We start from the raw sequence: 72,089 nt of genomic DNA on the forward strand, positions 1-72,089 counted from the left end.
GTATAGAAATAAGGGCTGGGCAATCTGATGATCTGTAGGTAATTTTGTGTACTGTACTTAATTGTAAGTATGCAAGGTAATGTGGGAGTTCACGCCAGGTTTAAGGAGGAGCAGTGATGGGAAGAATATTTTGCACTGGTTGCAAACTTGGCAATTTTAATGTAGCAGGTCTCAAGCTTGTTTTTCAGAGAGGACTGGATATTGGTAAGGGGAGTAGCATCATATAGGAGAGAGGGTAGAATGAAGGTTAAGGCAAGGGTTTGTTTTGTAGAGTGGCTAAGAAAGTGTTTGTCTATAAAGGGTACCCTGTTTTTGATGTGTTTGTTTTATACTCTTGTGCACATGCAGGTTGAATGTTAGGTTTTCATCTAAAATAATGTTTACTAGTTTTGTATGGGAGATGACCTATATAGTACTTTTGTTTTGAGATTATATAGTGAATTCAGTCTTGTTTAAGAGGGTGGTTTTCTTAGGGGTAAACAATAGGCATTTCATTTTATTGAGGTTTAGGGCAAGATGGTTGTTGGTCATCCAAGTTTCGATATATGTAAGGGCATTTTGGGTAATTTATAGAAGTTCAGTTGTAGAGTTGGCAGAGCATATTATGGTTGAGTCATCTGCATATTGTATTACAGCTCCATTATTAAAAGGGGAGTGAAAGTTGTTGATGAAAATGCTGAAAAGAAGAGGCCTTAGTATGCAGCCTTGTGAACACCTGTGGATGTCTCAAGGAATGGAGAGAAAGAGTGCTGCCATTTAGTAGATTGTGGTCTATTTTTGAGGTAGTAGGTGAACAATTTATAGTTGAGGGAAAATACCTAGTTTAGAGAGTTTAGTGAGAAGAAGAGGGTGGGAAAACATATCAAAGGACTTAGAGCGGTCAAGAAAAAATGAGGATACAGTTTTACCTGCATCTCAAGCTCGATTAAATGCATCCATGAAGGATACAAGAGTAGTGCTATGGCCTGGCCTGAGCCCATGCTGAGTAGGGGAAAGGAGTTGATTTTGAATTAGATAATTTAGAAGTTGAATGCGAATGCATTTTTCCAAGATTTTAGAAATGAGAGAGTACATCAATAGGGTGAACACGGGAAATGTCCATGCTGTTGCCGCCTTTGTGAAGGGGAAAATATATGCATTTTTCCAGATGCTAGGTACATAGGACTCTGGGATAGATCTGTTAAGAAGTATGCTGATAGGGTAAGAGACGGCTTTGGGTGACATTTGAAGATATTCTGGGGGTAGGTTGTAAGGTACATTAGTGCCAGGTTTGAGCTTGAGAAGTGGTTCTGTTATAGTAGCAGTAGGTATGGGAGAGAAAGAAAAGCTAGGTAGAGAGGGGGTAGAGGTATGTTGTGAAGACTGCTTTGGTGGAGCAGAGTTAGTATTACAATTAGTTTATGGAAAGGTGTCAGTGAGCTTAAATATAGTGTTGATGAAATATGTGTTGAAAAGGGTGGCTATTTCAATAGCTGTTTTGTCTGGATTTGGGCAAGAGTTCTTCTTAGAGCCAGGATTTACTAGAGATGAAATGAAGTTCCAGAATTTTTGGGGGTTTTGTTTATAGTTCTTTTGGAGACTACGGTTGTGTTCTTTTTTATCATTAATGACTAGGCACATTACTTGATTACGAAACTGTCTAAATTGTAAGAGATCGGAGGGATATTTACTTTTTTGCCATTTTCCATGAGTTGTCCCTAGCAGCCATGAGTTGCTTGGTCTTTCTGAAGAGCCATATGGCATGGTTAGTTTTTACTCTTTTTTGTCGAAGTGGGGCTAGTTTGTTTACGGTCATGAGAAATATTGAGTTGAGTTGAAGAACTCAACAGCTTCATCAAGGGGAAGAACTTTTAATTTTTCAAGGTTTCATTAAGGGTTGTTGGATTAAAACTGGTTAGATTTCTTGTTTGTTTATATTGGTGTTGACTTAATACGTTATATGGTATAATTAACATGCAGTAACCCAGGTCTGGTTCTTTTTTATCCACACAGTCAAAACAGACTCTTGCCTTTGTTTTAGGCTAGCTCTAAGAGGAAACAGCTAGGCTTTCCTCCTTTAAAGTTGTGTGTTCCTTCCTGTCCTCTCCCCAAAAGAAACTGAAGTTAGACTGTTTTTTTACTTTAAACAGCAGAATTTCCTCATAATATAAAAGCAACGGTCTGTTATAGCTGGTATGGCTCTCTTGCAAAAGTGATATTTGTCAGAGCTTGAGTCAATAAGTAGACCATCTACCTCTGAAATAGACATAATTTATTGAATAAATCTGAAGATCAAATGCCAGTTTCTACCCTACCCAATGTAACAGAAGTTTTAGAGAATGTATGCGCTGCCTAAAATTAATATTTTCTGAAAACTGGCATCTGGGGTGGCTATTAATGAATAATGCATAAAAGATACAGGTGCAAATTCAATAAAGCTTACATGGTCACTTTTGGCATGTTCATGTCGCAACAATATGCAAACACGGGCACAGCGGATTTTAGATTCAGTAAAGTCTGTGTAGCAGCATGCAATCACATGCATTCACATGGACCAATGGAAAGTTTTGTGGGATGCAAATTTAGGCATAAGTAGATGAATGTTATGCTAATGAAGCAAACCAACATGGTGGAGCAATCCAGCAACCCTACACACAACCATGTAGGTTTCGTGTCTGTTTTGGAAGTGTATGCAAAAATTTCCACGTGCAGGAGCCTACATGGAAGCAAGGGCATGCAGAAGTCCAGAAAAATGGACAGAATGCCCATAAAAAGGTAAAGACACACACGTAATGGCTGAGGATATCCAAAAGAATCAGTGATGTGTGTCACATCACTATAAGTATTTTAATTTTCGCACAAATTTGCGCAATGTGCCGCTATGTGCAAAACATTGGAAAATAAATAATAAAAATATAATTTAAAATACGGGTATGATGTATTGCCCCAACAGGTACAGCAATACCCTGAATTGTATCTTTAACTCCATGCTCCCATGCTGTTGTCAAGCTTACATGGCTACTATCCATGTAGTTTCTGGGCTGTCAGCATGGTTTTTACATAAATGATGTATCAAAGAGGGGATTTGTTGAATCACAAAAAGCAGGCATTATATAGGGCTGTTCACTCTGTGTACGCTCATGCACAGTGTTTATGCTTTCCATGGATGTTGGTGACATTGGGGGGAGTGTCAGGTAACTTTGGTCTGATTTTATGGGGTCTTTTTTGCATGCGTTTGCAGTGTACCACTTCGGCCAAAAGGCAAAGTGAACGGAATGCCATTTTGTGTGAGCAGACCCCAGCCATGAGCTAGACATCCAAAAACAGAAACCAGATGCATTTAATCAATAATGATGAGAATTGCTGAGTATCATGGAAACCCTGTAAGTGGGCCTGCACTCTAGTAATCCCCTGTAGTTAGAGAGCTTTGCTTGAACACTCCTGTGGCGGCAATTATTAGCTGTTGGACTAGGGTGCGGATAGTCTTGGGTTCAAGTACAGGGTATGTCAACTTGTAATCATACTGTGCTGACATTGTAGGTCATAGAAATGAAGTGCTATTATCTGTACTTAGTGTATTCTCTGTGTGTTATGACAAAAGGGATTATATTATAAAATGTTTTACATAAGGTACTGTCATTATGAATAGCTGCACTCTGCTGTGCATCGGTGCACAGAGCGCAATACTGCGCACTGCAGCAAGAGTTGTAAATCCTGGTAATTACATCCTAAGCAGGTGAATGTTGTTTAAAGTAGCCAATACCAGATGGTGTTCATAATCAAGAAATGTGTAAAGTATGCATACAGCCTACATTCTGATTTCCCTCGATACTTCAACAACGTTGGAGTAGAGACTTAGAAATTTTAACTGACATAATGCTAGGAACTGTTGCAGCTATTCTACATCTGTATGTGCTCAAGGCTGAAGTCAGTGCTGCTGGTGCTGATGACAATAAGCCTAGGCTGAGAAGGAGAAGAGTGTTCAAGCCCAGGGTAACCTGCCTAGTGCTACATGAGCTGGAGATTGTAGAGAGCTACAGGGTGGACAGGGACATATTACAAGAACTCCGTGAGCTCTGCTGGCCTCAACTCAGAGCCAACTGAGGGGAACCCATCCCAGTGGAAACTAAGGTATGTGTAGCTCTTAGAATATTAGCTACATGTACTTTTCAAAGACCAACTGGGGACATGATAGGGGTGTCACAGGCATCAGCATCCAGAATACTCCACCAGTTCCTGGATGCTATGTTCATACATGCCAGTGAACACATATATTTTCCCTTACTACTGAGGAGAGGACCAGCAATTTGCAACACTTCTATCATGTAGCACACTACCCTGAAATACTGGGTGCCATAGATTTAACTTAAGTACACATCAAGGCACCATCTGGTGAGCACAGTACAATCTACATTAACCACAAGAAATAACACTCCATCAACTGCCAAGTCATGTGCAATGCCCAGCGGATTATCTTGAATGTGTTTTCTGGCAACCCTGGCAGTTATCACAACTCCCATATCTGGCACACATCACAGCTGTACCAGATGTTTACTAAGGGGGACATCCCACAGGGCCATTTACTGGGTTATGCTGGCTACGCCCTGGAACCATGGATGTTGACACTCAGCAGAAATGCACACACACCCACAGAAGAATGCCATAAAGAGGCACACGCACAAACTAGGACATCATAGAGCATGTGTTTGGGCTTTTGAAGTTATGGTTCCAGTGTCTAGATATATTCAGTAGAGCCTTGCAGTATACTCCATGCACATGTATGCAAATATTCACAGTTGCTGGTATGCTACACAGTCTGATCCTGCAAAGACATCTGCAGAAAGATCAGCAATGGAAATGGACACACACACACACACACATGCGTGCGCATGCACACACACACACACACACACACACACATGCGCGCGCGCACACACACACACACACACACACACACACACACACACACACACACACACACACACACACACACACACACACACACACACACACACACTGATGCCTAGTTCACCATAGCCAGAGTCACCGGAGGACTCAGAGGAGGAACCTCCAGCTGCTGTGCTCTTGCTTTGGCTCAGAGACAATGCATAGCACATGCACTGACTACCTACGGTCTGATACCTTCCTCCTACCCTCATACATATATTAAAATTGATGCCAGGCAACTCACAACTGTTATCTGTACTGTATTGGCTGTGTACTGTTTGCTTCAGACAGAGTCAACCCTAAACTAATGCTGTGTCATCTGCAAGGCCTAAACCTAGACTGTAGTGTTCAATACTATTATGACATATCCTTGTATATGTCTCACCTTGTTACAGTATGCTAATTTATAGTGGTGCTTTTGTAGATAATTTAACATGTAAGTACACACTTATATTACTACTATGTTACCATATGCAAGTTTTATGCATCAGGCATGATACACTCACTCAGTCCAACTACAGATGAATACTGTTGCATCATGCAAGAGAGAGGTTAGGAAGTGACTCTAGTCCATTCCAGTTTCTGATTTCAGGCTACTTAGTATCCTAACAGTAAATGTGTTAAAACAGTAAATGTGTTTCCCCCCCCACACACAAAAACAGGATTGTAAGACAGAGAGATGTATAGTCATAATCATAATTATGACACATGTTGTGTCTACTTATTGTTTTGTGTCCAAATATACATCATAGGAGTACTTGGACAATATACAGTGCATGGCTTGCTAGCAGTGTACAATTTTTGAAGGTGGTTGTGCAAGGAATGATTCCAGGTTTGGAAAGCAGCTTCTGTAGCCAAAAGGACTAAGACAGCCATTCTGCTTGATGAAGCTTTACTGGTGTTTAGGGTTTAAATCCTGATGTACATTGAAGTTTCAGAGGTGTTTTTGCAATAGTTAGTGTTTTTTACAGACTGTGACTCTGTCTCCCATATTGTTGTAATCTTCATATTTTAGTACAAATTTGCACGATGCTTTGCATGCTGAAAACAGTTGTAATGTTGCCTAAATATTTTGCCTGAAGCACAAAAGTACAGAAAAAGAAAATAAGCAGATGAGTTATGTCAGACTGGCAATAGCAGACATCAGGTGCATTCAATTATTTCCCATAACAATTGTGAAATCACAGCATGGAGTAGTGATAGGAATGGGCTGTAATATGATGTATACATTACATATTAAGAAGGGTGGATATTAGCAATATGCCTCACGTTTGCGCACTGCTTACCTACATGCACACAGGTAAAAGAGGGAAATATGCACGTGTGTAGACTTAGGGCAATAATCCTTGCATTTTCCCTATGCAAAATATTATAGTTCTCAACTGTCCAGATATTTGAAAAATGTCCATATTTGTACATATTTGTAGTCTGCCCCCCCATAAAATGTTGGTTTCTACAAATGTATTTTTAAATTAATAATGAAGTTGGAAAATAATGACATACATTTCATTTGTGGATGTCATACCCTTCAGAAAATTCATGCTAATTCAAAACCTGTCATTCCATTAACATTCTAGGTTTGTAAGAGCAATATTTAAACATTGACCCTATTTTTTTCTGCTTTAGACCTACCTTAATTATGGCTTTGTGCAGATTTATTGCTGTAAGAGTTTGAGCGGTATGCTATTACATCACATACATAGATCTGTGTTCTTACTGTTCTATATTTCCCAGTGCTTTGTGTGACCTAAGACTACATGTGGAAACATTGCAAACGTAGGGCACAGCATAACTATCTCTACAGAAACTTAATAACCATCCTTGTGTTTCCTCACAACCAACCTCAACAATAATCAGTACAACCAAGGGATCTCCTTAATTGTACAACACACACATCTAAGTCAAAATAAAGGTGTAATATATAAGGTTGTGGGCTCCCTCATGGACATGGCCATATAGTTGTGCTCACATGCTTCTACTGCCAAAGTCAAACATCCAAATATGCTCAATAAGAGACTTGTGTTGATACCAAGCTATGGCTTCTAAACAGTATACTGCTGTTGGTGTACTGGCCTTAGATGACACTAAGGAGCAATGTGCCTATGCAGGCTTCCCAAGCTGGTGCTCCCTACATCCCTTGATGATGTCATCTACTATAAGTTCACATGCAGTCTTGTTCAAATCAGACTTGTGTAGTGGCACTTGCATTAAAAACTGTACACTTAGATAGATAGCGGCTCAGTTCTCACTGTAGTAGTGTGTGTGTGTGTATCTCTATCAAGAAGAGTGGGACTGTGTATCCAACACTTCCTTGTCAAATGGCATGGCTTTTGCATTGTTTTTGTGCTTGCAAAAACATCCATGTGCAGCAGTTCTCCAACCTGTTGTCCCCCACAGTGCTTTTTGATGTCATCTACAATAAGATCACCTGCAGTCCTGTTAAAATCAGACTTGCGCTGTGGTGCGCATGTTGAGTACTGTGTTCTGTAGTCTGCACACTCAGGTAGGAGTTCTAATCTCAATGCAATCAACGTGGTGTGTTCGTATCTGTCTCCATAAAGAAGACTGGGAGTGCGTATCCAACATTTCCTTACCAAATGGAATGTTTATTGTGCATGCAAACTCATCCATTTATAGCACCCCTGCAAGCTCTTGTCCCCCACAGGGAATGCTGATATCATCTACTATAAGATCGCCTGCACCCCTATTAAAGTCAGACTTGTGCCATGGCACCTGCATTAAGTACTGTGTTTTGTAGTCTGTAAACCTAGATAGGTAGAGGTTTTAATCTCACTGCATTCAACCTGGTGTGTGTGTGTTTGTGTGTGTGTGTGTGTGTGTGTGTGTGTGTGTGTGTGTGTGTGTGTGTGTGTGTGTGTGTGTGTGTGTGTGTGTGTGTGTGTCTCCCTGAACAGTGGGTCAGTAGGTGTATATCCAACACTTCCTTGGAAAACAGCATGGTTTTGCATTGTTTTTGTGCTTGCAAACTCATCCATTTGTAGCAGCCCTGCAAATTCTTGTCCCCATCAGGGGCTGCTTATGTCATCTACTATATGATCACGTTCAGTTCTGTTAAAGTCAGAAGTGTGCCATGGTACATGTGTTAAGTGCTGTGTTCTGTAGTCTGTAAACCTAGTTAAGTAGGTGTTCTAATCTCACTACAGTCAACCTGGTGTGTGTTTTGTGTGTGTGTGTGTGTGTGTGTGTGTGTGTGTGTGTGTGTGTGTGTGTGTGTGTGTGTGTGTGTGTGTGTGTGTGTGTGCATGTGTGTGCGTGTGTGTGCGTGTGTGTGTGTGTGTGTCTCCCTGAAGAAGAGTGGGTGTGCATCCAACACTTCCTTAGAAAATGGCATGGTTTTGCATTGCTTTTGTGCTTGCAAACTCATCCATTTGTAGTAGCCCTGCAACTTCTTCTCCTCCTCAGGGTCTGCTGATGTCATCTACAATAAGATCACCTTCAGTCCTGTTAAAATCAAAATTGTGCCATGGCACATGTGTTAAGTACTGTGTTCTGTAGTCTATGAACCTAGATAGGTAGGGGTTCTAATAGCACTGCAGTCAACCTGGGATGTGTGGGCATGTGTAACCTACACTTTCTTGGAAAATGACATAGTTTTCCATTGTTTTTGTGCTTGCAAACTCACCCATTTGTAGCTGCCCTTCAATCTCTTGTCCCCCACAGAGCCTACTGATGTCCTCTACTATAAGATTAACTGCAATCCTGTTAAAGTCAGACTTGTGCCATGGCATGTGCATTAAGGACTTTGTTCTGTAATCTGTAAACCTAGAGAAGTAGGGGTTCTAATGTCACTGCAGTCAACGTGGTGTGTGTGTGTGTGTGTGTGTGTGTGTGTGTGTGTGTGTGTGTGTGTGTGTGTGTGTGTGTGTGTGTGTGTGAGTGTGTGTGTGTGTGTGTGTGAGTGTCCCTGAAGAAGAGTGGGTGTGTATCCAGCACTTCCTTGGAAAATGTCATGGGTTTGCATTGTTTTTGTGCTTGCAAACCATCCATTTGTAGCAGCCCTGCAACCTCTTGTCCCCCACAGAGTCTGTTGATGTCATCTACTACAGTCCTGTTAAAGTCAGACTTGTGTCATGGCGCATGTGTTAAGTACTGTTTTCTGTAGTCTGTAAGCCTAGATAGTTAGAGGTTCTAATCGCTCTGCAGTTAACCTTGTGTATGCGTGTGTGTGTGTGTGTGTGTGTGTGTGTGTGTGTGTGTGTATGTGTGCACACATGCGTGCATGTGTGTGTGTGTGTGTGTGTGTGTGTGTGTGTGTGTGTGTGTGTGTGCATGTGTCTGCATGTGTGTGTATGTGTGTGCTCATGCGTATGTATGTGTGTGTGTGTGTGTGTATGTGTGAGCTCGTGCGTATGATTGTGTGTGTGTGTGTGTGTGCGCTCGCATGCGTGCACATGTGTGTGTGTGTATGTGTGCGCACATGCATGCATGTGTGTGTCTGTGTGTGCGTGCACGTGTCTGCATGTGTGTGTGTATGTGTGTGCTCATGCGTATGTATGTGTATGTGTGTGTGTGTGTGTTTGTGTGTGCACTCGCATGCGTGCACGTGTGTGTGTGTATGTGTGATCTCGTGCGTATGTATGTGTGTGTGTGTGTGTGTGTGTGTGCTCGCATGCGTGCACGTGTGTGTGTGTGTGTGTGTGTGTGTGTGTGTGTGTGTGTGTGTGTGTGTGTGCTTGCAGGAGCACAAGTGTGTGTGTGTGTGTGTGTGTGTGTGTGTGTGTGCGTGTGTGTGCACGTGTGTGTGTGTGTGGGGGGGGTGTACATGGGTGTGTGTTTGTCTCCTTGAAAAAGAGTGGTTGTGTATCCAACATTTCCTTGGAAAATGGCATGGTTTTGCATTGTTTTTCTGTTTGCAAACTAATCCATTTGTAGATGCCCTGTAACCTCTTGTCCCCCACAGGGCCTGCTGATATCACCTACTATAAGATCACCTGTAGTCCTGTTAAAGTCAGACTTGTGCTGTGGCTCATGCATTAAGTACTGTGGTCTCTAGTCTGTACACATAAATAGGTAGGGGTTCTAATCTCACTGCATTCAACTTGGTGTGTGTGTGTGTGTGTGTGTGTGTGTGTGTGTGTGTGTGTGTGTGTGTGTGTGTGTGTGTGTGTGTGTGTGTGTGTGGGTGTATGTGTTATTGGTGGATGTTATACAGAGCATTTTACAGCAGCCTATGGGATACTCTCCTCATGTCTTCAACAGATGCTGCTGATGTCATCAGCTATGTCAGATAATTGGATATATATTCCTCACAACAGGCCATGGGCACACACTGCCTGGCAGACAAATTGATGTCACCTCATGCAATATAGGACCAACAACAGTGGCATTGCTTTGATTGTATGTACAAACATCATGACATCTCTTTGCAAGGCCGATGGACAGGTTGACACAGGAAATCACACAGGAATCACCATGGACTGTGATTTTTGTGGACGATATTGTGATCTGTATTGGGAAGAAGGGAGACCTATATCTAGCAAAAAGGGCAGCACTGCACAGGAAAGGCACACCCAGTGATGCTTATAGATATAAGAGAACCCATGGTGGGCAGCCTAGACTGCCCCAACAGAGTCCACCAGTAGCAGAGGAAGACACTAGTCCAGGTAGCCATCCAGGACCAAGGGATAAATGCTTTAAATGCAACCAGTGGGGCCATGTAGCATATAGATGTCCATAGAGGCAAGGTGGAGAACAAAAGATGGGAGAGGCAGTAAGTGGGAATTACAAAATGCCAACAGTAGGTTGTCCTGAGACAACAAGGGTACCAAACTACCACCCTGCAGATGTCCTGATAGGGAATTATTTTGAGCTCTCATAAAATCATCCAAGGCAAATTTTGAGAGAAAAATCGCCAAGGATTCAAAAGACAATCATAAGGCCTTCTTTAGCTATGTTAGAAACCTAGGAGGAAACTTCCAGATATGCTCAGAATTAGTTCAAAATGATGTGAAGATTACTGAACCTACACACATTGCCAACATACTGGCTGACAGGTTCAGTGCAAACTTCTCCCCCTCCCCAAAAGGAGAGATATCTATACCAGAGGATTGTAGCCCCCCAAACATCTCCAATGCCCCGGTGAGAACTGCTCTCTCCAAAGCAAAAAACACAGCATCCATGGGACCGGATGGTGTCCCCGGCTCCATGAACTCAATGAGGAATTAAACCCGCAGTTAGGACAGCTGTTTAATCTTAGCCTCACCTCAGGATATGTACCCAAGGAGTGGCGCACGGCGACTGTGGTCCCACTTCACAAGGGCGGTGCCTCCACCGACCCTGGAAATTACCGTCCCATTAGCTTGATAAGCCTTATCTGCAAAGCCATGGAGAGGATCATAATGGAACTCATAAATAAAGACATAGGGAACTTGCAGACTTTGGATCCAACCCAGTTTGGCTTTGTCAAAGGCAGATCATGCCTTTTAAACTTGGTTGACTTTTTCGAGACAGTCACCAAGGCCATTGATGAGGGAAAGGCAGTCCATACAGCCTACCTTGACCTGGCAAAGGCCTTCGACACAATACCCCACTCAGGTATCATCAAAAAACTCATCAGCTTGAATGTAAACCCATACATCACAAGGTGGGTTGAAAACTGGCTAAGTGACAGAACCCACAGGGTCAGAGTTGCTGGAGCCATGTCAGACTCAAAGCCTGTCACAAGTGGTGTCCCACAGGGCTCAGTCCTGGGTCCACTCTTGTTCGGCATCTACTTTTCTGAAGTACAAGCAAACACAGGAGGGTTATGGCTGACAAAGTTTGCAGATGACTGCAAACTGGGCGCCATAGTTGAAAACACATCTGACACAGATATCCTTCAGAAGGGCTTCACAGAAACGGATAACTGGTGCCAGAGCCATGGCCTAAAGTTAAATGCCAAGAAATGCATAGTCATACCCTTCGGGAAAAACAAGGTTACCCCTAGCTACCATATAGGTGGCAATCCACTGAGCACAGAAGAAGTCATCAGGGATCTGGGGACCCAGGTTGACAGTAGCCTTTCGTTTGACACTCATGTTGCTAAAGTAGTTAGGAAAACCTTCTACATTGCCCACCTGATCATGAAGGGATTCACATCTAGATCAAGGGAGGTCATCGCCCCCCTGTACTCATCACTCATTAGACTTATGATTGAGTACAATGCCCCATTCGGAATGTATCTGACCAGACACCTGCAGCAGCTGGAAAGGCCCCAAAAGTTCCTCACCAAAAGGATAAAGGGTCTCAAAATATGTCTTATGCTGCCCGACTGAAAGAACTCCAGCTCTATTCAGTCTCATACCGCTTGCTCAGAGGTGACCTGTGCCTGACATATAAGGCCATGTCAAACCCTGATTTGATGAATATGCTTCACCTCAAAAATCTAGATCCCTCAGAACCACAAGGGCGGGAGACTTAAACCTTGACACGGTTATTAATAGAACATGCTGGAGGGACAGATTCATCACCCAGAGACTCCCTATGCTGTGGAACAAAATCCCGGTACATGTGAGGCAGAGCACCTCGCTGGCCTTGTTCAAGAGGAATCTTGACCAATGGATGGGGGATCGCAGATATACCCCAGGGATTACTTCAGTGTCACTGCTTGACAGAGGCACAGCAAAATAATAGGCATAGTTTTATTCAAACTAAAGGGGTGGCGAAAGCCAAATAACTATGGGCTAGGCTTATAAATGCCCTTGGGCAGATAGCCTAGTATGAACCTATGAACCTATGAACCTATAATGTAGTGCCGTGTGTGCATGCAGTTACATGCAGTCAGGCTTAAAGACAAGCATGTGGGTCTGGTAGCCTGGGGAGATCCAGACAGACCACACACTTGCAGCCAGGACTGGTTAGGTGGCTACTTCAGAGAGGGAGCTGCCCTGTAGCAGTGAGACTGAAGGTGAGCCACAGCTGCTTGTGGGTACTGATGTTCCCTTGGACAGAGTGACTGCAAGGGCAGAGGTGAGTAGTAGTAGTACCAGGGCTGACAGTGAGGCACCACTGTGAGAAAATACCAGACTTTCTGTGGAAGGGGACCTGGGAAGGGTTACTAAGAGAGAGTTGAGAAAAGCTCAGCTCTCAGACCCTAAATTACAAGGCCTGAGGGAAGGTTGGTAGTGAGGCACCTGATTCTCAAGGGAAGGGGAAATCTGTATACTGGGACAAAGGGTTACTGTATAGAGAGTGGATCCCTGAAGGATGACTAGAGGGTGAGAGAATACAGCAGTTGGTAGTGCCCACAGCCTACCATCTGGCACTTCTAGCCATAGTCCATGATTCCATTTGCATATCATATGGGCATAAAATGTGCAAATAGACATATTATGCAGATGTTCTATTGTCCCGGGATTTCCAAAGATGTAACAGGGTACTGCAGGACCTGTGAGCAGTGCCAAAAGGTAGGAAAAGCAGGAGACAAGGTGACATCTCCCTTGATGCCTTTGCCTGTGATTGAGAAGCCATTTCAGAGGGTAGCTATGGATATTGTGGGGCTTCTGATTACCCCAAGTTCCACAGAGAAAAAGTGTATCATAGTGCTAGTAGATTATGCCGTCAGATACCCTGAGGCAGTGGCTGTGTCCTCCACTGAGGCAGAAAAGGTAGCAAATGCTTTGTTAGAGATTTTCAGCAGGGTAGGTTTCCCAAAAGAAATACTGACTGATAGAGGGGCTAATTTCATGCCAGACATGCTACCTAGTCTGTGGAAGTACTGTGGGGTGAAGCACATAAACACCACCCCCTATCATCCCCAGACTAATGGTCTTGTTGAGAGGTTAAACTCTACAATAAAGTCCATGCTACAGGCATTTGTAGACCAGTTTAAGAGGGACTGGAACAAATATTTGTCCCATCTGTTGCTTGCTTACAGATAGGTGCCCCAGAAAGCCACAGGTTTTTCACCCTTTGAGTTTTTGTATGGGCATAGGGTTAGGGGACCTCTAGATTTGATTCGAGATGAGTGGGAGGGTGAGAGTGAATCCCACAAGGAGTCTGTTGTGGCATATGTCCTAAACCTCAGGACAAGGCTCAGGGAACTCATGTGCTTGGCCCAGGAAAACCTGGCAGAAGCCCAACAGTAGAAAAAGGTCTGGTATGACAGGAATGCTCAAGCTAGAGAGTATACTGTAGGGCAGCAGGTAATGGTTCTCATTCCTGTCAGACACAACAAGCTGCAGACATTCTGGGAAGGACTCTATAAGGTGGTAAGGAAGGTTAGTGATGCTAACTACATGGTAGAACTGCTAAGACAGGAGGCAGGGGCACAAATCATACCATGTTAACATGATGAAACCTTACTATGATAGGGAGGGCCCTTGTACTGAGTATTTGTAGTGGATTGCAAGAGGAGTCTGAGGGGGATCTAGTGATTGATCTCCTCAGTGAGGCTCGGACTGACATCTCAGTGGAAGGGGTAGCTATGTCTCAGTAGCTATCCCCTAAGCAGGTTCGAGAAATCTGAGCAGTATTACAGGAGTTTGGGGACATGTTCACTGGGAAACCAGAGTGCACCCACCTGGTGCAGCACCATGTGGATACAGGACCCCAAAGATCTATTAAGCAAGACCCTTATAGGGTGCCTGAGAGAGTCAAACAGACTCTGAGGGAGGAGATACAGGAAAGTCTGTAACTAGGGGTAATTCAGGAGTCCAGCAGTCCCTGGGCCTCCCCAGTAGTGTTGCTACCAAAGAAGGTTGGCAGCACCAGGTTTGGCAAACATTCTACTATTGTAATCATCAGTGTTCATAATAACCAGACCCCCACCCTTGTCCGGTTTCATAAGTCTTATATTAGTCTGATGTAAATTATATTATGTTATTATGAACACTGATGATTACAATAGTAGAATGTTTGACATACTATATAGTGAAGTGTACACTGAGACCTCACGAAATGAATTAAACATAGCATATCGTAACATTGACTTAGAATTGGAGCAACTTTTACTGAATGGACAAATCACACTAGACACACACAATTATATTTTAACCAAACATCCCAGGATTCCCACCATATTTGGAATACCAAAAATTCACAAATCAATACACAGTCCACCTTTAAGACCCATTGTAGATGCTAAAGCCTCCAAAACATTTAGTATAGCAAAATACATTGACAGTATGACTAAGGGGGTCCTTGATAATCGGACTATTATAATTAAGGACTCATGGGACTTCCTTGGTAAAGTCAATCAGAATATGTATGACAGTAACCTCATCCTGGTAACTATTGACGTCTGTGACCTGTTTTCAGTTATACCACATGATATAGGTCTGGACTGGTTCTATGAGTTTCTATGCAGTAATTCGTCATTGAACCATGACACCATCTTGACCATCTGTACTTGTATGGAGATGGTTTTGGAAAATAATTTCATTACACTTGAAGGACATTTATTTAAACAAAGGCTTGGAGTTGCCATGGGTGCATGTTGTGCACCAATCTTCGCCAACATTGTCTTAGCACATTGGGAAGATCAATACATTTTTAACTCCAAATTCAGGACTTCATGGGTATTGTATGGGCGATACCTTGATGATATTGTCCTGTTTTGGAATCAATCAGAACAAGATTTGAATAGGTTCTTTTCGTACATGAGCAGTACTATGGTCAAGGATGTAGATTATATTCATTATTTGGACATCACCATAAAGAAAGATTATGTGAACAACTGTTTTATTTCCCAACTATATAGGAAACCAACGTATTCTAACACATTATTACATTTTACTAGTGCACATCCTTTGCACCAGAAGAAGGCCCTGGTCAAGGGCCAATGTGTTAGATTGGCCAGGATGGTGTCTGACATTTATGACTTTACCAAGGAATGTGACAATTTGTCCAATATGTTTCAGAGAAGAGGTTATCCAGAGCCTTTTCTATCAAACATCATTCAGGAAGTTATAAATAAGAGGACCAGTGGACACTTTAGAGCCCTATTGGGCAATAGGGATGGCCACAACAATGTGAGGCACAATAATACTATTTTTACACATGCATTGACACTCACATATTCTGCAGATTTTGAAGAAATCAAATACATAATACATAAATATTGGAAGGTTTTTGATAATGACATTGGGGTCTTGGACAAGATAGGTAAGAGACCCACTATAGTTTATAAAAAGAGTACATCAATAAAAGGACTACTTGAAAAAGGCAAACCTAATCTCACTAGAGGTGGCACGTATAAATGTGGTTGATGTCCCCAGTGCCCTTTCATGATGGATACAGACAAATTTAATCTTAAGAATTTTGGATCCATTACTAATAAAAAGAAAATGTTTTGCTATACTAAGGGGGTTATTTATATTGCAGTATGTAAAAACTGCCAAGGTTATTATGTAGGGAAAACAAAAAATGCTTTTAGACTTAGAGTCTACCAACATTTATATGACATCAAGCAGAAAAATATGAAGAATGCTTTATTTAGGCATATTAATGACCAAAGTAATCACAGTTTTAGTTTTTTTATTCTTGAACAAGTTGATTTGGGACAAAGGGGCGGACCTGTTGAGGAATATTTTGAGTACATTGAGTTAAAGTGGCAGATCAGACTGAATGCATACTCCCCTCCAGGTCTTAATGATAGAATTTCTATAGCACCACTTTTGAAACTTAAACAGTTATTTATGTTATGATTTATTTATATTGTCATTGGTATTTTTGCCTTATAACATTCTTTACATGTGACGCTATTGATTTAACATTTGGTTAGTTGACTTTTTGTGTACTTGCAAACAGGGGGAGTATTCACTACTACCTTACACTTCCTGTGATGTTTCTTAATTGGAAGGAAATGATGTGGGGTAATATTTTACTAATTGACTGGGTGTGTATTTAAGGAGTTATCAGCCAGCAATTCACTGTTCTGAAGAAGTCTGAGTATTGACGAAAGCACTTAACTTGTTGTTTTATCATTTTTAAACTGTGACTTTATGTGTATTTGTACTTCATTTTGATCATTGGATTGAGTAAAGAATTTTTTCATTATTCGGGCTTCGTCTCATTGGATACCACCCTGCATCTGCTGTTCATTCTAAATTAAAGCACCAAAACCCTAATGCTAACCTTACACTAGACCCCACATACACAACTATCTATGCATTATCCTTAACCCCTCCCTAACCCTAAGGTCTGTAACTACCGCACACTTTCCCTACCCAAACAAACTAACTATTCCACACACATACACTTAACAAAACCCTACACTAAACCTTACATACATTACCTACACATAACCTTACATACACTACCTACGTATGCACTTACCTTACCCCTCCCTAACCCTAAGGTCCGTAACTATCGCACACTTACCTTACGGAGCTATACCGCAGATGGGCCAACTATGCAAATTCGATATTTCCACCTTCGCGGTTTTGTATGTTCGACATATTCGCGGTTGACTCTTTACATATCACGCTATTTGCATTCGGGTTTTTCAGCTTTCGAGCGCGTAAAGTAGACCCTATTGTAGATGGGTGGCATCTTACTCAGGAAGGAACTTAGCTGGGTATAAATCCAGGCATGCAGACATACAAATATTTCAAGAACAGGCATTAATGCATTTCTAGCCTGCCAATATACCAAAACACTTGTTCCCATAATAAGTATCCAGGCTGTTCTTAAAAATATCTAAACCAGTACTTGCTTTAATGTAATTTGGAAGGTTTGTTCCATGCATCAGCAGTGCTCTCAGTGAACCAATTACTACACTTTTCCTTCCTATAGAATCTTCTACATAGGCTGTCTGATGATTATTTACTACTTTTTGATAATACCAAACATTCCCAAAGATAGTTTTTTCTAAATGCCCTACATACCTGAATAAGTTTTCCTTTTAGGTCTTTATAAGATACACTGTACAAGTTCAGATATTTCAGTCTTTAACTTAAATTTTCACATCCATGGATGCCCTTGGTATATTTCCACTGTACTCTTTCCAGTTTACTCGTGGTTGTTTTCTTATAAAGTTTCCATATTGTTATTCCATACTCAAGCCTCAGTCTAATGTAACTAGCAAACAATGACTTCATCATTTCTGATTTCCTAGACTTTATAAATCTTTTTATACAACTATAGTTTTATAACTATCATTAACCAATTGGTTGACATGATTAGAAACTGGATCTACCCATACACTCAGGTCCTTAACTGAATCTACACTTTCAGTCACTGTGTGCTGTATTAAATATTGACATTTCAGTTTATGTCTCCCAAATCTCATATGCTTAGTTTTTGATGTATTTATCAGCATATTATTCTCCTGTGCCCAAATGATAAATTTAGTCAAGTTCTTTTGCAGACATGCCTTATCTGTAACACATGTAATCAATTTACCCAATTTCAGGTCATCTGCACATAAACTATAGAACATCTCAGATGAAAAAGTTAGGTCTGAAAGATACAATCTAAACAAGTAAGGGCCTAGAACAAAGTCCTGTGAGACACACTGACTGTAACCAAGATTTTCACCTGTCCTATTGCTGTATGATACTTGCCATGTCCTATTTGTAAGCCATGCAGCTATCCATCTTATTAAGAGTACACAGATACCTAGTTCTTCTAATTTATTAATAAGTGTTTTGTATATGACCCTGTCAAATGCTGAAGTTAAATCTGTATAAATTACATCACAGCACAAATTTTCAATCATAGCAGCTGTTATGTTGTTATAGAACATCATATTACAGGTGGTAATAGGGGACCCCTACAGATGATTGAAATTTTAAAACATTGACTTTCATATGGCCGAGACCATATGATTAAAGTTTTAAAACTTTCAGCATTCTGAACGGAGATCTCTGTGCAGCATGAATGGGAAAATTTCCCTTTCCCTTGCTGTAGTGGGATCTCAGAGTTGGTATATTTAAATAGCAGGTGGTGTGGGGTTGCAGGGCGGCTTGCCCCCCTGCTAAAACATCCAGGAATTTTTTTTATTTTATTTTCTTTTCGGGTGTTTGAACTTTTGAAATGTCGATCATATGGTCTCAGCCATTTGAAAGTCGAGGTTTTAAAAGTTTGATCACCTGTAGTAGACCCAGTAATAGATCTATTTTCAACATATGCATGCTGATATATGGTTTCAACTCCCAACCTATCCAATTCTGACAGTAACTTATACAATATTACCTTCTCCATTATTTTCCACAACATGAAAGTAAACTTAAGGATCTATATGACTCTGGGTTTGTCTTACTCCCCTTTCCCTTAGAGACAGGTTTAATAAGCACATGTCTCCAATCTTGAGGAATCTTCCCATATTTATATTGCCTAGTAAATAATAGATGTAATTGTACTGTAAGTTCTTGCTGAAGTGGTCTCATGTCATTATTACTAATTCTGTCTTCTTCCTGTCCTTTGTTTGGATCCAATTTGTGCAGTTCTTTTTAAATATAATCTAATTTAATTCCAGTTTCTGTGGTTACCTGGATGTCAGTAGGACAACTTATCACCCCCTTTGTGGAGCCACACTGTTTTGCATACGATTTTGTAAATAAATCTATAATCTATTGTGTCTGAGAATAAATTTTAAATCTACACCCAGTTTATCAATTTGCATGTCTTTACTCCTTCCACATCTTATCTATCTATAAAAAGGTTTCCTGTTATGCTCCATATCTTTATATAAATTTTCTTCAAATTTTTCTTGATCCTGCCTCACACTATGCTTAATTTGTTTGTCCAGCTTGTTTATTTTGGTGTTCAAAGTTGTAGTTCGACCTCTCGTCAGTTTCTTATATTTTTTGTCTCTCACCTTAATTAGGTATCTTGTTATTATGGAAATATATCCCCCCTAACATTGTATGCCTAAATCCTAATGTTAAACTTTTTTTTTTATTTTTTTGCTGTCAAAACAATTTCTCTTTCAAAAATGTCCACATTCCATCTGCAGTTTTTCCACTGAATGCATCATTCCAGTTGGTTTATGTTGCATATAATCTGTAATTTCAGTTTGGCAGAATTATCTACCAACAAATTAACCTTTATAATCCCATGGTCACTGCACATCAACGGTGGTAAAGCTTGACTTGAAGTAACAGTAATTTATTTACGAACATAAACAATGTCTAGTATGTTTTGTTCCTAGACTTTATAAATCTTTTTATACAACTATAGTTTTATAACTATCATTAACCAACTGGTTGACATGATTAGAAACTGGATCTACCCATGCACTCAAGTCCTTAACTGAATCTACAGTTTCAGTCACTGTGTGCTGTAGTAAATATTCACCTTTCGGTTTATGTCTCCCAAATCTCATATGCTTAGTTTTTGATGTATTTATCAGCATATTATTCTCCTGTGCCCAAATGATAAATTTAGTCAAGTTCTTTTGCAGACATACCTTATCTGTAACACATGTAATCAATTTATCCAATTTCAGGTCATCTGCACATAAACTATAGAACACCTCAGATGAAAAAGTTAGGTCTGAAAGATACAATCTAAACAAGTAAGGGCCTAGAACAAAGTCCTGTGAGACACACTGACTGTAACCAAGAATTTCACCTGTCCTATTGCTGTATGATACTTGCCATGTCCTATTTGTAAGCCATGCAGCTATCCATCTTATCAAGAGTACACAGATACCTAGTTCTTCTAATTTATTCATAAGTGTTTTGTATATGACCCTGTCAAATGCTGAAGTTAAATCTGTATAAATTACATCACAGCACAAATTCTCAATCATAGCTGCTGTTATATTGTTATAGAACATCATATTACAGGTGGTAATAGGGGACCCCTACAGATGATTGAAATTTTAAAACATCGACTTCATTATGGCCGAGACCATATAATCAAAGTTTTAAAACTTTCAGCAATCTGAACGGAGATCTCCGTGCAGCATGAATGAGAACATTTCCCTTTCCCTTGCTGTAGTTGGATCTCAGAGTTGGTATATTTAAATAGCAGGGGGTGTGGGGTTGCAGGGGGGCTTGCCCCCCTGCTAAAACATCCAGGAATTTTTTTTATTTTATTTTATTTTCGGGTGTTTGAACTTTTGAAATGTCGATCATATGGTCTCAGCCATTTGAAAGTCGAGGTTTTAAAAATTTGATCATCTGTAGTAGACCCGGTAATAGATCTATTTTCAACATATGCATGCTGATATATGGTTTCAGCTCCCAACCTATCTAATTCTGACAGTAACTTATACAATATTACCTTCTCCATTATTTTCCACAACATGAAAGTAAACTTAAGGATCTATATGACTCTGGGTTTGTCTTACTCCCCTTTCCCCTTAAAGACAGGTTTAATAAGCGCATGACTCCAATCTTGAGGAATCTTCCCATATTTATATGACCTAGTAAATAATAGATATAATCACACCGTAAGTTCTTGCTGAAGTGGTCTCAGGTCATTATTACTAATTCTGTCTTCTCCCTGTCCTTTGTTTGGATCCAATTTGTGCAGTTCTTTTTAAATATAATCTAATTTGATTCCAGTTTCTGTGGTTACCTGGATGTCAGTAGGACAACTTAGCACCCCCTTTGTGGAGCCACACTGTTTTGCATAAGATTTTGTAAATAAATCTATAATCTATTGTGTCTGAGAATAAATTTTAAATCTACACCCAGTTTATCAATTTGCATGTCTTTACTCCTTCCACATCTTATGTATCTATAAAAAGGTTTCCTGTTATGCTCCATATCTTTATATAAATTTTCTTCAAATTTTTCTTGATCTTGTCTCACACTATGCTTAATTTTGTTTGTCCAGCTTGTTTATTTTGGTGTTCAAAGTTGTAGTTCGACCTCTCATCAGTTTCTTATATTTTTGTCTCTCACCTTAATTAGGTATCTTGTTCTTATGGAAATATATCCCCCCCTAACACTGTATGCCTAGATCCTAATGTTAAACATTTTTTTTTTATTTTTTTGCTGTCAAAACAATTTCTCTTTCAAAAATTTCCATCTGCAGATTTTCCACTGAATACACCATTCCAGTTGGTTTATGTTGCATATAATCTGTAATTTCAGTTTGGCAGAATTATCTACCAACATATTAACCTTTATAATCCCATGATCACTGCACATCAATGGTGGTAAAGTTTGACTTGAAGTAGCAGTAATTTATTTACGAACATAAACAATGTCTAGTATGTTTTGTTCCCTGGTAGGTTTTTTCATACAATCTGAAGCAATTGTTCATCCCAAATATACATAGTGAATAATTTCCTTACTAATGTTGTTGAATCAGTATTATTCTAATCTGTTTCTGGTAAATTTAATTCCCCAGCTAATATTATTCTTCCCTCCTGTGTTTCATGCAAGAAATGTATGAATTCCTCTAGGTCATCAGCACTTGACTTAAGTGGTCTATACACTTAAACAGTTGTTATATGTTCCAGGGGTGTCTTTATTGTCGCAGTTACACAATCTAGAGTATTGGTATTATCACTGAACATGTAATAATCACAGGTCTCATAACTATCTTTAATCCCTATCATAACACCTAAACCTGATTTTATGTTAAAGGACAACCACACCCACAGACTCAAAAACATGTTTATTTCATCATGGTTTGGTGTTTCCTACATTTTAACACCACTCTGGGATTATTTAGAGCTTTTTAGATATTTTTATACACAATTTCTGACTCTGACCACATGGGGTCTGGCATGTTGAAATAATTCTGACTGTTTAGTCTGCCTCTGAGTATCCCAGAATGCATTGTTTGTCTCCAAAAAATTGCATCAGATCTGCCACGTTTTCCCTAAAGCTCCTGTCATTCCACTGGTTTTACAGGCATTCACTGTTGTGTTATAGTCACCTATTTTTGGTTAACATTTTATCCTTTTTCAATGACTACTTCAAACACAAGCAGTCCAAATGCTACAGAACATAAATGAAAAGTGCATTTTATTGCTGTTTCTTCTTAGAAATGCCAACTTGATTTCTTTTGTGAAGGCTGAAATCTAGTTCTTCAAGGTATCTCCCCTCCCCCTTCACACCTACCTTCCCTAGCTGTCAAAGAGCTAAGGGTAATTTGATCCATTATCTGCATGTGATTGACTGCTCACAGCAGGTGACCAGACCAATGTACTGTTTTCTTGACAGCCTTTCCATCCTTACAGTGGGAGATTTTTTTTTGTTGCACTCCTCCTGTCAGATTTAGAACCAAGCTCCATAGCACTGGAAAAAATCACTGTTTTGCAAACCATCAAACTCCCACTTATTTTTCCTTCCTGTTTGGTTAAATAGCTAACAAATGATGCACTATAAACAGGAAATATTTCACAGACTAGCATGACAGCACCCACATGCTTTTTTAAAGTGGTAATTTAAGAAAATTGCGGTATTGCATACTTCTTGTAATCTGATGTAGTGTTGTCGATTAATTGTGACAGACATCTGCTTCTTATGTAAAACATGCAATTAATGTCTACGCATGGTAATTGCAAATTTATGCTCTTAGCTTTTGCAGCTGTTACTGTGCTTCTGCCTGTACTTTGTCACATATCGGTAGGGCTCTTCATAAAAGTGAGATTATAGTTTGACATTTTTGCTCGGTTAAGAGTAGGCTGGGCAAGGCAGCTCTGACATCACAATGAGTGGGAGGTCCACTGGCTCTTCTATACAGCATGCAAATCAGGCAGGGATTACATCGCTTTGGGGGAGGAAACATCCTGGTAGCTAGAGCAAGAGCTCTGGCAGATGTGACATCATCATTTCAGAGCCAGCTAGAGGTTTTTCAACTTGGATTTCAAAGTGAAAGTAAAACAGTACAGGAAGGTAGGAATCCTAACAGGGAAAACAGTTGAGTGGATTAGTTTTTAAAGCTGCATGGGTGATTTTTCGAGGCTGTATCAATGAACAGGAACTAAAAGAGACAGCAGGTGTTGAGCAGTCTGCTTTAATATCTCGTTGTTGTCCTTTAAATTGTCTGTTACAGTAAAAAAAATTTACACCCTAACAGAAATGGTTTCCAATCATTGTTCTTTAACCATGTTTCACAAACAATAACAATGTCAGTCTTGTGTAAACTTAGCAAATTTTCCAATACAAAACTTTCTTATTAATGCCCCTGGCATTAACAACCATTTGAGATGCATCAAATGTTGCTATCTGTACAGTGTTAAATTTTCGATCTGGCAAAAATCCTGCCTAGTGTTTGTCAAATACTGCAAAATGTCTGCTGCAAAAATTCTCTTCCCTGACCTTGACAAATGCACGCCATCTTGTTTGAACATATGTACCCAAAACTAAGTGTAGATGCTCTACACATTTTCATTTTTTAAAACAGGACATGTTTTCCATGTAGGTATTTATGCCAAAAAACTTTTCATTCACAATGACCTGACTATCCTTTCTATATATGATTTGTGAAAAATATGTCCTAACACCTGTACAAGCTATACTATCTAAGAGGGATGTCAGTTCCCCACTAACAGTCAGAAAGTCCTTGCAGATGAGATCATTTGTACCAACATAAATGAAAACAGATCCCTACTTCCTTACATTAAGGCATTCTAAGGCTCTGCAAATGTATCAGTTCCTCTAATAATAGAATCTCCAATTACAAGAATATCTTTTCTGACGAGATCTGAAGAATCTTCAACTTCTAATACAATAATATCTGCTCTATCAGTTGTTACAAAGGAATGATCTTCATCACCATTAGTTTTATTAATCCCACTGTTTTTATTGCGCATTAAATTTACAAGCATACAGTTCTCATCCAGCTGGCTTTGTACATCCACAGCTTGAGCCATGTAGCCAACATCTGTCTTTCTATTCTTTTTTCTTAATGTTCTTCAATTCTTCCATGTTCAGTTTTGATTTCTTCCTTTTCACCTGCCCCTTGGCTCTTTTTTCTACCTTCTGTTTTGAAAAAATTATACCTTTTTCTGTAGACTGAAGTTTTTTCATATAAAAATGTTATCATTCCCTGTAATCTGTGTTACATAACACAGCAGTTTCCTTTTTACGATGTATTCTCTTTACAGATATTTATCAGTTTCCTTTTCTTCCTTATTTGTTGTGAACTTCTTCCTTCCTTTCTTTTTTGTTTCCTTCTAAACACTCATCCTCAGACTGCTGAATACTTGCATCCAGAATTCCAAAGTTGTCAGTGGCATTGTCTTGTTTCATAGAGATTGAATGATCTTTCCAGAAAATAGGCATGTCATTTCCTAAATGTGCTCTATTTGCTGTTTGCCTAACTTTATTTATCTCACAACTACAGTCATTAATATATCTAACAACAGTTTGCCAAATGTGCCAATTGCACAAGTGTAATCATCATCTGTAAGTCTAGATTTGCTTCTAATAATGGTAAGCAAATTGTCCAACTTTTAACATGAGAAACACAGATCACCAGTGTTATCAGGTGTTACCTTTCAATAGGCGTAACATTTATTACACTGTACAAGATATTTTTGAATTAGCAAATCATTAATGGCATACTCATTTAAGGAATCCATATTCAGCTTCAAATGGATAAAAAATTATAAAAGAAAAGAATAATCAAAATCGGTAACCACAGTTGCCTCACAGTAAGACGTCCTGTTCGATTCTCAGCTAATGCGTCTTCTGTGTGGAGACATGCGTGAATGGGCGTACCTTCATTGAAGGTTGTGCGTCAGGGCTGGCAACTCGGTACGTAAAAATCTACTGCCAATCATTAGCGGACTGGAGTTCCGCTGTGGCAACCCCTAACTGGAAAAGCCGAAGGATACAACAACAGAAATCAAAGAGAACTTAAATCAAATTCTATGTGAAAAATCACAAAAGCAATATACAATTCAACAATTTCCTCCTGCTTAACAAAGTGTGGTAATTATATTGCACTTCCTTCTCCATGCTGGCCTTCTGCATCAGTCTTATTAAGTAAAATAACTGAAAAAGAACAGAAAACATGGACCCTTGTCTGAGGATTGAGCCCAGGACCCCACATTCCAAGTGCTTGTTTCTACCGCCAGACCAACAAGGAGTTTCTGGACAGTTAGGTTCCTTGTCTCTACCAGGAGTAGTTATTTTTCCTTTCAACTAAGGAACTACCACAAGTGTGATTTTTCTAACACATAATCATCCAAATGCAGTACAAACTATTATACAATGACCCCCCATTAATATTCCAAAACGTGCACGCTGATTGGTCAACATGCATGTTGTAAATCAGAGTTATAGTAATGGAAAAAGGTCCAGTTGCCCGGACTTTTTCCATTAGTATAACTCTTTTTTTTTTTTTTTTACAGCAACGGAGAATGCAAGATTTCCGTTGCTTTTTATAACCTGTCTCACTATGTTAAACGAGTTTAACATAGCGTGACAGCTTTAAAAAAAAGCAACGGAGCATCTCTGTTGCTTTTTTTAAAGCTGTCTCGCTATGTTAAACCCATTTAACATAGCGAGACACTTTAAAAAGCAACGAAGATCTTGCTTTCTCCGTTGCTTTTTTCAAAACTGTCTCGCTATGTTAAATTAGTTTAACATAGCGAGACAGTTTTAAAAGAAGCAACAGAGATTCTCCATTGCTTTTTTTAAAGCTGTCTCGCTATGTTAAACTCGTTTAACATAATGAGACAGATTGTAAAAAGCAACGGAGATCTTGCTTTCTCCATTGCTTTTGCCCACAGCTCTGATGTACTGCGTAAGTATACGCATGCGCAGTACATCAGAACTGCCGCAGAATACCAGACAGCTGCAGAAGGGCAGCAAGGAGGCATTATACAATGCCATTATTTAAGAAAAGTAATTATTTTTTTTCTTAAATAATGTCACTGTATAATAGCAATAACCCACTTCTGGGTGTGGGTAATGCTGGATTTACCCACGGTTGTCTTTGTTTGGCCACTGGGGCTTCGCCACCAAACCACACCAACCGTGGGTAAATCCAGCATTACCCACACCCAGGCGTTATTGCTATATTATACCATGATCCCCAAAGCGTGCATGCTGATTGGCCAGCGTGCCGTTGTAAATCAAGTTATACTAATGGAAAAGGTCCGGTCGCCCGGACTTTTTCCATTAGTATAACTCGTTTTAACACTGTCTCGCTATGTTAAATGGGTTTAACATGGCGAGACAGCTTTAAAATAAGCAACGGACATCTCCGTTGCTTATTTTAAAGCTGTCTCGCTATGTTAAACCCATTTAACATAGCGAGGCAGTGTTTTAAAGCAACGGAGAAAGCAAGATCTCCGTTGCTTTTTAGAATCTCGCTATGTTAAATGAGTTTAACATAGCGAGACAGTTTTAAAATAAGCAACGGAGATGTCCGTTGCTTATTTTAAAACTGTCTCGCTATGTTAAACTCATTTAACATAGCGACATAAAAGCAACGGAGATCTTGCTTTCTCCGTTGCTTTTGCCACAACTCTGATGTACTGCGCAGGCGCAGTACATCAGAACCGCGGATGCCAGACATCTGCGGAAGGGCAGTAAACAGGCATTATACTATGCCATTATTTAAGAAAAGTAACAGTTTCTTTTCTTAAATAATGTCATATATAGCAATAACCACGCCTGGGTGTGGGTAATGCTAAATTACCCACAGTTGGCTTTGTTTGGTCCTCGGGCTTCCTCGGGACCAAACCACGCCAACCGTGGGTAAATTTAGCATTACCCACACCCAGGCGTGGGTTATTGCTATATTAACCTAGTCTTGAATTAACAACTGATTAAGAAAAGAAAACACTGACCCTTGAACTCAGGGCCATTCCTTGCAGTTATTATTGCCACAAGATGAACAAGGAATCTCCAGACAGTGAGATACTTGCCCCCCCCCCATAGTATTTGTTTATTCTTTCAACTAGGAAACAATCATTAAGGGTGATTTCTCTAACACACAAGCATCTAAATGTAGTACAAACAATTACCTAGTATTGTATTAATAACTGAACGGGAAAGGAAACAGTGACCTTAAAACTATTTATCTCTTAGAAATCTCCTTTCTCCTCTACCCGGAGCAACTGATACTGTTCAGTGAAGTATCAAACAAGATCCTCAATCTATAGAATCATAAAAAGAGACAAACTTTATATGTGCAATACAAAAATAAAAGAATTATGCATCTTAATCTCTTTTTTTCCATGTAAGTAAGGAAAATGAAGGGATATAAGGAATAAGTATTTTAACTTCCTAGTAACTTTAATTATTTTCTGATATTTCTCTATTATTTCTGTCAGCTTAAATCCTACCTTAAAAAATAAAATAAAGCAGACTGCAATTACATTCTTTCTGGTGACATAGCCTACTCATCTGTTTGCTGTCTCCAAATCTGTGGCTTTACACTTATCATATGATTCTCCCTGGACTTCTGTCATATGTTATTAAAATATTATTTGCTTTATGTTGCTGTATATATTGTATAAATAAGTGTTTTGATGCTGTATTTTCTTTCTGTATAATTGTATGTTTGTCAGATGCTGTACATATGTACTGATAGCTTGTCATTGTACTAATGCCCAATTTTCTGTTTGCTTTCTAAAGATCTCATTGTGTTACATCCATCATGTAATTCTCCCTGGAGTTTTCTTATCTTCTTCTTCTTCTTTCGGCTTTTCCCGGTTAGGGGTCACCACAGCGGATCACCTGTCCGCTCATGATTGGCAGTAGAGTTTTACAGTGTCGAGTTGCCAGCCCGACACCCAACCTTCCACAGAAGGCACACACATGCACAAACTCATACCTAGGGCCAATTTAGAGTGTCCAATCCACCTACAGCATGTCTTTGGGATGTGGGAGGAAACTGGAGTACCCGGGGGAAACCCATGCAACCACAGAGAGGACATGTAGACTCCTCACAGAAGGCACCCCAGCCGAGGATCGAACCGGAGAACCTCTTGCTGTGAGGCGACAACGCTATGTTTTAAAATTATCATTTGCTATATGTTGCTCTACATATCATATTCACAAATGTTTTCATAGTATAGTCTGTCTCTGTTTTAGTGTAAGTGAGTGAAATGTCGTGCATATTTTTTATTTATTTATTTTCCTGGGCTGAGACTGAAATTGTTCAGTTGTGATCACTGCTCTACCCTGGTGAACCAATTCAAATAAATAAACTTGTTTTTGCTGTTGTTTTATCTTATAAATACAAATGTGGGGAGGGGAAGGACAGAGAAAAATTAAAGAGTATCATTGAAGTCTGAACACTGAGGGCAACTGATTTCTATACATTGTTCTGCTTATCATTATATACTCTAGAACATGTTCCATGATATTTAATACTGGGTAAGTAGACTTGAAAGGTATGAATATAAAAAAATTCACGTCTGAAAATGTGGGTCTGAAGCTGCTAAAGAAACATGAGACATTAATGAAAAAAACACTTTCTCATTTAGTGCAAGGCTGTTTATATACTGTTATAAAACCTAATGACCTGCTAAAGGTAAAATCTGATGAGTCACAGTATGATAAAATCTGATGAGTCACTGTGAAACAGCAGTTAGTCTTTTAAAGTACAGTACTCCTTTTCTTGACATAAATTATCCAGAATACAAAAACTAGAAACCTGGTAAAGAAGTAGCTTTGGCAAATCAGTTAACGCAATGGTTAGGCTTAAAAGAAAAAAAAAATATGACAAATGCAAAGAGCTCTTTCACAAAATTCCAGTCAGAGCTATCCTTAAAAAAAAAGCATTCATTCAAAGATGCTACCAGCAAATTTTACCACAACTGGGGAATAACATAACATCAAAACAGTAACTAAACAAATAGAGGTGGGGGTATTCAGACGTAGTGTTGTGGAAAGCACTACTCAATAGGGTCAGGTGTTTTCTTTAAATGTTCTACAGTTACTGCAGTTAGTTTAGATACATATCTAGTCACATTCTGTGAAGGCAGAAAAATGTAAAAAAAATCCTCATCATATTGAGCAGTACTTCTCCCCAATCTAGTCATTTCTCAATACAACAACAGTTCCACACTACTCATGTATAGTATTTTCTCTAGTATAACCATGACATCAAAAACTATATGTCCCCACTGCACCAAAGGTTTTCTCTTCCTTAATTTTTTTTCCATTTCTTCTTTTTTTCTCTCTCTCTCTCACTCCATCTCTTTTCAGAATTTCTCTTGTGTCTTCATTCTAGAGGTAGTATATATTGTAAATAGCTTGTTGTACCATCAATATTACGTGGTATCATACATAAATCTGTTTGCACCCAGTTTGCTTGCATGTTAGCCCTATAGTTCCTCTAAAGCTTATATTCACTACACTGTAATTTCCTGTGAACATTTTGTATACTCCACAGGATATTGTATATTCCCCAACTGACTCTAAAAATGGTCCATGTGAATCAGTGCTCTACCCCAGTTAACAAGTATGAAATAAAATATAACATAAGTTCCAATTAGTCCCTTGCCATTAACTTTATAGACAGTTACATGATTGAAATAGTGGTTTCCCCCACTGTAAGCTTCACAAGTTATGCACTGGCTGCCTCTAACGTTTGCTAACCCTGTCACTCTCCAGAACCTATTATCTGTGAAGCTTACATATTTTCTGTTATCCATACAGAAACATCCATGTCAAGGTACAATGAGATTCAATACATCAAGGAAAATGCTATCAAATCCAACTAGTTCTGCTGAACTCATCAAAAAACTTTCAACTAAACTAAAACAAAGCAGTGCTTTTGGAAGGGACAAGCCCCCCTTCCCCTCACACACTTCTGCAGGTTTAAATATACCAACTCTGGGACCACACAGCAGTGGAGAAAAGGACAAATTCCCTTACCAGAATGTCCGCTCATCTCAGACAAAATATATGGACTGCACCACAAGACAGCAGCGCAAGTGATCAGAATATATCCAAACACTTAAACTTACCCCACTATTCTCCATAGACCAGTACATCATTAGTAAACTGCAGTGCCTGAAATAAAATTCAATCAAATCCTGCAAGCCTACACAACAAAGCTGATCCTGAAGAAAAAAATGACACCAATGTTCTATAGATGCAGCATGGACAGACACTGTGATGGACAGTGATCGGGGAGATCCTATAAGTGATTTGTGAAATGAAGATGTTTTTGGGAGATGGGCTACAGTCTGACCTGCTTTTTTCAGGACAGACTGTATCTGGACAGTTGTGAGCTGAGGAAGGAAAATGCATAAAAATGGCAAATGCCCTGCAATTTTAGGAGGAAAAAAAATGTCTGACTTTCCTGCAGCTGTTGCAAAAAATTATGATTTTTGTCTTTGAAACAACAGAGACTTTACGATATAAAACAATGTGATCAATTAATCTTCTACAACGAAGCTTTATTTTGGTAACCTTGTCCTTTGCAAATGTTTGGGGTATGGTTTTCCCTGCAAAGGACTAGATTCCAAAATATGGGGCAACATGGAGTAGGTCCTCCACAATGAAGTCTCTGCGTCCCCACAATTGCATGCTTTTCATTGAGAGACATCCCCTTCCAATAGTAACAAAGATAGCAGAGATGGTCCAGCACTATGCAGACAGTATTCTGTGACCGCAGACATTAGCTGGCTGCCTCAGAGGTTGCAAGAGTTGGAGAACACAGGTAATGCAATTCTATAGTATTACATTTTAAGCATGGCAGATTCTGCCAAATATCAAAGAAATCAACAGATCCACACCATACTAATTATGCACCAGCTGAATAACATGGAATAGCCACATACTACCATATAAATTCCTGGGTATGCACAGTAGCTTTCACACATATATGTGGGCACACACCACATTTGCCAGTGTGTCTATACAAATTTTTATTTAGCTTGGGACATAGTATGTGTATGCCCATCACCGCCCAGTCAACAATGAATGCTGCATTACTGCCACGTTATTTCCTGAAGTTAACCAAAACAGGATATGTATGTTAAGCTGACTGAGTTCCACAAAGTCCCACACATTCCATCTCAGGTACATTACATGGGCGAGGCATGCAAGAGTCCATTATGGCATGGACAGGGAAGGTATAGTTCACAGGTCAGGTCAGTGTCAGACAGCAGTTGAGTCCACAGGTAGGACAATGGGTGGTATTAAGCAGTATGGAGTGCTGTACTGGCTATGGACTGGCCTTGTATATGGGCTGTACTAGGATGCCCAGTGCTATTGTCTTGTATCATCCTCTGTGCATCTTACAGTCTTACAGCCAGTGACACACTGGAATGTGTAGGTCTGTGTCCACATCTTCCAAACCACCATCTCTCCAAACTCTCATATGCCATTTACTTTCTTGTTTTCTCCACTTACATTGAAAAGGGGACCTCCTTTGACAACTGTATATGCAACCATCTAATATGTTAGTATACACAGACTTACCTATTCTCTGAACACCACCCCCAATCCAAGTATGACTCCAGGAATAAAGATAATTTCATCTATCTGAAGGCTCACAAATTGAAGCAATTATCAACCCAAAATGTAGTTCTACCTATAACTGTTAAGGAAATGAGCCAATCACATCATTTGCTGCACTAGTTTTACACAACAATGGCATTAATAGTTGTCCAAATTTACATTTCAGCTGAACTGTTAGTGTGTCCCCAGTCTAGTCATCTAGTTTTCTTGGATGTTTGGATAGCTGGGTAGTATTATAAGGAATCTCATAAGTACAAATTAGATTGAACAAGATGGTTTCTGCAGTCCTGTTTAATCTGGAATAAAATCTCTCCCCAGTCAGACTTGCTTCATCATTTTGAAACTGCACTGTTAATCAGATAGTTGTCACAGGATCTATAACATCTTTCTAAACTCCTACCAGCCTCAGAAGAGGATACCTCAGCTTGCTTTTCTATTCAAAACATTGCACTTCAGGAATAGAATAATAATATATAATGCAATTGCCTTGTGAGGGAAAAGAAGCAGCAGGCTTCTGGTGAAAGGGAGTGCAGAACCTGATGACTGTCTCTACTGGTAGCCTGCATTCATCCCCTCCCACAAAAACTTGGCCAGAGGAGATACCTCAGGTGACTGATCCATATCACACCTGTCACCGACTGTTTTCATCACTACTGAGGTACAGAATATACACATTTATACTACATTTCTGGAACTAAAATTCAACTGTTTTTACTTTGGGTGGTATTTTCCTAACCACACAGGACCAAGTCTGCCATTACCAGTGCTAGATGTGCAAAGATTTGAAGTGCAGCATAACTTAAATAACACACTGCTGCTTTCAGCTGTTTGTTACTCTAAAATCATTTTTTCACCTTTGGAAAGAATATGACTTTACATTCAAAAGATGAGTACCCTGAAAGTTTAGTATAGCGTGACTGTTAATTTTCAAAACTTTGAGCATGTGTCTATTTTAGTCTTGCTTTATTTATTTATTTACTTATTTCAATTTGTTTACTCAGGTAGTGCACAGATCAGGTCTGACCAGTTTCAGCTTCAGTTCACATAACTAACAAGGATATACAGACATAAGTTCCTCTTTTCAGGGACAAGCTGGGAGCACTGTTTAGGTAAGTGTCTTCTGCACAGTCTCAGAGTATAATAAGTGGAAACTGACAAAATCAACCCCAGGACTGTCAGTTAAAGCTTCTTAGTAGTTTGTAGCCTTAATCCTCTGTACAATTTGCCATAAATCTGACAAAAGTTTATTTATAGCATTATTACATTTAAGTGTTTATGGAATACATTTTCAGCAAGCCATCTGCAGGACTCCCTCAAAAACTGTGGCACTACCATTGTATTTTTCCATTACTTCAAATACCAGCTATGAAATTTCCACACAGCCATTGCAAAATAGCTCTTTGTGATGGAATGATGCAATGAAAGTTATGAGGAGTATGTTGACCATTTTAGGATAGAATATTTACTACTGTTGAACTTACATTTAATTTTATGAATGCATGACTCATAAGTTAAGCCATTCTGATATTTTAATGTAAAAACCTATAAAAGACCCATTTCTTTAGCCATCATGTGTGCAGTTGCAGCAGCAGCCATTTCTAAAACCCAAACAGAAGTGTGTTCCGTTACTGCAGAAGCATATGTAATCTTTGGTGGAAGCACTATTTATGTCAAAATATAGTATCAAATAAATTATTCTGTTACCTAAACCAGTAAATTTAATGTGTATAAAAATACAGAATCATGTTTCATAGGTAGCAGCAGGGACTTGGAGGTATGCATAGCACAGACATCACCACAACCCAAGTGCTAAAAGGCGCTCTCCTTTTCGACTTATCGCTCATACCCACCCTGGGAGTGCAGTAACATATGCACCATGCACATCTCCAGTCGTGCCTTACTGCTTACTTATACATATTTTTCACTGAAGTAGACAGTGGTAGTACATATGTAAATACATAGGAGTCTGGATATTTTATGCAAGCTGTCATTCTGGCAAATAAGTGGTGCAAAAACACCAAGCAAAAATATATAATAGGAAGCCATTACATTATACTTACGTGTTATTGGTCATGTCATGCGGAAACTACAAGGTTAACTTTGAAAAGAAGAAAAGAGGGTGAAACTCCACTCATGCTTCCCTGCAGTAATAGTGCACTCCTGACGGGCAGAAGGGGCAGCAAACAGCAACATGCCTGTAAGTGGGCAAAGGTTGTGGTGGCTGTAAATGGCATTGGGGCCATGGCAGGATAACGATAGAATGTAGGAACAGAGTGAGGGATTTGAAAAAGGCACAGTACATCCAGCTTCAGGAAGAGTGTGGGCTGCAGGGTCATCTCAGGCACTTACCTTGATACCTAATGAGTTTCATACCTGAAATGTTAATTACAAGTTTTCTGGCAGGCACATACAGTGGCTCTCCATAACAAACACAGGTACATATGTAGGCACACATGCTATTGCCTAGGCTGTGCCCTCTGACCATTGTATGCTGACATCTGTGCCCAACACTCACAGGTAAAAGATCTGTGGCTCACCACATAGTGAAGAGAAGACAACCATCTATGGCTTTGCTGAGGCCACCACAGCAGACACCAGTATACCTGGTGATATTTGGATTATGTGCTAGTGTCAGTGCTGTGGTCAGCACAGATTGTCACTGTCTTTGTTTCCCTTTCAGGTGGGCAAACATCCAGTACTGCAGCCACATCTGGCACAGCATCAATGTACCACTGCTAAACATGCACACATGTGGCACTGAGACAGGGGATGCCATGTGGGATCTGTGCAGCAGTAGCCAGCAGTGTTTCCACTGCAGCATCTACATTTGCACACCCAGTGAAAGGCTCTATCTGCTCTAGCATCATATAGGTTAGCACACAGCACCACTGGGCAGGCAGTTGTACTTTCTCTAAGGCTGCTAAGGCATTCACCTGCTGTTGATTCAACATCTCCAGACATCCATTCAGTTACTATTAAGGATCAGATTTCTTGTTGTGTGCTGGCAAATGTACTGTTTCCCAACACAGTGGGTATGTCATATGATCATGGCCGTGCTTCATGGGCTGTATTGCAATCTTCAGTGGTCAGTTTCATTCTGAACACTGTTGTACTTTGTCATGGCAATGGGGTCAAACAGTGATGGGCTGGGACAGTCTTGTGTGTGTGTGTGTGTGTGTGTGTGTGTGTGTGTGTGTGTGTGTGTGTGTGTGTGTGTGTGTGTGTGTGTGTGTGTGTGTGTGTGTGTGTGTGTGTGTGTGTGTGTTTCCTCTGGTTGTCCATACACTTCTGTTTGGGACCTGGTGTCTGACTTGAGACATGGTAATTACCATAGCCATTCTGATCACCTGTACATGTTCATGCACAGAGTTGGCAGCTTGTATTCTGTTTATTCAAAACAGTGTAAGAAACTTCTCTGTGTGGAATATTTTCAGTCCATATATTTCTAGTTAATCACTGTATATTAATCAGATCAGACAATAGTAGTAGAAGTAGCGAATGTAAACTCGTCTTAAGTCAAAACAAAACAAAAAGTAATAATAGAAAATATATAATTGTACAGCATTACTAAGTATTCAAAAGTAATCCAAGCAAGGCAGGCAGTCTGTTTCCAGTCGAAAATCCTTTATTAAGTGTCCTTTGTCTGTGTACTTAATAAAGGATTTTCGACTGGAAACAGGCTGCCTGCCTTTCTTGGATTAATTTTCAATACTTAGTAATGCTGTACAATTATATATTTTCTATTATTACTTTTTGTTTTGTTTTGACTTAAGACAAGTTTACATTTGCTACTTCTACTACTATTGTCTGATCTGATTAATATACAGTGATTAACTAGAAATATATGGACCGAAAATCTTCCACACAGAGAAGTTTCTTACACTGTTTTGTTTTTGGACCCACTGCACTTTAGTGGGTTGTTTTGAGACTTCGGGGATACCACGGAGATTACTTGTTTTTTGTATTCTGTTTATTCCACACTGCATACTACATATTTGCATTTTGTGAAATGTATTACTTATCTTGGGAAAGAGATGATAGTTGATTGCAGTGTTCATCTGTTAGTCACCTGTCCCTCAGAATAGGTGACCAGACAGCTTTAGTAAATCCACTTTAAACTCACATGCATCTCCAGCAGGCTATAGCTATGGTACATTGCAGTCCATTGCTACCAGCATTACTATAAGCTGTCTGTGGAGTCTTTAACTTGTGTTCTGTCATTGACACTTATTTGGTATATATCATACATGTTATTTAATTATTCATAAATGATATTACTGAAACTATCCCATGCTATTATACTTTATACCAACGGCTTACTAGTTCTTTTCACTGTGTCTTCCCTTACTAATATAGAGCAACTGCTGCAAAATGAGTGTAACTCACTATGATGCTATGTGACTTCTAAAAATCTTCATAAACTCCACCAGTACAGTTTAAATATTATTTGGAGCCAGCAAAAGAATCACTCCTTCTAGTTCTATTAATTTAGATGATCTGCTTAATAACAAACTCGATAAACTCCAAACTTATAAAAATTTAGATATTTGGCTCAATCCATCCTTTTCATTTAAGGGGTATAATGAGCAAATGGTTATTAAGGATACTACACGGATACTACACATTTATTTACATATTTACTTTGTGTGTTAACCAGGTAAATGAGCTGGTCCAATGACCATTTTCAGTCACAATCCAGGCAAACACAGCAAAGACAGTATGCAGATGGTATGATAATGAAACGTTGAATTAAAATTGTCAATAGAATATTAATTCTAATAACAATATCAAAATTAATAGAAATATTAATCAGCGTATACATGCACTGTACATAATGAAAATGTAATATTAGCTAACCACTGGCAATAACTTGTTGATACTTCAAACAGTATGCAAAATCATTTTATAAAACAAATTGTTTAGAAATGGGTGTAGAATATGGGCATCCAAAGAAGACATTTTCAGGAGAGTCAAAGTTTAAACAAAGTTCATTGATATTGCTCATAAATGAAAGTTTGTATAAATTATAGATATTATAAGTCAATGCATAAAATACTGAAAGGATAAGAATGCAGTTTATATGATGGGCACAGCAAGTATTTACATTATTTGCTGTAGTCAGAGCATTGTGTGAGAAGCTCATACATGTCCTGTTGCAAGTTACTGAGAAGGAGAAGAAAGTAGTTTATATGCTGGGCGCTAGGAGCATTTACATTATTTACATTTTAGTACAAAGTGTGGGAAAAAAATACCAGATGAAGGAATTAAGGAAAACTAGATGGTGCTACATTTGTTTGCCCAAACGGATAGTGTTAACAGTGTTCCTAAAATATTTGCAATTTTTAGGTCTTCTTTAAAGATGACCATACTTGTCATGTTACCTTTTCTTAATGCAGTAAGCTTTTCCAAGATGTAGGACTATTTTAGAGAAGGCTTGTTCAGAAGCAGACAGAGAGTATTGTAGTTAAATGAGTTACGTTGCTGTGCCATTCCATAAGGAATTAAGTGGAGTGCTTGAAGACTGGTTTATTTTTTTAGTTTTCAACAAGATTTTTCATTTATAAATTTAAATGTGAGTGAATTTAACAGAAAGCGGTAGCCTTTTCTGTGACTGGTACCAAGCTAGCTTTTGGAACTATGTCACAGTGATGTTCAGTAGATGGAGAAATTTGGTATGTTTTGAGGACATGAGTGAAATGATAGGAAGGTCATATTCAAGTCTTGGAAATAGTATATTTATCACAATGATTTTTCTGGTTTCAGGGGTAGCCAGGTGTGAAAACTTGTATGCAATACTTACTGATTTCAGTACTTTGCCAATATGAGAATCCAAATGAGAATTTAATGATGATTGTTTAATAAAAAAGGGTCTATGTTAAATCATCGAACACTTAAAAAAGTGAACGATGATTTATCGAACGCATGTAAGCAAAAGCTTACAATCTCGAATGGAAAAAAAATGCTGTTCCACAAAAAAAAATTTAAAACATTACATAAACTGGGGGGCTTTGTCCCCCCACACCCCTCTCATGTGGGGGCTGTGTCACCCACACACCCCTACATAAATATACCAACTCCAAAATCGCACTACAGTCACGAAAATGGCAAAGTAACGGAAGCAGCCAAGCGATTTCTTTCCCAGGGAAAGAATTTGCTTATATGCTGTCTTGCTATTTTGCATTTTCATGCTTTCAAGTTCGATCAAGACACATCTGAAAAAATGCGTCTTCGATCATTTAATAGGAACTCTAAAACAAGTAGTAGTTAGTTGTTTAGATTGGGATGGTGTCATGTTTTGTTGATCTGTGTTTTTTTAGGTTTGTGGTGTTTACTCTTTGTGTTTTTTGGAACAGCATTACACAGCTACATATCAGGATCATTTCCACACATTCACCCACCCAGTATCATCCATCACAATAGTATTACTTGCCTAAAACCATATCACATCATTATCTAGAGCTTCCCTCAAGGAATACAACTGCTGAACACAGGAGAGCTAGCTGTTTCCCACTCTTGCTAGGGGTCTGAATATCCCTCCCCACTGCCTCTCAGACAAGACTGGCCCATCCTGATGATTCCACCTCTCAAGAAAGTTTAAACCAAGAGAAGACATTAACAGAGCAAGAAAATACTGGCTTATGTGCAACTGCTATTATGTAAGCCAGTATAGACAGTGTCTTCCACACCCAGATGGTCTAAACTTACTGCTAAACAACATGTTAAATGTACAGTTTCTGCTGTATCTTGTAATAGGTTACCCTGTCTTCATTTGAGCAGCTGTTGCCTACAACTATTCTTCCTGGTCACCCTTGAGACATGTACTGCATTTCAGTCTTTTTCTTCCTACAATTAAGCAGCTCTGTAGAAACATAGCAAGCAGCAACCATGTAATCTGTCTTATAAAAACAACCCATAGAATAAAAATATTTAACATTAGATGTCGATTACAATGCTGATGAATAAACATTTTTTTGTACAGCACCATAGCTCACAACCTGATTTTTCTATGGGGACTAGCCCCTCTCCACTCGGCCACACTACAAGCAGCTTTGCTACAAACCCCACCCACCTTCATCTCATTAAATTTACTGACCAAAGCTTATCATCTGACCAACTCCCATATCATAAACTCTATTGGCAAAAACATGTCACCTGATGCTTCTCTGTCCATACCAGCCAATATAGCCAACCAATTAAAACCTAATAAATAATTAATTACATATCAGAAAATCGCAATCTTTTCCCCATCCTTCTATCAACCTCCCACTCAGTAGGTACAGCCCAATAGTTTTTGTAGTTTTCTTCTTTCCATTTCCTTTCCATACAACTATTTCACTCCTCCCATCATGCATATACTTCTACTTCCCTTAATAGGAAATTTAGCTATTGTAAGCCAATTAACTACTTATGAATCATCCCAAACCTACACTCAAACCAAGTCATCCACTAAAAACTACTTACCCCTGTCCACAGATACATCTCCCTAGTATGGACATCCCTCTTCAGTATAAGCAAAATCATACTCAAAAATATACATTACTAACGTACACCAAATACAATACACTCCAGTGCAAAAAAAGTACTAAAACTACTTCTCCATAACCTCAAAAACTCTACCACCCACCCAATAAATTAATAGAGCACAGAGATGTACACCCCAATGCTGGCCCAACACAAGCCCCCCCCTAAAAAAACAACACCCAACCTATCCAAACCTCCTGCATAAATACTCCCCTCTTTAACCATCCTCTAAAATGCAGCAAACCCCAGTTTCTTCCTCCAGCCTAAAAATATATATACTGTCAACTCCTGAAGTATCTGCCATAAGATATCAGATCTTCACACATTAATTGAATTCCATCAACCCCACATTTTAGTTATCAATAAAACCTGGTTAAGACCTGAAATTAAAGATGAATAAATCATTCCTCCCAGTTATATCATCATACGAAAGACTAAATAGGGAAATGGGTTGGGGGTGTGACCATCATCTTTCAAGCCACCTTACAAATCCATACCCACCTCCTAACTATTCTACAATACAGCAATGAAGAAATACTAATAGCCAAACCTAAGCAATCAAAAATCCATAATCAGTGTAGCCGCCTACTCTCCCGCCCCCCCCCCCAAAATACCAAGACTACGAAAAACATACTTAGCTACTTATCATCTACTTTTAACTGAGAAACAATCCTGTTTGGTGGCCTTAACATAAAATGGAATGCTAAGAAACTTAACGCTATTCCTCATAATATGAACCTCTATCCTTTGACTTAGACAATCCAACAACCAACCTGATTTAACAAAGTGTACAAAAACAACCTTGCTAGACTGCATACTCTCACCCATCCCTGAAAAAAATGAAACTTGACAATACTGTCCCATACTGTCTTAGCGATCATCACCCCATCTACATCACTAGAGAATGCTGCAAGCCCTCCAAACCTTTATACCTTAACTCTGGAGAAACTTAACTCATTGTGACAAATCCATATTTGATGACACACTTAAACAATTTGACTGGGATCCCCTCAAATATCTGCCTCTAAATGAAGCTGTCCGTCACCTCAATAACTCCTTCTTAACCATACTAAACCAACAAGCCTCACTGAGATCGAAAGGAATGAAAATAAATTCTGTCTCATAGCTAACCCATCAAACCAAACAACTCATGTGAGACAGCGATAAAGCATGGGACATTGCAGACAAATTCAACAAAGACTTTGTATGTCGTACTCTACTTAACTCAAACAATAACTACCTATACCCAACCCACTTAACTCCCCCCAACCATAGCTCCACAGCACAACTGAATCTAACAACCATCCATACAACTACCATCAAAGAATATATTAAAAAGCTGAAACACACAATGGCAATCCAGCACATTATGTAGGGGTTTATGCCCAGTTCGGTAAGTTTGTAAGCCATGTTTAATTGGGGTGTTATATCAAATTACTTAGCCAGGTCCAGGTGGGCGGTATGCACCATTTTCCCTAGTCCATTGACTCCACCAGATTGAGTAGGCATAAACTTCCCTTGACAAAGCCAAATTGAGCTGGATCCTGTATCTGAAGGTTGCCTACATATTTTGTTGAACATGTCCATCATAATTCATTCCATGACATTGCATATTAGACTAGTCAGACTAATAGATCTGTAGTTTCCAGGATCGGTTGATGGCCCACCCTTGTAAAGTGGGATAACCATTGCAGTCCTTCATTCTTGTGGCAGAAAGTCTGTTTTGAGGCTATAGGTGAAAAATAACTGAAGTGGTCCTGATAGTTCATGTTTCAAGCTATTTAGGAAGCATCCTGGGATATTGTCAAGGACCAATGAAGTTGTGTTTTTGGCCTTAGCATGTGCCTCCAGGACCTGTTCCCTATAAATAATGGGGGAATGGTTATGCTAGTAGGTGTTTCATGGGGGGGGGGGGGCAAGGAGGAGTGGGGAGTAAAGCTTGAGCTGAATTTTTCAGCCAGCAACTTCTGCTCAGTGAAGGTGTCACCATTAACTACCAGTTCAGCACACTGATGTGTGCTGCTTTTGAGGTTTTGGACATAGCTGTAGAAGGCCTTGTGGTTATCTTTAGCCTGTGAGGCTATCCTAACCTCATAACTGGTTTTGTTGGAATTAATTAATCCTCTTAGTTTCCTGTTTAGTTTAATTATAGATCCCTTATCATCATGGGAGTTACTCTTCCTGATTTTAGCCATGACCCTTTTCCTTTTGTTATATACCCTATTAAGGGTAGGATTCTACCAGTGTGGCTTATTTTATTTTGTGCTTACTTGTAGTAGGTACAATGCATGGTTGTGAAGGGTCTCTGTAAACAATTCTGCATAGGTTGCTGTGAACTTGGGGATGGAAGGGTCATTTAATTTAAACAAACTGTCCCTTAAAGGGACGTAGTTTTCTTTGGAATAGTTCCTAACTGTTACTGGGTTTGCTGGGGTTACCAACTTGATTTTTATTTAAAAGGAGACAGCTTTGTGGTCTGACTTCACCAGTGAGGACGTGACATGGGGGGAGGGGTCAAAATGCTCTCCCATATTAATCATTATAAGGTGGGTGTGGACACTATCTGGTCAAGGGTATTTGTGTTAATAAAGTCCGAGAATTGTTATGCCTGTGAATATGAGGCAGTGTAGGTTCCCAGTCTATAGGATGGTAGGTAAAGTCTTCCATGAATAGGGTATTTGGTTTAATGATGAATATCTCCAGTAGGTCTAGGTATGAGTTATGGAATTCTAGGGACATAGAAGATGACCTATAGCTTGCTAGAACATGGTATGGGACTTTGTCTATAGTGATTTTCATGTGGATAAATTTCAGGGTATTGTCCTGTTTGAACAACCTAGAGTTGTATAGATTGAGACTCCTCCACCTTTTGTCCCTGTCTGTGCAGCTGATGGTCTAAATCTGTAAAAGGTACTGCTACCTTGCACTGCTGTAGTACTTTCTGTGGATTTAAACCATGACTCAGTAAAAGCATAACTGTATATATTTCCCAAAGTGAGTAGAGCTTCTAGGGTGTGGCGTTTCTTGTTTTGGCTCCTATCATTGACCAGTAACACCTTTAGGTTTGAGTTTTATTTGCTATGTCGGTAGGTTTGTTAGTTTGGCATTGCCTAAAAAAGGCTTTAAGGGGTGAATGAAGTTTTAGCCAATATTCAGAAGCCTAGGCGAGACAAATGAAGGCCATCCTTTGCAAAGCAATGTGGCTTGTTAACCATGTCCTCCCATGCTGACAAATATTAAATCCCCCTGGAAAGACACCAGAAACTAAGCCAAGTACTGAAGTCAGCCATCTTTTGTCTGTACTGTGTTTTCATCTTTGGTGAAGGTGCTGCTCAATGCAAGGTGCATACCTGCCTGAGGCACATATTCAGAAAGATCAATGATGTCTCTGTTCATATAGTCCAGAGAAGTATGTCTCAAGTCATTAACACCCACATGGATTATGCTAGAATCATACTAGTACCTGTGGTGCAGTGACCTGATTACATACATAACTTGGGGGATCCTAGCTCCAGATAAGCAACTAACCATTATCTTCTCCTCCTTCAGTCTGGTGACTGGGGCATCTGTGTGTTGTACAATGGAGTCCCCTATGACAAGAGTCCCTGGAAATGTTTGATTTTCACATTTGAGAGGGGAAATTGGTTAGATATAGAATAGCTCATTAAGGCAGCTAGCCTAGTAATTAGTTATGAACTTATGAAACCATGAATCTAAGGAAAATAAACGTGATTTATGTGAATTTGAATAGTATTAAAATATAGTAAGAAGAATATGGATTTGCTTGCCTTATAGGCTTAACTCTTGGGGCTCCACTAGGTGTAGGTGTATGCGTGGTGTTTGGTGTTGCTTTTGATGAATGCTTTAGAAATTGCTGAGGACTGGAACTGCCATTTTTAGGCTTAGGATGTCTTTGGGGTTTGGGAAGATTGCTTTTATGTACCTCAGCATAAGTTGGTCTATGCATGTGGTAGGCACTGTGTGTGGTGGATGTAGCCTGTGTGTTCTTGATAACCTTGTTTGTATGGAGATTTTTGTATACAAGAAAATTGTGTATGTGCATCTCCCATGCACTGTGTTTGTTTCTTTAAGGATTAAATTGTTGTCTGTGAACATTCTACATTCTGTTAGGAAACTCATATCTACCAAGCTGGCTACAGAGGAAATTGTATATCCATGTTGTCCAGACCTGTATTTGGATGGGCTACAGTAGATTGTAGACTGGGTTATGCAGAAGTCTTCATGGATGGTATCTGGGGGTTGGCACTAGACTAATTAATGAATGAATGAATGAATGAATGAATGAATGAATGAATGAAGTAATTAATTTATTTATTTATTTATTTATATTTACTTATCCTTCATCAACTGGGTTAGTCCTACTAGGCTAATTGCTTCTTTTCAGGGCAGACCCGAGGTGGTATTTACACTACTCATTATCATTGTGAGGGACCACATTTGCATAAGTGCTTCCTGTTTCCATTCCAGGCTGGAGGTGATCTGGAGAAACAGGGAGGTAGTTGGAGACAGTAGGAGACAATGGAGTGGTGAGAGAAATGGAGGAGAAAGTCAATGCTGAGATCAGAGAATGTATGTAGGATTCTAAGAAGATGTTTTAAAGAAATCAGTTTGATGGAGATGAGTTGGAAAATGATGGATGTATAATTACAACCCTCAAGTCAGGAGGGTTATGGGATGATTTACTTAAAGAAACGGTGATGCAGAGTGAGCCAGAAAATGAGGAGACATTTCCTGGGTATATTATTGAGAAAATACAAAAGGAGGATGCAGAGACAATCCTGAAAAATAGTGGTGATATAGAAAAGAAAACATATGCAGAGAAAGTAAAAGAAGGCAAAAGGGGAGTAGCAGAAAAGAAAAAGACAGAATAAAATAAAAAAAAACAAAAGTATGTGGTAAGGATTCAAAGTAAAGAAAAAGAAATAGACAGGTATGAATTGTGTGACAAGGTAAGAAGATTTATTCTTATTGACAAAGAGATATTTTGTGACATTATATTTGACACTGTTTATGAATGGAAATTTTTCTTGGAGAATATGAAAAAAAGAAAGACTGTAACCCATAGAATCTTTATGTGCTAAAAGTATTTAACAGGGAAATAAAAAAAAAAGAAAATTCATGTACAATTTCAAACAGAGGTTGAAAGGGAGACTTTGAAATGACATTTGAAAACTTTATGTAAAGAAATAACTGGACATTGCAAACGTTTATCATAAAAGGAGTTTATGGACTGGCTGATGGGATTGTAATATTGTGCTAAACATAGAAAAAGAAAAAATATATACATATACTAAGCATGATAAATGTGAAGGGGAATAGGGGTGTTGTAAAATACTGGTAAACAATGAAAAACACATTTTTTTTCTGGGAAAGAAGGAAATTTGATAAGTAACTGTAGTAAAAAAAGGGTCTATATATTATAAGAATGAAGTTTTAAATATTCAAACACCATATGGGCAACACCAAATGGTCAAATATTTAAAACCTCGCAAGTGTGAATGGAGATCACCACAGGGAATTCTTCCCTTTACTTCAACGTAGTGCAATCTCTGAGTTGGTATATTTAAGTAGCAGGTATGTGGGGGGCACTGGGGGGCTTGCTCCCCCCCCTGCTCAGAGCGATCAGGTAGGTTTTTATTTTATTTTTACATTTTTTTATTTTGGTTTCAATGTTTTACAACTTCGCTCATATGGTGTCACCCATATGGTGTTCGAAGTTGTAAAACTTCAGTCTTATAATATAGACCCTTAAAAAATGTTATATTTGTAGTGGAAATGGGACATTATGCAAAAAAAACCTGAGGTTTAAAATGTTATAAATATAAAAAAATGGTATTTTACAGATGGATTATAAAAATGAAAATAATAGTACTGAAAAGAAAAAGAAAGTGAAGATGAACAGAGAAGAAACTTTAGAAGTAGTAGAAATAAAAGAAAAAATTAGATGAGAAAAAAATAATAGAGGGCATAGAAGAAGGCTTCGAAATAATTGAAGAAGAAGACATAAAATTGGGAGATAGAAAAAGAAGAAGGAATTCTACTGGTAAAATGGTGAAAGACAGAAAAAGAAAATTTAACGGGACAAGTACAAAAGAAAAATGAAAGGAAATGGATGAAAAATAATACATACAGCTAATGGTTAGGGGTTGGTATAATGGCTAAGGTGCTTGACTCACAGAAACAAGTACAGTGTTTGATTCTCATATTTGGGAGGGAAATTGGTTAGATTTAGAATAGCCCATTAAGGCAGCTAGTCTAGTAATTAGTTATGAACTTATGAAACCATGAATCTAAGGAAAATAAACATTTTAAGAGTGATTTCTGTAAATTTGAATAGTATTAAAATATAGTAAGAAGAATATGGATTTTGGAGTGGTTTAATATGTGATATAGATATAAATATATTAATAGACAACATTTTAACAAATTTTAACAAAGATTGCAAACAGGGAAACTGTGGGGAGGAAAGATTATACGGAATTTGGAAAAAGAGAGGTGTTATGGAATAGCCATATTTTGTAGAAATACAGTAAAGGTAATAGATGTAACTTTAGCAAACATGGGAAATTAACCATTGTAGATTTACAATGGAAAGAATGAGTATATAGAATTATAACACTGTAAATAAAGGGAAAGCATATTTCATCAGATTTTAGACTATTATAATAACAGGAGCCTTTAATTGTGATTTAAGAGACAAGTGTAAAAAGAAAGGAATGATGTAAGAAATGTGTTAGAAGTTACAAGATGTGGTAAGTTAAAACTTTGGGAAAAAATTCATGGACTTACAAAAGGGGTATGTATAGAACTGAATAGATTACTTTATAGTATCAGAAGGTTTAGTTATAGGAGAAGGGAAAGAAGTTGAAATAAGATTTACTGATCACCTTGCAATATGCCTAGAGGTAAAAGAAAACAAGGAATATATAAAATAGGCAAGTGAATAATAATGATAAATGAGAAGGTATGGAATGTAGAAGGAAAGAGATTAGTAATACAGTTACAGAAAAATCATATTATTATGAGAACTTTTTATAAAAATTAGTCTGAATGGTGGATAATATTTAATGAAAAATATAAAAATATTTTGCACTAGCAATATGATGTATGAAATTTAGAGAAAGGAAAAATGTAAAAGAACATATAATGATACATTGGAAGATTCAGAACATAATGACATAAAGTACTTTGACAAAGAAAAAGAATTATATGAAAGAATGCAAGAAAATTGCATCAATTGTTATATAAGCAAATATAGTTTTAGAAGGAAAAAGAGAAGTATCAAGTTACTTAAGCACATTATTAAATGAAGATGGTAGTGTAATGAGCGAAATAAAAAACATAAAAGCAGAAATAAAAAGAAATCATGAAAAGATTATGATTCGTGTTGTACGGTATGTACAAGAAATGTCTAAAGAAAAAGAAGGTAGTGAAAAAAACATGGAGTTAACAGAAAAAGAGACTAAGAAGTTGGAAAAGGAGATTTCTTTATCTGAGCTAGATAAAGTATTAGGACAAGTAAATATAGATTCAGCTGCAGGACAAGATGGAATAGGGTATGAAATGTATAAAAATTTAAGGGACTGGCAGAAAAAAATTAAATATTTTGAATGAATGGTTAAATGAAGGCTTTATGTATAAAGAATCATGTAGTGGAATACTTAAATTTATATGGAAGAAGGAAGATGGAAGACAACAAATGGAGACCAATAGTATTTAATAATGATTATAAGATCTTTATGAAAATAATACAAAAGTGATTTGAAACTAAAATGGAAAATATTATGGAATATGCTATAGATAGTATAAAGGAGAAGGGTTGTCAAAAATTATTAATTATAGAGAAATGGTGGCTGATAGTATGACTAGAAAAGAAGAAGAGAAAATCGTGATGAGACCTTAATAAGACATTTGATACAATTGGACATGAAATGTTATGGATAATAATGAAAGAATATAATATAACTGAGAATGTTAGGAAATTATGTACGTCAATGTGTGGTAATAATAAAGTAAAACTACTTGTGAATGGCTGGTTAAGCCAAGAGCTGCATATAAAGAGTAGTGTAAGACAGGGATGTCCTAAGAGTTGTATATTGTTTGCATTAGTTATGAATGTGATAATATATGAAATAAATTACAAAATGAAGGAGGCAGGGTATATAATACCTGAAGGATTAAGAATTCCAGTTCTCTTAACATATCCAGATGACATTATAATGATTGTAAACACCAACATTTGGATAAAAGAAGTAATAATATGGGCAAATTAGTGTCAGAGGTGATAGGGATGGCTTTAAGTAAAGAGAAAAGTAAAGGTTTAGGTGATGTACTAAAGATAGGGATACATATTTTACAATGAATTAAATGTCTGTGTTAAAGAATAAAGATGTAAGTAGAATTCAATGCGAAAAAACAACTAGAAGAAATAAAGCAAACCTGTCTTTTTCAGGAGAACATATAAATTATCATTCAGAGAAAAAGGGTTATCTGATGAATTCAATACTGATGGGGAAAAAATAGCATTCTTAACAAGTGTACGTATGTTGCCAGCAGTATTTGAAATGGAATTATTCCAGATATGTTTTTCATTAATATGGGGTTCTAGATTAAACCCAGTAAAAAGAAGAGCTGTTTTATTTATATATATATATATATATATATACATATATATATATATATATATATATATATATATATATATATATATATATATATAAAAATAAAGAGGAAGGTGGTTTAGGGTTAATTAACCCAGTGGTATATGCTGCTTGCGAGCGTTTAGCTACAATAAAGCAATTTAAACGAACTACCTTGACAAGGCAATTTCAAGTATTATGGACCTGTATAATTATTTAAAGGCAAAAATCAATAAATAAATCAAACATAAAGCAATAGCACTCTAAACAGTTAACTGAAAAGCAAAACAATAAAATAAATCTCTGATTTGCCAAGGATGGAGCAAGAGTAACTCAAGAACCACTCAAAGTGTGGTAAGGGTGCCAAGCAGATGGGAGTGCACCTCTCAACTGCCCCTGGTTTTTAGGGAACTCCCTGATTTTGATTCAAATTTTAGCTTTGTCCCTCTTGATCCTCTTAACCCCTCCGAAACTGGTGACATTTGGAGAAAGGCGGAGACTTACACTCAATAAATAAAGTCAATAATTAGAATAATAAATTTATTTTACTTTAGAAAATGTATATTAATTTGCATCTTCTTATTCTGTCAATGCCTCAAGTTAATTGTTCTAATATTTTAAAAGTGTCCCTGATTTCCGTGATTATTTCTGGATTTGTCCCTGATTCTTATTTATGGCAGTTCTCTAGGGAAGCCAAGAACAAATGGATGACCAGGTAGGCTGCCTTAATAAAGGTACGGTGGGATGTCGGTGAAGAAGATGGGCTACCGGTAAAGTCTTGAGAAAGGCTGTGCGTACCCGAGCGCTTGTGGTTGAAGGCTGAGTAAAGCCTTTAGAAAGGCTTCGTATACAGGTCGTAGTTCCGGCTGGTCAGGTCGCCTGGTGAGAGGAACCGCTAGTGTGGAAGCTAGAAATCAAAGAGGAAACACACAGAAAAAACAGGCAAAACAACATAAATGTGGCTCAGCTAAGGAGCTCTGCTCACAGTGGTGGCAAAAAATCAACGTAGTCGAAGTTCAGATTCTAAAAGGCCGTATTTTATTGAAGTAAAAAGTACCAGAAGTACATTCACCATCAAAGCGTAGTTTCTTAATGGAAAGAGTGATCCTGAGGCAAAGCCGAGCGTACTAGAGAAATAGCAACAACATGTATGTAAAATAACATGTATGTAAAATAACAAACAGGCTAGAAAACCATAAAACCATAAAATAAGACCAAAAAATAAGAACCAGGCTAGATATCCAAAAAAAAAATAAATAATAAGATACAGAAACTAAAAAGAGAAACAAAATAGTGAAAAATTCTTAGATAATGGATATCAATAGAAACCAATGTATAAAGATATGGAACTGAATGAGGGCTGTTAATTAAAAAAACAATGTTAAAAAGGCACTGATATGTAACCTGAAAAGCTAGAAAGACCTGAAAAAGCAGTAATACTGAACCATAGTAGAAAACATGAAAGACATACATATATATATATATATATATATATATATATATATATATATATATATATAAACAAACCATTGACCAAAAACAAATGAGTTTGAATTTGTCAGGGGAAGTATCAGACCATGGGCTGGATGTAGACTGGTGAGATCAAAACTGGCTGTTGCACGAAAGGTAACATTTCGTCGGTAAATCTTTTAGAGGTCCAGGCACAGAGGTTGTGGTATACAGTGTTGTATCTTTCTGTGATACAAGACTGGGGTCAAAGATTCCGCATAGTTAAGGCCTGTTTTTTTCCTTGCCTGCAAACGTATTTGCCACTCGAGTTCCCTCTTCTCAAGCAGTGAGTTGTGGTCCCCACCTAATGGGGATTTAGGGAAGTGTTCAAGAACATGAAATTTGAACATATTGTGTCCTAGGTTCCTGAGAGCATGCACTGCCAGCTGGTTTGTCACTTTCAAATATTTTAAGTCATGCAGGTGTTTTGCTATCCTTGCTTTAAGGGAGTTGACCATCTTGCCCACATAGAAAGCATTGCATTCGGTGCACGCTGCCCTGTAAACCACTCCTGTGACATTTCAGTCACCTCTGACATTAGTTGTGTAGTGTCTCCTGCCATTGGGGCAGAAAAAGCCTGCGGCACCGCTCATGTGTGTAAAGTAGTGGCAGGGAGGCTCACTGCAGACAAAGGTACCAGGGTTGTCAAGTTTAACTTGGCAGGGCTGTTCCAGAAAGTCCCTAATGCTTCTCCCTTTTCTTGCTGTGAAGGAGGGTTTCTCTGGAAAAATGTGGCCAAAAGACCTGTTATTTGTGATGATGGGCCAATTGTCCATTACGATCTGGATGATGTCTTTGTAGTCCATAGAGAAGTCCAGGATGCAGTTGAACTGGAATCTAGTTTCTGGGGTGGTCTGGATCCTGGTGTCAGTTAGAGCCCTAGCGGCACCAAGTTGGCGCTGGCTGATGATGGGGTCGAGGATCCTGTTGATTAGCCCTTCTGAGTAGCCTTGGGCTAAAAAGTCCATTTGTAGCTTTCGAATGATGGTCAAGAAATCCGTCAGGTCCTGGTAGACCCGTGCTATACGGATCCCTTGCGATTTAATAATGTTCACCTTCTGTTTGAAGGGGTGCATACTGGTGGCATGCAGAAAAAAGTTTACCCTAGTGGGTTTTTGATAAAGGTTGTGTATCAATGTGGGGGAGCCTTGTTTCTTCCTCAGGTAAAGATCTAGAAATTCGATCTCCACTGTACTTTGTTTGCTGGTAAAACACATGAATGCGGTGGTGTTGATATAAATGAGGAATTCCTCCAGTTCAACCTGGTTACCCTTCCAAACCAGGAAAATATCGTCGATAAACCTGTAGTAGCACGCTATGTTGTCAAAAAAGGTGGAACTGTAGATGTGGTCCTGCTCCCACTTCCTTAGTGCTGTGTTTTCCAAACTCAGGGCCATAGCTGCTCCCATAGCGATCCCAGTGCTCTGTCGATAGTAGTGCCCATTGAAGTGGAAAAAATTGTTCTTGAGGAGCAGGGAGAGGAGCATACCCAAGTGGTCCACTTCCCCTGTTATGGCCGTGTGGTCCTTCATGTAGGCTTCAGCCATGGCTGCAATGTAGAAGTCATATGGGAGTACCGTGTAAAGGGACTCCACGTCAATGGTGACAAAGATCCAGTCTCCGTCTTTGGCTATGTCCTTGATCTTGTTGAGGAAGTCCATAGAGTTTAAAATAAAGGACCTGTTGTTTTCTGCGAGAGGTTTTAGGTGGAAGTCCTGGTAGAGAGCTATGGTTTCCGTGAGGGAACCTCCGCTGGCTACTACAGGTCTATTTGGAGGGTCTGCCAGTTTTTGTGTGGCTTTGGTATCCCAAAAAACTGGGGAATCTTCGAGTGGTGGATGTAAAAGAATTCTGTGAGCCCTTCGTCAATTAGGTCCACATCCTCTAGCCTCGAGTTTCTGTTCTGATGTCCTTATAGGCTGTCAGCACTTAGTTGTGCTCTACGCTGTCATAATACCCTAAATCCCCACTAGGCGGGGACCACAACTCGCTGCTTGAGAAGAGGGAACTCGAGTGGCAAATACGTTTGCAGGCAAGGAAAAGACCAGGGCTTAACTATGCGGAATCTTTTACCCCACTCTTGTATCTCAGAAAGATACAACACTGTATACCACAACCTCTGTGCCTGGACCTCTAAAAGATTTACCGACGAAATGTTACCTTTCGTGCAACAGCCAGTTTTGATCTCACCAGTCTACCTCCAGCCCATGGTCTGATACTTACCCTGGCAAATTCAAACTCATTTGTTTTTGGTCAATGGTTCATTTATATATATATCTATATCTATATATATCTATATCTATATATATATATATATATATATATATATATATATATATATATATATATATATATATATATATACACATATATATATATATATATATATTTTTTTGTCTTTCATGTTTTCTACAATGGTTCAGTATTACTGCTTTTACGGGTCTTTCTAGTTTTTCAGGTTACATATCAGTGCCTTTTTAAGATTGTTTTTTTAATTAACAGCCCTCATTCATTTCCATATCTATATACATTAGTTTCTATTGATATCCATTATCTAAGAATTTTTCACAATTTTGTTTCTCTTTTTAGTTTCTGTATCTTATTATTTATTTTTTTTGGATATCTAGCCTGGTTCTTATTTTTTGGTCTTATTTTATGGTTTTCTAGCCTGTTTCTTATTTTACATACATGTTATTTTACATACATGTTGTTGCTATTTCTCTAGTACACTCGGCTTTGCTTATTATGCTCTTTTAGGTCGTCCACCATCCTGACGAAGATTTCGAAAAGTGTAGCCTAACAATGTATTTTACCAGCAAGGGTTGATTTTTTTTTCCAGCAAGACTATTTTTAGCCAATTTCCAAACTTCACTATTGTAGGTTTAGAGTGATTCTACTAACCACGTATGAGCTGGCTCAGGGTATCTAACCTATCAGATTGTAAGGTGTGATGTCAAGTTGTCATGCCCAATCACAATAAAGGTTTTTTCACCCACACTTGATTGCCTCCCACTGACACAACCCCAGGTACTCTTATAAAAGGAAATCCTCAGGATCACTCTTTCCATTAAGGAACTACACTTCAATGGTGATTGTACTTCTGGTACTGTTTACTTCAATAACGTGTGACCTTCTAGAATCTGAACTTCGACTACGTTGATTTTTTGCCACCACGGTGAGCAGAGCTCCTTAGCCGAGCCACATATATGTTGTTTTGCATGTTTTTCTGTGTGTTTCATCTTTGATTTCTAGCTGCCACACTAGCGGTTCCTCTCACCAGGCAACCTGACCAGCCGGAACTACAACCTGTATATGAAGCCTTTCTAAAGGCTTTACTCAGCCTTCAACCACAAGCGCTCAGGTATGCACAGCCTTTCTCAAGACTTTACCGATAGTCCAGCTTCTTCGCCGACATCCCACCATACCTTAATTAAGGCAGCCTACCTGGTCATGCATTTGTTCTTGGCTTTCCTAGGGTATTTTATTCATGGACATTTTTCCTCCTCTGCATAGGAGCTTGAATACCCAGGTCCCACAGACAATCATTTTCCTGCTGGACATTTTTCACCAAGGGCACCGGTACCTTGGTCTAATTTTTGCCTGAGGACGCACACAGCCATGGACACCAGGTGATTACAAGACCTATTGACACCCCCAGCCAACAACATTGAACTAGAACACCCAATGCAGAACAACCCAGAGACTGACTCTTCATCAGGCCACATGTGGCAACTAGAGGACACCCGAAAAAGCCTTAACTGCATTAAATGGGAACATTTTTATCTCGCATCGTGCATACAGTTTAACCTCACTCCAAAAGGCCTCACCATCTACAAGAAGCCTTTTTTCAGAGGTTCTGACACACAATTGATTCAGGACTGGTACAAAACCCTAGAGGATACTAGCACACTACTGCTCAACCTGCTCCTTGAGCACAACTGGAGGCAGAGAGAGAGAGACTTTCCTCCACCCTGGAGACCATTGAGGCCACCTGCAAACGGTCCCCCCTCCTTCGACAAGCACTTTCATATGATTAAGGACAGGCTCACCAACTTTGACAGCAAAATCAAGGAAAGGAGGCTAAAAAAACTGAGAAGGGACATGGCCCGCTCCAACAAGGAATGCTCTGTTACATTAGACCGAGTTGGTCCATCGGAAAGCCACAACTCCATAGGGGTCATGCTAAGTACCAACACTCCACCGTTAGCCCTGGCCCATCTCAGAGCCCACCGGCCAACCCAGGTCCTTCTCAGCACCTACACCAATGGGATTTTCGGAGGGCCCTGGACACCCTGGACCCTGGACCCCTGCTCCACAAGGACCAGACTACTTCCCCGGGAATGCCGGTGACTCCACAGATACAAGCTTCGGGCCTTACCAAGACAGCCAGGCCCTCCCTCGGGATGAGCATCAAGATGACCCACAGGGACCCAGAGACCCCACCTCAAGGGACCCATTCGATAGAGGTCTTTGCCCCACCACCCCTACACTCCCCACAGTATCAACTAGGAGTAACCACAACTGGCAAGGCAAGAGGGACTTGAAATTTCTCTGGCAACCACCCACCCCAAAAGAAAAGAGAAGACACAGAGGCGAGGTCTCAAAACCTCCACGGTATGGAACCACTCCAGAACACCGGTCTTCCAATTAGAACTACATGTTCTGCAAAAAGGCCTCACTTTCGTCCCCCAGGGTCGGTCCAGTCTCCCAAAAACGATAACAGACTTACGACTCTTCACAAGGAAACTTCAGCTAAAGCTATATTTCTACCAACATGGTACAAAAGACCAGCCTCAGGACCACCAGACAGTTCTGACTAGTAAATTAAAAAAATCAAGCAACTACTGCCCCCCTCCCAACCTGGTCATACAAGCTTTTCAGGACAAGTGTGAACTTGAGATCAGGTCTCTCTTATGGAAACGGAGGAAGAAAAGGATTTTTAACACCAACAAGGAAGAATTTGCAGCCCACAGACAACTCAGCTCAGACCCTTCGAGAAGGGTCATGAAGGCTGACAAGGGTGGGGGGATACCAGTGACAGACACCACCTCCTACAATGACAAGCTCCACAGTATGCTCAACGACCACCGGTATTATGACAGCGTAGATCACAACCAAGTGCTGACAGCCTATGAGGACATCAGAACAGAAATCTCGAGGCTAGAGGATATGGACCTAATTGACAAAGGGCTCACAGAATTCTTCTACCTCCACCACCCGAAGATTCCCCAGTTCTTTGGGATACCAAAGCCACACAAAAACCTGGCAGATCCTCCATATAGACTTGTAGTAGCCAGAGGATGTTCCATCATGGAAACCATAGCTCTCTACCTGGACTTCCACCTAAAACCTCTCACAGAAAACAACAGGTCCTTCATTTTAGACTCTATTGACTTCCTCAACAAGATCAAGGACATAGCCATAGACAGAGACTGGATCTTGGTCACCATTGATGTGTAGTCCCTTTACACAATACTCCCACATGACTTCTGCATTGCAGCCATGGTTGAAGGCTACATGAAAGACCACACGGCCATACCAGGGGAAGTGGACCACCTGGGTAGGCTCCTCTCCCTGCTCCTCAAGAACAATTTTTTCCACTTCAATGGGCACTACTATCGCCAGAGCACTGGGATCACTATGGGAGCGGCTATGGCCCCGAGTTTGGCAAACACGGCACTAAGGAAGTGGGAGCAGGACCACATTTATAGTTTCACCTTTTTTAACAACATAGCGTGCTACTACAGGTTTATCGATGACATTTTCCTGGTTTGGAAGGGTAACCAGGTTGAACTGGAGGAATTCCTCATTTATATCAACAACACCACCGCATTCTTGCATTTTACCAGCAAACAAAGTACAGTGGAGATCGAATTTCTGGATCTTTACCTGAGGAAGAAACAAGGCTCTACCACATTGACACACAACCTATATCAAAAACCCACTAGGGTAAACTTATTTCTGCATGCCACCAGTATGCACCCCTTCAAACAGAAGGTGAGCATTATTAAATTGCAAGGGATCCATATAACACAGGTCTCCCAGGACCTGACGGATTTCTTGACCAACATTCGAAAGCTACAAATGGAATTTTTAGCCCAAGGCAAGGGCTAATGAACAGGATCCACGACCCCATCATCAGCCAGAGCCAACTTGGTGCCCCTAGGGCTCTAACTGACACCAGGATCCAGACCACCCCAGAAACTAGATTCCAGTTCAACTGCATCATGGACTTCTCTATGGACTACAAAGACATCATCCAGATCGTAATGGACAATTGGCCCATCATAAAAAAATAACAGGTCTTTTGGCCACATTTTTCCAGAGAAACCCTCCTTCACAGCTAGAAAAGGGAGAAGCATTAGGGACTTTCTGGAACAGCCCTGCCAAGTTAAACTTGACAACCCTGGTACCTTTGTCTGCAGTGAGCCGCCCTGCCACTACTGTAGACACATGAACAGTGCCGCAGGCTTTTTCTTCCCCAATGGCAGGAGACACTACACACCTAATGTCAGAGGTGACTGCAATGTCACAGGAGTGGTTTACAAGGAAGTGTGCACCAAATGCAATGCTTTCTATGTGGGCAAGACGGTCAACTCCCTTAAAACAAGGATAGCAAAACACCTGCATGACTTAAAATATTTGAAAGTGACAAACCAGCTGGCAGTGCATGCTCTCAAGAACCTAGGACACAATACGATCAAATTTCATGTTCTTGAACACATCCCTAAATCCCCACTAGGCGGGGACCACAACTCGCTGCTTGAGAAGAGGGAACTCGAGTGGCAAATACGTTTGCAGGCAAGGAAAAGACCAGGCCTTAACTATGCAGAATCTTTTACCCCAGTCTTGTATCTCAGAAAGATACAACACTGTATACCACAACTTCTGTGCCTAGACCTCTAAAAGATTTACCAACGAAATGTTACCTTTCGTTCAACAGCCAGTTTTGATCTCACCAGTCTACCTCAGCCCATGGTCTGATACTTACCCTGGCAAATTCAAACTCATTTGTTTTTGGTCAATGGTTCATTTATATATATATATATATATATATATATATATATATATTTTTTTTTTTTTTTGTCTTTCATGTTTTCTACAATGGTTCAGTATTACTGCTTTTTCGGGTCTTTCTAGTTTTTCAGGTTACATATCATTGCCTTTTTAAGATTGTTTTTTTAATTAACAGCCCTCATTCAGTTCCATATCTATATACATTAGTTTCTATTGATATCCATTATCTAAGAATTTTTCACTATTTTGTTTCTCTTTTTAGTTTCTGTATCTTATTATTTATTTTTTTTTGGATATCTAGCCTGGTTCTTATTTTTTGGTCTTATTTTATGGTTTTCTAGCCTGTTTCTTATTTTACATACATGTTATTTTACATACATGTTGTTGCTATTTCTCTAGTACACTCGGCTTTGCTTATTATGCTCTTTTAGGTCGTCCACCATCCTGACGAAGATTTCGAAAAGTGTAGCCTAACAATGTATTTTACCAGCAAGGGTTGATATTTTTTTCCAGCAAGACTATTTTTAGCTAATTTCCGAACTTCACTATTGTAGGTTTAGAGTGATTCTACTAACCACGTATGAGCTGGCTCAGGGTATCTAACCTATCAGATTGTAAGGTGTGATGTCAAGTTGTCATGCCCAATCACAATAAAGGTTTTTTCACCCACACTTGATTGGCTCCCACTGACACAACCCCAGGTACTCTTATAAAAGGAAATCCTCAGAATCACTCTTTCCGTTAAGGAACTACGCTTCGATGGTGATTGTACTTCTGGTACTGTTTACTTCAATAAGGTGCGACCTTCTAGAATCTGAACTTCGACTACGTTGATTTTTTGTCACCACGGTGAGCAGAGCTCCTTAGCCGAGCCACATTTATGTTGTTTTGCCTGTTTTTCTGTGTGTTTCATCTTTGATTTCTAGCTGCCACACTAGCGGTTCCTCTCACCAGGCAACCTGACCAGCCGGAACTACGACCTGTATACGAAGCCTTTCTAAAGGCTTTACACAGCCTTCAACCACAAGCACTCAGGTATGCACAGCCTTTCTCAAGACTTTACCGGTAGTCCAGCTTCTTCACCGACATCCCACCATACCTTAATTAAGGCAGCCTACCTGGTCATGCATTTGTTCTTGGCTTTCCTAGGGTATTTTATTCATGGACATTTTTCCTCCTCTGCATAGGAGCTTGAATACCCTGGTCTCACAGACAATCATTTTCCTGCTGGACATTTTTCACCAAGGGCACCTGTATCTTGGTCTAATTTTTGTCTGAGGACTCACACAGCCATGGACGCCAGGTGGTTACAAGACCTATTGACACCCCCAGCCATCAACATTGAACTAGAACACCCAACGCAGAACAACCCAGAGACTGACTCTTCATCGGACCACATGTGGCAACTAGAGGACACCCTAAAAAGCCTTAACTGCGTTAAATGGGAACATTTTTATCTCGCATCGTGCATACAGTTTAACCTCACTCCAAAAGGCCTCACCATCTACAAGAAGCCTTTTTTCAGAGGTTCTGACACACAATTGATTCAGGACTGGTACAAAACCCTAGAGGATACTAGCACACTACTGCTCAACCTGCTCCTTGAGCACAACCGGAGGCAGAGAGAGAGAGACTTTCCACCACCCTGGAGACCATTGAGGCCACCAACAAACAGTCCCCCCTCCTTCGACAAGCACTTTCATACGATTAAGGACAGGCTCACCAACTTTGATGGCAAAATCAAGGAAAGGAGGCTAAAAAAACTGAGAAGGGACATGGCCCGCTCCAACAAGGAATGCTCTCTTACATTAGACCGAGTCGGTCCATCGGAAAGCCAGAACTCCATAGGGGTCATGCTAAGTACCAACACTCCACCGTTAGGCCCTGGCCCATCTCAGAGCCCACCTGCCAGCCCAGGTCCTTCTCAGGACCTACACCAATGGGATTTTTGGAGGGCCCTGGACACCCTTGACCCTGGACCCCTGCTCCACAAGGACCAGACCACTTCCCCAGGAATGCCGGTGACTCCACAGATACAAGCTTCGGGCCTTACCAAAACAGCCAGGCCCTCCCTCAGGATGAGCATCAAGACGACCCACAGGGACCCAGAGACCCCACCTCAAGGGACCCATTCGATAGAGGTCTTTGCCCCACCACCCCTACACTCCCCACAGTATCAACCGGGAGGAACCACAACTGGCAAGGCAAGAGGGACTTGAAATTTCTCGGGCAACCACCCACCCCAAAAGAAAAGAGAAGACACAGATGCCAGGTCTCAAAACCTCCACGTTATGGAACCACTCCAGAACACCGGTCTTCCAATTAGAACTACAGGTTCTGCAAAAAGGCCTCACTTTCGTCCCCCAGGGTCGGTCCAGTCTCCCAAAAATGATAACAGACCTACGACTCTTCACGAGGAGACTTCAGCTAAAGCTATATTTCTACCAACATGGTAAAAAAGACCAGCCTCAGGACCATCAGACTGTTCCAACTATTAAATTAAAAAAATCAAGCAACTTCTGCCCCCCTCCCAACCCGGTCATACAAGCTTTTCAGGACAAGTGTGAACTTGAGATCAGGTCTCTCTTATGCAAACGGAGGAAGAAAAGGATTTTTAACACCAACAAGGAAGAATTTGCAGCCCTCAGACAACTCAGCTCAGACCCTTCGAGAAGGGTCATGAAGGCTGACAAGGGTGGGGGGATACTAGTGACAGACACCACCTCCTACAATGACAAGCTCCACAGTATGCTCAACGACCACCGGTATTATGACAGCGTAGATCACAACCAAGTGCTGACAGCCTATGAGGACATCAGAACAAAAATCTCAAGGCTAGAGGATATGGACCTAATTGACGAAGGGCTCACAGAATTCTTCTACATCCACCACCTGAAGATTCCCCAGTTCTTTGGGATACCAAAGCCACACAAAAACCTGGCAGATCCTCCATATAGACTTGTAGTAGCCAGAGGATGTTCCATCATGGAAACCATAGCTCTCTACCTGGACTTCCACCTAAAACCTCTCACAGAAAACAACAGGTCCTTTATTTTAGACTCTATGCACTTCCTCAACAAGATCAAGGACATAGCCATAGACAGAGACTGGATCTTGGTCACCATTGATGTGGAGTCCCTTTACACGATACTCCCACATGACTTCTGCATTGCAGCCATGGCTGAAGCCTACATGAAAGACCACACGCCATACCAAGTGAAGTGGACCACCTGGGTAGGCTCCTCTCCCTGCTCCTCAAGAACAATTTTTTCCACTTCAATGGGCACTACTATCACCAGAGCACTGGGATCGCTATAGGAGTGGCTATGGCCCTGAGTTTGGCAAACACGGCACTAAGGAAGTGGGAGCAGGACCACATTTATAGTTTCACCTTTTTTAACAACATAGTGTGCTACTACAGTTTTATCGATGACATTTTCCTGGTTTGGAAGGGTAACCAGGTTGAACTGGAGGAATTCCTCATTTATATCAACGACACCACCACATTCTTGCATTTTACCAGCAAACAAAGTACAGTGGAGATCGAATTTCTGGATCTTTACCTGAGGAAGAAACAAGGCTCTACCACATTGACACACAACCTCTATCAAAAACCCACTAGAGTAAACATATTTCTGCATGCCACCAGTATGCACCCCTTCAAACAGAAGGTGAGCGTTATTAAATTTCAAGGGATCCGTATAGCACAGGTCTCCCAGGACCTGATGCATTTCTTGACCAACATTCGAAAGCTACAAATGGAATTTTTAGCCCAAGGCTACTCAGAAGGGCTAATGAACAGGATCCTCGACCCCATCATCAGCCAGCGCCAACTTGGTGCCCCTAGGGCTCTAACTGACACCAGGATCCAGACCATCCCAGAAACTAGATTCCAGTTCAACTGCATCATGGACTTCTCTATGGACTACAAAGACATCATCCAGATTGTAATGGACAATTGGCCCATCATAAAAAAATAACAGGTCTTTTGGCCACATTTTTCCAGAGAAACCCTCCTTCACAGCTAGAAAAAAGAGAAGCATTCAGGACTTTCTGGAACAGCCCTGCCAAGTTAAACTTGACAACCCTGGTGCCTTTGCCTGCAGTGAGCCTCCCTGCCACTACTGCAGACACATGAGAAGTGCCACAGGCTTTTTCTGCCCCAATGGCAGTAGACACTACACACCTAATGTCAGAGGTGACTGCAATGTCACAGGAGTGGTTTACAGGGAAGCATGCACCAAATGCAATGCTTTCTATGTGGGCAAGACGGTCAACTCCCTTAAAACGAGGATAGCAAAACACCTGCATGACTTAAAATATTTGAAAGTGACAAACCAGCCGGCAGTGCATGCTCTCAGGAACCTAAGACACAATACGTTCAAATTTCATGTTCTTGAACACATCCCTAAATCCCCACTAGGCGGGGACCACAACTCGCTGCTTGAGAAGAGGGAACTCGAGTGGCAAATACATTTGCAGGCAAGGAAAAGACCAGGCCTTAACTATGCGGAATCTTTGACCCCAGTCTTTTATCTGAGAAAGATACAACACTGTATACCACAACCTCTGCGCCTGGACCTCTAAACGATTTACCGACGAAATGTTACCTTTCGTGCAACAGCCAGTTTTAATCTCACCAGTCTACCTCCAGCCCATGGTCTGATACTTACCCTGGCAAATTCAAACTCATTTGTTTTTGGTCAATGGTTCATTTATATAGATATATATATTTTTTCTTTCATGTTTTCTACAATGGTTCAGTATTACTGCTTTTTCGGGTCTTTCTAGTTTTTCAGGTTACATATCAGTGCCTTTTTAAGATTGTTTTTTTAATTAACAGCCCTCATTCAGTTCCATATCTATATACATTAGTTTCTATTGATATCCATTATCTAAGAATTTTTCACTATTTTGTTTCTCTTTTTAGTTTCTTTATTTTATTATTTATTTTTTGGATATCTAGCCTGGTTCTTATTTTTTGGTCTTATTTTATGGTTTTCTAGCCTGTTTCTTATTTTACATACATGTTATTTTACATACATGTTGTTGCTATTTCTCCAGTACACTCAGCTTTGCTTATTATGCTCTTTTAGGTCGTCCACCATCCTGATGAAGATTTTGAAAAGTGTAGCCTAACAATGTATTTTACCAGCAAGGATTGATTTTTTTTTCCAGCAAGACTATTTTTAGCTAATTTCCGAATTTCACTATTGTAGGTTTAGAGTGATTCTACTAACCACGCTCAGGGTATCTAACCTATCAGATTGTAAGGTGTGATGTCAAGTTGTCATGCCCAATCACAATAAAGGTTTTTTCACCCACACTTGATTGGCTCCCACTGACACAACCCCAGGTACTCTTATAAAAGGAAATCCTCAGAATCACTCTTTCCGTTAAGGAACTACGCTTCGATGGTGATTGTACTTCTGGTACTGTTTACTTCAATAAGGTGCGACCTTCTAGAATCTGAACTTCGACTACGTTGATTTTTTGCCACCACGGTGAGCAGAGCTCCTTAGCCGAGCCACATTTATGTTGTTTTGCCTGTTTTTCTGTGTGTTTCATCTTTGATTTCTAGCTGCCACACTAGCGGTTCCTCTCACCAGGCAACCTGACCAGCCGGAACTACGACCTGTATACGAAGCCTTTCTAAAGGCTTTACTCAGCCTTCAACCACAAGCACTCAGGTATGCACAGCCTTTCTCAAGACTTTACCGGTAGTCCAGCTTCTTCGCCGACATCCCACCATACCTTAATTAAGGCAGCCTACCTGGTCATGCATTTGTTCTTGGCTTTCCTAGGGTATTTTATTCATGGACATTTTTCCTCCTCTGCATAGGAGCTTGAATACCCAGGTCCCACAGACAATCATTTTCCTGCTGGACATTTTTCACCAAGGGCACCGGTACCTTGGTCTAATTTTTGTCTGAGGACTCACACAGCCATGGACACCAGGTGGTTACAAGACCTATTGACACCCCCAGCCATCAACATTGAACTAGAACACCCAACGCAGAACAACCCAGAGACTGACTCTTCATCGGACCACATGTGGCAACTAGAGGACACCCTAAAAAGCCTTAACTGCGTTAAATGGGAACATTTTTATCTTGCATCGTGCATACAGTTTAACCTCACTCCAAAAGGCCTCACCATCTACAAGAAGCCTTTTTTCAGAGGTTCTGATGCACAATTGATTCAGGACTGGTACAAATACTGCTCAACCTGCTCCTTGAGCACAACCGGAGGCAGAGAGAGAGAGAGAGACTTTCCTCCGCCCTGGAGACCATTGAGGCCACCTGAAAACAGTCCCCCTCCTTCGACAAGCACTTTCATATGATTAAGGACAGGCTCACCAACTTTGATGGCAAAATCAAGGAAAGGAGGCTAAAAAAACTGAGAAGGGACATGGCCCGCTCCAACAAGGAATGCACTCTTACATTAGACCGAGTCGGTCCATCGGAAAGCCCGAACTCCATAGGGGTCATGCTAAGTACCAACACTCCACCGTTAGGCCCTGGCCCATCTCAGGGCCCCACTGACCAAACCCAGGTCCTTCTCAGGACCTACACCAATGGGATTTTTGGAGGGCCCTGGACACCCTGGACCCCTGCTCCACAAGGACCAGACCACTTCCCCGGGAATGCCGGTGACTCCACAGATACAAGCTTCGGGCCTTACCAAGACAGCCAGGCCCTCCCTCGGGATGAGCATCAAGACGACCCACAGGGACCCAGAGACCCCACCTCAAGGGACCCATTCAATTAGAGGTCTGTGCCCCACCACCCCTACACTCCCCACAGTATCAACCGGGGAGGAGGAACCACAACTGGCAAGGCAAGAGGGGCTTGATATTTCTCGGCCAACCACCCATCCGAAAAGAAAAGAGAAGACACAGAGGCTAGGTCTCAAAACCTCCACGGTATGGAACCACTCCAGAACACCGCTCTCCCAATTAGAACTACAGGTTTGGCAAAAAGGCCTCACTTTCGTCCCCCTGGGTTGGTCCAGTCTCCGAAAAATGATAATAGACCTACGACTCTTCACAAGGAAACTTCAGCTAAAGCTATATTTCTACCAACATGGTAAAAAAGACCAGCCTCAGGACCACCAGACCATTCCGACTATTAAATTAAAAAAACAAAGCAACTTCTGCCCCCCTCCCAACCCGGTCATACAAGCTTTTCAGGACAAGTGTGAACTTGAGATCAGGTCTCTCTTATGCAAACAGAGGAAGAAAAGGATTTTTAACACCAACAAGAAAGAATTTGCAGCCCTCAGACAACTCAGCTCAGACCCTTCGAGAAGGGTCATGAAGGCTGACAAGGGTGGGGGGATATTAGTGACAGGCACCACCTCCTACAATGACAAGCTCCACAGTATGCTCAATGACCACCATTATTATGACAGCGTAGATCACAACCAAGTGCTGACAGCCTATGAGGACATCAGAACAGAAATCTCGAGGCTAGAGGATATGGACCTAATTGACGAAGGGCTCACAGAATTCTTCTACATCCACCACCCGAAGATTCCCCAGTTCTTTGGGATACCAAAGCCACACAAAAACCTGGCAGACCCTCCATATAGACCTGTAGTAGCCAGCGGAGGTTCCGTCATGGAAACCATAGCTCTCTACCTGGACTTCCACCTAAAAGCTCTCGCAGAAAACAACAGGTCCTTTATTTTAGACTCTATGGACTTCCTCAATAAGATCAAGGACATAGCCATAGACAGAGACTGGATCTTGGTCACCATTGATGTGGAGTCCCTTTACACGGGACTCCCACATGACTTCTGCATTGCAGCCATGGCTGAAGCCTACATGAAGAACCATACGGCCATACCAGGGGAAGTGGACCACCTGGGTAGGCTCCTCTCCCTGCTCCTCAAGAACAATTTTTTCCACTTCAATGGGCACTACTATCGCCAGAGCACTGGGATCGCTATGGGAGCGGCTATGGCCCTGAGTTTGCAAACACGGCACTAAGGAAGTGGGAGCAGGACCACATATACAGTTTCACCTTTTTTAACAACATAGCATGCTACTACAGGTTTATTGATGACATTTTCCTGGTTTGGAAGGGTAACCAGGTTGAACTGGAGGAATTCCTCATTTATATCAACAACACCACCGCATTCCTGCGTTTTACCAGCAAACAAAGTACAGTGGAGATCGAATTTCTGGATCTTTACCTGAGGAAGAAACAAGGCTCCACCACATTGACACGCAACCTCTATTAAAAACCCACTATGGTAAACTTTTTTTCTGCATGCCACCAGTATGCACCCCTTCAAACAGAAGGTGAGCATTATTAAATCGCAAGGGATCCATATAGCACGGGTCTCCCAGGACCTATCGGATTTCTTGACCAACATTCGAAAGCTACAAATGGACTTTTTAGCCTGAGGCTACTCAGAAGGGCTAATCAACAGGATCCTCGACCCCATCATCAGCCAGCGCCAACTTGGTGCCGCTAGGGCTCTAACTGACACGAGGATCCAGACCACCCCAGAAACTAGATTCCAGTTCAACTGCATCATGGACTTCTCTATGGACTACAAAGACATCATCCAGATCGTAATAAACAATTGGCCCATCATCACAAATAACAGGTCTTTTGGCCACATTTTTCCAGAGAAACCCTCCTTCACAGCTAGAAAAGGGAGAAGCATCAGGGACTTTCTGGAACACCCCTGCCAAGTTAAACTTGACAACCCTGGTACCTTTGCCTGCAGTGAGCCTCTCTGCCACTACTGAAGACACATGAGCGGTGCTGCAGGCTTCTTCTGCCCCAATGGCATATACACCTAATGTCAGAGGTGACTGCAATGTCACAGGAGTGGTTTACAGGGCAGCATGCACCAAATGCAATGCTTTCTATGTGGGAAGACAGTCAACTCCCTTAAAACGAAGATAGCAAAACACCTGCATGACTTAAAATATTTGAAAGTGACAAACCAGCTGGCAGTGCATGCTCTCAGGAACCTAGGACACAATACATTCAAATTTCATGTTCTTGAACACATCCCTAAATCCCCAATAGGCGGGGACCACAGCTCGCTGCTTGAGAAGCGGGAACTCAAGTGGCAAATACGTTTGCAGGCAAGGAAAAGACCAGGCCTTAACTATGCAGAATCTTTGACCCCAGTCTTGTATCTCAGAAAGATACAACACTGTATACCACAACCTCTGCACCTGGACCTCTAAAAGATTTACCGACGGAATGTTACCTTTTGTGCAACAGCCAGTTTTGATCTCACCAGTCTACCTGCAGCCCATGGTCTGATACTTCCCCTGGCAAATTCAAACTCATTTGTTTTTGGTCAATGGTTCATTTATATCTATATATTTTTTTGTCTTTCATGTTTCCTACAATGGTTCAGTATTACTGCTTTTTCGGGTCTTTCTAGCTTTTCAGGTTACATATCAGTGCCTTTTTAAGATTGCTTTTTTAATTAACAGCCCTCATTCAGTTCCATATTCTTTATACATTATTTTCTATTGATATCCATTATCTAAGAATTTTTCACTATTTTGTTTCTCTTTTTAGTTTCTGTATCTTATTATTTATTTTTTTTATATCTAGCCTGGTTCTTATTTTTTTATCTTATTTTATGGTTTTCTAGCCTGTTTCTTATTTTACATACATGTTATTTTACATACATGTTGTTGCTATTTCTCTAGTACGCTCAACTTTGCTTATTATGCTCTCTTAGGTCGTGCACCATCCTGACGAAGATTTCAAAAAGTGTAGCCTAACAATGTATTTTACCAGCAAGGGTTGATTTTTTTTCTAGCAAGACTATTTTTAGCTAATCTCCGAACTTCACTATTGTAGGTTTAGAGTGATTCTACTAACCACGTATGAGCTGGCTCAGGGAATCTAACCTATCAGATTGTAAGGTGTGATGTCAAGTTGTCGTGCCCAATCACAATAAAGGTTTTTTCACCCACACTTGATTGGCTCCCACTGACACCCCCCCAGGTACTCTTATAAAAGGAAATCCTCAGGATCACTCTTTCCATTAAGGAACTGCGCTTCGATGGTGATTGTACTTCTGGTACTGTTTACTTCAATAAAGTGCGACCTTCTAGAATCTGAACTTTGACTACGTTGATTTTTTGCCACCACGGCGAGCAGAGCTCCTTAGCCAAGCCACATTTATGTTGTTTTGCCTGTTTTTCTGTGTGTTTCATCTTTGATTTCTAGCTGCCACACTAGCGGTTCCTCTCACCAGGCAACCTGACCAGCCGGAACTACGACCTGTATATGAAGCCTTTCTAAAGGCTTTACTCAGCCTTCAACCACAAGCGCTCAGGTACACACAGCTTTTCTCAAGACTTTACCGGTAGCCCAGCTTCTTCACCGACATCCCACCATACCTTAATTAAGGCAGCCTTCCTGGTCATCCATTTGTTCTTGGCTTCCCTTGGGTATTTTATTCATGGAAATGTTTCTACCTTGAAATATCCCATTGCTGCACATATTATAAATTGTTGCCTATTACTAAAATTGTAATAAATTTTTTCTCTTCCTTGAAGCCCAGGTCATGGATGAAAATGGTCCTTAGACCAGCCCAACCAGTCGGTTAACAAATCAAAAAATAATAATAACAAATAAACTGTAGAGCTGGTTTAATGCATGTGTATTTATCTATATATTTTATTAACACTCATGCAATCACATACTGCTGCATACCTGCATAACACAGCTGTTTTAATCAATTCATTTTGTTTTGTTTGGGATTGTATCTGCACACAAGCTTAACTTGGTGAACACAAAGTTTATGAATCTTATTTAATGGCTAATTTTCTTGCTTTTCTGTAGCTGGAATCCACTTCCTTACTCATTCAGTTTATATTGTGAGTATGGAGTTTCCCTTTCTGTGCATCTAGCACAATGTAGCTGCCCCACATATCCATTTTATCTGCGATAACCACCTATCATTCACACCTTTGAAGGCATCTGTGGTCTCAAGAGTCACAATTTCCTATAGTAGTCTATTCCACCTATTAACTACTTTACATAAGTGTGACAAAACAAGATATTGCCAGCACAGCTAACTAGAATTTTGTAAGTAATTATATGTCATTGGTGAATATTGAAATGATTTATACAAGATGCTTGCATTACAAATGTATTAGAAGTGTATGTCATGTATATATCAAACTGCTCTGTAGAGATGTTTGTGTTGAAAAGGTATTTGTAAAAGTGATGTGTTTAAAATGTAACCACAGTGTGCCCTACTAGAAGAGAACTGAAATTTGCATGCAGTATTGTAACTTTTTAAATGTATATATTTTAATAGTGGAAATTGGGATACAGAAGGTTAAAAATCAGTTTAGTAAACTTTAGGAAAATATCTAAAATTAAATTATTTTATAAGATGCTATAAAGAGGCTACCTCTCAAGTTTTCAATGCAGCTAGAGACACAGAGTCTGTGCTAGGAAGCTTTTTGTATTTTCATTGGAGTGAACTAATTTCTACTTTTAAAGCATGAAGGAATACAATTGTTTTATGACTATCATCATCTGCCAAAGATCTGAGGAAAAACCTTTGTCTGTATATTTTTACAGATAGATGCTAAATGCTGCCAGCTTCTAGCAATGGGGATTTTGGCCTGGGAACTAGCAGTCAGATGACCAGAAATTATGTCATTCTGCAAGCTATCCCAGCAGTAAAATTTTAGATATTCATTTGAGAAGTCTTTTAGGGAGACAGAACATTCTGTATTCAGTCTTGGACCTGACAAGAACCATTCACCACAACATCTGCCTTGCTCTAATAGTAAGTTACTAGGGAATAGTAATTCTCTTAGATACAGTCAGGAATATAGTAAATCTTAGTTTACATGTTTTTCTTTATTTATTTAAGACTGCCCTGCAATATTGTTTTAAATATTTCCTGTGGTTTTGAACTCTGATATCACTGTGAATATATATTTAGTATTATCTTGTTCTCTTATTATTTATTATTAAATATATTTAAACCTTTCATTGTGGCTGATCTGTGTAGAGATATTTAAGTTTTGAGAGTACTTGCATATTTATTTGGTGACACTGTGTGGGCCACTGCTAATAGCCTTGTTCTTCATCAAACTACCATTTGTATTAAATTTAATCTTATACAATAAGATTGGACACCCTTTGTTAAGGGCCTTAAAGTAGCCGATAAGGAGTTGACTGGTGGCAGTGGTAACTACCTTATAGTCTGGGCAGGAAGGGGCATAGCTAGTAAACCTGTGCCAGCCTTTCCCAGGTGTGTGTGTGTGTGTGTGTGTGTGTGTGTGTGTGTGTGTGTGTGTGTGTGTGTGTGTGTGTGTGTGTGTGTGTGTGTGTGTGTGTGCGTGTGTGCATGTGTGCCTGTGTGTGTGTGTGTGTGTGTGTGTGTGTGTGTGTGTGTGTGTGTGTGTGTGTGTGTGTGTGTGCGTGTGTGCGTGTGTGTGTGTGTGTGTGTGTATGTATAAATCAAACCTCAAAGAGTGTGTCTGCCAGCTACTTGGGCAGGGACACGAAGCACTGGTTAGACAGAGAGAGCGCTGGAGGTCCTGGCTTGGTCACTCAGCTGAGATCTCAACTCTATAGCTGTGTCAGTGGGGAGTCTTACTGGGGATCTGGAGGAAGACAGAGAAACCAGCCCCGGACTGACTGTGTTCTCTGTGTCCTCTTAAGGGAAATTGCACTTGATGCAGAGAGCTGCATATCGAAATATTGTGTGTGTACTTGTCATCTTCTCAGTGAACATCCCTCACTGTTGCTAGTGGTGAGAACTGAAACACTTGATTTCTGGTCCAGTGGCAGGTCATCACAGTAAGAAAAAGTGCTTTCTTCTAATACCTAGACTGAAGCTTTTACCCCTCTACAAAAGCCATGCAGCCTTATTACCTCAATGTCTGTTCTTGTTTAAATCTTCTATTACACGCCCATTTGTTAGTCCAAGTACCCATATCATGTGCATTTCTTCACTTCCTTTCCTTCAATAAAAATGTCTAATGCTCTTATTTTCTCCTGTTGCCTCTTATCTACCCCAGTTACCTTGATAGCATTCTGCTATTTTCTGTCATCTAATTCTGCTGTCCTCTATCTGTAAAAGTACTACAACAGCACATAGAAATCCAGCTGTGGTGTGACAAGAGACATGTAGAGTTTTAATATAACCTCCCTACTTCTTGACTTAGTACTTCTAAGGATACATCTTTGAACCTACAGTTTTTTTTTCATTTTATTGCATGAGCATTTGTTTCTAAAGTCACCTCTCTTGTTCTATATAATCTTCAAGGTGATTTCATTCAACTGATATTTTACTAGGTGATAGTTGAAAGTCTGACTACTGTAATATCATTCTTGGAACAAAGATACTTAAGCTAAATTAAGGGAAATATTCTGTGATTATGTTATTCCAGAATATCTCCCCTACTCCAAGGTGCAGTGATCTAAGATTTAGTACATACTTAGTATTAGTGGTGTACCTTTTTCATCAGAGGGCAAAGCCCCAGAGCAAAACCTCTTTAAATATAGAACTGCAAGCAAGTTCTAAAACTGAATGGACTCAGCATCGGGGGTCACACTTCCAAATGAGAACCTATTCCACTGTGATTTTTTTTTATTTGTATTAAAGCCATGTCCCCAACTCCTAGAACTCTATCCCACTCCCAGTTAGACTCACTGAAAGCTCACTCATCTTCAAAAGTATACTAAAACAACTCCTTCTTAACTCTTGGCTATGCTGCTGAAATACCCAGGATAAGATTATCAACTAGTTCTTCTGCCATAACAAGTGCTGTATTTAAAATTCTGTCGAAACACCTCAGTACTGAAACCATAGCATTGTTTAAACACTCCTACAATGTATTGTTGCAAATATGTATTAAGAGTTTTCAGGAGCCTTTTGGTATTACTGTGTCTTATTATTGTGTACAAATGTATAATGTCATACATGTTACACTTATGTATATATAATTCTTAGCATTTGCACAGAATGAGAAAATGTGATAGTAAAATATATTCATCAAGTTTATATGTATGCAACTTTTCTCCCGGGGCTTCTGCTGAAAAGAGCCTTGTGTCCAGCTGTATTTTGCCAGTAAACAAAACAAAACAAAAAAAACAAGCAAATAAATAAATAAAAATAAAATAAAATACATTTTTGGATTCCAGGTTATATGTCTTGCAATTTTCTGCATTAAAACTCACTTGCCATTTCCCTCCCCATCTGTTACTCTCAGTTCATGCCTCAGTAGGCTTACCCATCACTGCCTACTGTTCTACACTTAATATCATCAGCAGAAAAATTGATTGCATTCTTAGTGGCCATAATGATGTCTTATTTGAAGTCACCAATAGTACCTAACCCAAGACTGACCTTGTTGGGCCCAACTCACCCCTTTTTCCATTGTAAAATTTTCATTTTACCTATCATTCTTTGTTTCCCATCACTCAATCACTCCTCCAGCTATATATTCCATCACTTCAAGGACCTCTGCTATATGACTCAAATCTGAAGGCCTCAATGAAGTCTAGCTATACCGTATCTTCCTGGACTCCTTAGTCAGGTTCTCCTGTAACCTGACCTCTTGGCCACAAGCCCATGCTGATTCTTAACCATTTAGGCTGTTTAACTACAAGACACCAGCTAGCCTTTCACTCAGTTTCTTCTCTATAACTTTTCCTATTTCCGGGTACAGACTTATGGAGCTCTACTTGCTAGGTTCATTTCATATATCTTCTTGATGCAGAGGTGTCACTGAGGCTTTGTTAGAGTACCTCAGGAACCTTCTACAGCTAGGGAACCAGATAAAGAGATCTTTTATGGGACCTGCTAGCACATCTGACAAGTTTACCTGGATTCTAGGCGCTATCTTCTCAGGGCCTTGTGCCTTGTTCTCACTAAGTGGTTTAAGATTGTTTTCTACAACTTCCCTGGATATGAGATGTTTAGTAGTCTCTCCTCCTCCTTCTTCTTATTTCCTTCCCATTCAGATTTTGTCCTCATATTTCAAACAAATGTTCATATCTCTGGAACCATAGGAGTTATGAAAGAAGTCTAAATGGCAGACCCTTCAGCACAAACTATTTTTTATAGTGGTAGTATTGTTTAGTTTCTAGGTTTTAAACTGAATTTTATAAGTGAGTAAACACAGTAACTATTACATTTGTAA

This window comes from Protopterus annectens, chromosome 13.part0 (assembly GCF_019279795.1).
Source record: "Protopterus annectens isolate FY-2018-M chromosome 13.part0, PAN1.0, whole genome shotgun sequence".
In the NCBI taxonomy this organism is placed as follows: Eukaryota; Metazoa; Chordata; order Ceratodontiformes; family Protopteridae; genus Protopterus; species Protopterus annectens.